Genomic DNA, 72,089 nt, shown 5'->3' on the forward strand with positions numbered 1-72,089 from the left:
CCACTGATTTTGAGCGACATTTTTTACAGAGCAAATTTTTTTCATTGTGCATAATCAAAGTATGCTTTTTGCTGAGACAAATGGTGCAAAAACAAAAATTTTATCATTAACCCTTTAGATGTGATGAGACTTTAAATTTTCAGATTTTAAACTTTAAAACGCTATATTTCGAAAACCACGAAAGTTATAAGGCCCAAGATTTGTCATTATACAAGTTAAATATGCAACATTAATTCGATGGAGTTTTATTAAATTCGGAGATGATGATGAAAAACACCATTTTTTGATGGGAAATTATTAAACTACAAGCCAACATTATAACTATCATAACTCCTAAAGGGATTACAATAAATTACAAATTTTAACACTATTTTTTTAAGGGCATTGAATACATATTATATTTACGAATGATAAAATCAGGTTTTTGATTATTTTTTTAAATTGCATTTTTTCTTTTGCTCTTATGCATTTATAGTGCATCTAAATTCTGTCAAATTAAGTTTATATATCTTAAATTTTCCTGTAGAATAGTATACTAAAGTCAGATTTGAAAACCAAAATCGGTATTTTGGCCGCAGATATGCAGATGAAGGAGTTGAAATTTTAACAAAATAATTACGCCAATATTAGCGCTGTTCCAAAAACTGTCATAAAAGGTATGATATCACAATTTCAAAAGTATTGCGTGAAGCCTAATATATACATACTATCGACTATCCGTTCCAAGGTTTTAAGTAGGAAGGACGTTAGACTTATCAGTCGATAAGACTTAGGTGTCGAATGGCTAGGTTTCCCTGGTTTAGGTATAAATATTACCCTTGCATCCTGCCATTTAATGGGTGTATATGTGAATTTCAAGCATGCAGTGAATATCTGAGACAGATGTACGGAAACCAGTCCCGCATTCATCTGTAAGAGTGCCTGGAAAATGTCATCCGTCCTGCAGCTTTATATGGAGCGAAGCTCCTGATTGCCCCTTTAACCATATCAGATGTAATTATAATTTCCGTGTTAGCCTCCCCTTCCTGGTGGGAAATGAGAGTCCATTAGGAGTTTCATTGTCTCCTCCATATCCTCCAGCCTCCTGCCCGTAGCATCGACCATAGATTCCGGTTGGACATGAGTTTTGGATAGGAATTTTTTATCTTCGTTACATTATTTACGCTGTCTACCTGTTCACAGAAAAGTTTCCAGGAGTCTCGTTTGGCTTTACGAACAATTTTCTTATATTCACCAAGTTTACTACGATACTCATCCCAGTATACTGCGGTCTTTTTACGCCGTGCCCGGTTAAATAGTTTGCGAAGAGTCTTACCAAGGTTCCGGATCTCCCCGGTTACCCAGGGTTTCTCCTGAGCAGATCTTCGCTCTCGCAGAGGGCAGCTGTCCTCGAACGATTCAACTTAATTATTATCTGAAAGAGGCTTTATACGGGGGCTAGAGGCAAATTGGACCAAGCCCGATAAAATTTTGCGAATATATTTATATTTACATAATACTTTATTGTGCTGAATTTCATCGCGATATTTCTGTTTTTAAGTTAATTTTGGACATTCAAGTAATTTTCTGAAGGGGACTTTGTATGAGAGCTAGGGTCAAATGTGGCCCGATCTCTATGAAATTTGGCAAGGTCATCATTGTATAAAATTTAGTTGTGCCGCTTTTTATCAATATACAGGTATATTTAACATAATTATAATTTTCGGGGGGTTCTGTTGTATGGGGCTAGGTGAAATAAAGGATCGATTTTTACCATTTTCAATAGGCTTGGGCCGAAAAAAGTGTGAGCCAAATTCATCCAATTACTATCTTGAAAAATGCGACCTGTACCTTGCGCACAAGGTTTACATGGACAACCAGCTTAATCGACTCAGAAAACGATTCTAAGCCGATTGGTATACTTTAAGGTATTTTTGTATTAGCGTTAAAATCATTTTCTGAAGGAGATCTTATATGGGGGCTAGGTGAAATCGTGGACCGACCGTGGAAAATGTGCAATTTTCAATACCAAACTACAACAACTAAAAATATTTGTGAAAAATCAATATAAAAATCATACTAAGGAATTTTTTAGTATTCGTAATTTATAGCAGCAATAATCACGTAAATTGGTATAAAATTCCTAGAAAAGTTGTTATTAGTATTAAATTTATACCGGATTTAAAGATTTCTGTACTTTTAAGCCCCGTTAACTCCTTAATTGTTATGACTGAAATTAAACCCACGATTTTTTAAATTTTAAAAAAAATTTTAAATCTAAATTAAAATAAAATAACAATACTTTCAAAATTATGATTCAATTTTTTATCACATTTATTATGTTTAAAACAAAAACTAGTCAACAAAGTAATCTACAAATAAACAATTGCCCGATTTACAAGTGTCTGACAGCGTAAGCAGGAGCAGCGGCAACGAAGGGAGCAGTTCTGACAACGGGGGCAGCAACGACGGGAGCAGCCTTAACTACGGGAGCAGCGGCAACGACGGGGGCAGCCTTGACAACGGGAGCAGCGACTACGAGGGGTTCACGGCGGACAACAGCGTTGAAACCATTGATGGGATCAGCAGTGTAGGTAACAGTACGTTTAAGACCATCAGCATCGATCAAAGTGTATTCACCGCGAACAACATCGCCATCGCGTTCCTCCACATGACCCTTGGAGTCACCAGAAAGATTATCTTGGACATTGTAACCGTATTGGTATTGGGGATGAGGATCGTATTCTTCAAGTTCGACAGTCTTGGCCAAAACGGGAGCAGCTGGTACTACAACAGCAGCATTGGCGACAGCGAATAAAGCGAGGGCAATCACAAACTACACAAAGAGACACAATAAGCAAACATTACTATTTTATTTATATATGTATATTTAATTATATTTTTTATCTTTTCTTATAGTTTAATTTATTAATTTCATTTTAATTTTGCCACTTTTTGTTTTCATTATTTTTGACAACAATATTTGGTCAATAGTCCTTTCTGTTTCACATTTTTTAAATTGCACTATTTTTTATTTTTGTAATATTTTTTTAATTAGTTTAAAGGTTTTCCTTTCAACCCACCTTGTAGGCCATTGTTATTTATTTAAATTGATTTTTTGTTTAAGTTTAAACACTTAAATTGTTCTTTACACTTGGTGTACAAAACACTGAATGTCTTCCCTCTGCTAATTGGCCACAATTTATAGTTGATAATTTGTCATTGAGGCGTCTTCATTGAAATTCAATTTCGGTAATGTTTTGCTATTTTCGATAAAAATTAAAAATTAATATTCTGCACATGCACCCCAGACAGACAAATATACCAATTTTGATATTTTTATTTAACTTCATTTCATTTCGTCATAACTGTTGTGTTCTATTGCTTTGTTAATAATACTCGTACTGTTAATTTTTTCAAGTTTTTGGATTTTTTGACTCGACTTGTTTAACCAAATATTAAAAATATTTTAAACAAGTGATTTTATTATAATGCAACAATTGCTACAAAATTAAAACGTGCTAAACAATTTGTGTTTAGGAAATATTTATTTAATTCGTTCGAGTACAAATAATTTGAAAATAATAAAAATATTTCAGATGTTTTTATTCAGAAAATGCAGAAATACTTTTTAACAAAAACAAATTAAATTATTTGAGTAATTCTTAAATTTATCAGATGTTTAAGTAATATCATGTCAAGGAAGTCGTTAACATAACTAACTGTAAGGTCTCATACACATGACAAATATTTGCTCAACGTCCTCTAGTTTTGAGGACCACATTTGAAAAGGAGTTAGGTTTTCGAATGCTGGCTTTGATTTTTCAAGCTGATTTCAAACACTTTAGGTTTTTCTAAGCTTTTTGAAACTTTATGAAATATTTTATTTAAAAACTAGATTCCATTTGCTTCTTTGTAAAATTCCTTTTAAAAATCCAATATTCTGTCCAATTCAATATCTTTTGAAATCCAAAAAAAAAATTTTTTTCAGTAGTAGAAAATTCTATGATCACAAGCAAAATGCTAAGTGTGCATTTTGTATGCCATTTCCATTATACTTTATAGTGCAAAATTTTAAGTATAATGGAAATGGCATACAAAACAAAATGGTTTCTTATTAAACGGAGAAACTAATAAGCGTTATTTTAGCTAGAATCACTTTCTGTGTCGATTAAGACATGTCCGTTTGGCTGGCTGTAAATGTAAACCTTGTTCGCAAGATAAAGGACAAAATTTTCGGCCCAAGGACGATATTGAAATTGTTTGAAAACCCATTATCATTAGTATCACCATGAAATTCTGAATGACTAACTTCTATATAAAAATGAAATTATTTCTTAAAATTGTATTAGAATCGACCCATACTTTACCCTAACTTCAATAAAAGCATCTTTTAGACAATTAGTTTTTCATTAATAAATTGCTAAAATACATCGGAATTTAGGAATTTTTTAAAATTTTTTAGGCTCGATTTCGAGTCAGACTTGGTGATAATTTTTTTCCAAATTTTAATTATATGTTTATACCCTTCACCTTCGTCAGAACGGTATCATTAGTTTGTTTCTCGACCCTATAAGGTATATACATATATATTCTTGATCCTTCGATATCTTCGGGATCTTCAATAATTCTGTCAGAAATGTTTTTGACAACTTTCAGCAAAATTCCTCCATTAATAACGGAGATATAAGCAAAAATCCGAAACAACCTCTGACAATTTCATCAAAAAAAAAAAAAAAAAAAAATAAAGTGCATGCTTTGACAAGAAAACCAAAAACAACATACAGCTGTTTTACATATTGAAAAAGCGTATGTGTGACTGTATGTTGGTTTTATGTCTTTGCGTATTTTGTTGATTTTTTTGTGTGTTTTGTTTCGTTTAGCGTTATTTGTTGTTGTTTTTATACCCTACACCACTTTATTAAGCCGTGTCCGTCCGCCCGTCTGTCCATGTAAACCTTGTGCGCAAGCTACAGGTCGCAATTTTCAAGATAATTGGATGAAATTTGGCACAAGGACGAAGCCTATTGAAAATAGTTAACATTGGTCCTTTATTTCACCTAGCCCCCATACAACAGAAACCCCCGAAAAGGGCTTCTGAGCTCATAATTATGTTAAATATACCTGTATATTGATAAAAAGCGGCACAACTAAGTGTTATATAAGCTTTGATGACCTTGCCAAATTTCATAGAGATCGGGCCTCATTTGACCCTAGCTCCCATACAAAGTCCCCTTCAGAAAATTACTTGAATGTCCAAAATTAACTTAAAAACACAAATATCGCGATGAAATTCAGCACAATAAAATATTATGTAAATATAAATATATTCGCAAAATTTTATCGGGCTTGGTCCATATTTATCCCTAGCCCCCATATAAAGCCTTTTTCAGAAAATTAGTTTTTCATCCATAAATTGCTTAAATGTAATAGAAGATAAATGCTTTATTATGAAAAATAAATCACATTTAATATTCATAACTGGTGTAGGGTATCATATGGTCGGTCACGCCCGACTATACTTTCTTACTTGTTAGTTTTGTTATTGCTGAAGTACCCAGCAAAAATAAAACGAAGTACTTCCAAAAGAATGACATTTATCACCACTTCAAAAGTAGCACTAAGTGAATTTTTTTACATTCAGAGGAAGTGATGTTTAAAGACATCCAAAGGATCGAAAATAACTTTATTTTTTCAATGCTGAAGGTACATTTTTTGGTTTTACATTTTTATGAGATAAAAAAATATTATTTTGTTTTTGGGCTTTTGTATTAAATATGCCCTGCAGGAAAGGGTACTAGTACCAATCTAGTATTTTACTCGTACCAAAATCATCATTACTAGTTCCCAACTGTAAACTTTCCTATACCATTATAATGCTCAAATTAACATAGAGTGTGTTTGAAAAATTACTAGTACCATTAGTTCTAGACTTATACTGGTACACTTGGACCCAATTGGGTTCTTTAGAACCAGTTTGATACTAGTTCTAATATCTATATAATTAATAGGCAAGACGATTTTTTGTGACCCCTTTTACTCTTACAGTATACATCAGATCTTGGCAAAAATTATATCATTTTAAAGGTATTTGTTCGCAGATGTGCACAATATATATATTAATGAGATCGGTTCAGAAATTTAAGAGATATAAGAGTTTAAAGTTGTTACTAATACATAGAAACAATAGTCACACGTACGTATTCTTGAAATTAAAAACAAACAAAGCAAGAAACAAAACAAAAAAAGTAAACAACACGGCTTTTTGAAAAAAGAGAGGAGAGTGCAGAAACGTTTAACTTCTCTGTTGCTGTTTGATTTTTGTATTTTGCATGATATTTGTTTTTGTTGTTGTTTTTAATAAGGCTTAGGCAATGCGAAAATAGAATTTTATTGTTTTATATTTTTGTGTAAAGTGCTAAATTGTGAATGAGATAATGATCTATTTTGTTATAATATCGTTACGATTGTTACCAAATCGAAAGGAATATTTTTATAAGAAGTAGGACTTCAGTTTTATATTCAGAGTTTTCGATTGGAAGTTTTTCGTTATTTAAACTTTTCAAAATAGTTAAATTGAAGGACATTCCCGAGGAAACAACGAACTGGGAATATAAAAACATGCGTAAATAATGCTTGGGGACACCTAAAGAAATGCCAAACAATGTACTGATATTGGTGTTTGAACTGGAAAATTATTGGTAGGACATCAGTACCGGAATTCAGTAATTTTTTTTTTAATTTTAAGTATTGATATCTAAAAGTAATGACAAATATCAGTTACATTAACGAATTTCTCTAACTTTTTAACAACCGTAGAATATTTTAAAGACAAATATCGGAAAAATATTAGAATGTCAAAAGTTATGTATTGAAATATTTTTAAAATATAAAATTATTAACGTGAAGTTTTAATTTATTTTTTACTTTTTCGATTATGTTTAACGAAAAAAATCGGTGAAATGAAGTTCAGAATACATACCACATAACGACAAAATGTTGTAGTTAAAAAAAATACTGAATTGCGGTACATAATTATTAGTTTTGATTGATTTGGAAGATTTAAATGATGGATTAACGAATTGATTCAGTGTCAGTAAGAAATAAAAATAGCCTGTAAAAAATATAAGTAAAGTTTAGTTGGTCATGCCGGTATATGATACACCGCAATAAATGGATATGTATATCGCTTATATGCAGTTTAGCACAGCGAGGACTTGATGATATTCTTCTTTTTTTGGGCTATTCTAACCAATTAGGAAATAGTAGTGTAAAGTGAAAACTGTAAGTTGAATATGTGATGGTTATTTGTTATATAAAAATAGATACAAGTTGAAACTGCTAAATATAAATCAAGTCTTTTGGGATGAAGAGTGTTTAACCGTACTTAGCAATTTATCGTTTATTATTCATTTACTTGCTATTAAACTTGCATATATTAACAAAAGACTGAAATTTATAGTTTATTAATGATTTCTTTCAAACAGTACTAAAAACAGTACTTGAGAAATTAAGGCCTTATTATGCATATACAAAATCAGTGTGTAATTGGAAGCCAATGCATATCGTTATGCGGTTCTATATGAAGGCTAATAAAAGGCCCATTAGAAGGCCTCATAGAATATCTACTATTAAATTCTATTAGAAGACATTAAAATTGAATAAATGTATGTCTGCTGAAGTCTTTGTCGAGCGTTATAAGGAAAAATTTATACAGCATATACCTGTTGGATGGACTACTAATGACATCCAAATAAAATTTATTTATAATTAGATAAGACATTATTTATTTTAAATATTTTTACTGTTTTCACAAATTATTTAGAACATTTCAACTCTGTATTTTGAACAGCTAACATTTCTTTACTGGTGTGTACACTGTACAGTAGAGTACTCCAGCATTGTGAGCGATGCGTAAATATGTAGGGGATAATAAGTCGATAGAAGAAATGTTCGTTATTTTTTATTATTTTTAAAATAGTTGAAATACTTTTGTAAAACAAGTTGTATAACTAATTTTGACAATTGAGGCTTTAAACTTCTGATGGAAGTTTTACTAAAACCCATCACATTTTCTAGAAGAAAACATTATTCAAAGCAAATTATACACTTTGATAATATCAATAAAGTTAATTTTTTACCACAGATTTGAACTACAAAAATAGGGTTTTATTTTAGCTTATTTATGCAATTTTTCCAGCATTGGTTCTGGTCGAATTTCGACCGCTTGGCGAACTCTAGTTCATAAAAAGACGCCATAAATGGTGGTTTTGCTCTTTTGCAAACCTCCTGCACAATTCCAAGTGAAAACAAGTAGGAAAGTATAGTCGGGCATGATACCCTACATCACTGAGTATGTTAAAAATGTGGCTTTACTTTTATATTAGAGTTATGTATGCTGGATTTCATCGTGATACTAGTGTTTATTAGTAAATTATTGACCTTCAAGTCATTTTCTGAAGGTGACTTTGTATGGGGGCTAGGGACAAATAAAGTCCGATAATTATGAAAATTGGTAGTATTATTAAGACGTATGTAGAAGTTTTGACGATTTTTGTAGAGATACTACAATATTTAAAATAATTATGAACTCAAGAGCCCTTTCCGGGGGGTAGGGTTGTATGGGGGCTAGGTGAAATAAAACATTATTAAACTTATTGCAGCTTTTAAATTTAAAAGACGTACTTACATAGGGATTTGCCTGCAACCGGACCTAAATTTGCATGCACAATTTATCCTCTAATTTGAAGAGATATGTTTGAAAACATGGTTTTTTATGCAAAATGTTTCAAAATTATATATTAATAATTTAAAAAAAATATTTTTTTGTTCGACATGGTTAGGACAACTATTCTATGTTTTTGTAACAATATTTTGTTGTTATAGCCAAACAATTGTTATTTTTATTGAATTTCCTCAATATTTTAGTTACTGTAAACATTTATATGTTTATGACAATTATAAATTTGAGAATGATTCTCAGAAAAATAATTATTTTTACAACAAATAAATAATGATAACCATGTAAACATATTATATTATATTTAGAACCATTTAAACTTTCAAACAACCATTAAATAGTAGGTTTTTACATGTTTACCCATAAAATGTTTAAGATATAAGCAAAATACGTTTACTATTAAAATTATTTTGGTATCGTCATTTTTATATCAGTTGTATGTTTTATTTGTACTAGATCGGATTAAATAAATTGTTGAACAAACAAAGTGTTGAAATAATTGTGAAAAATAAATAATATCTAAAAATATAATCGTAGACAACATTATAAAATTTAAAAGAAATATAAAATACATAAAAATTAATAATTAAAAAAAATGTAAATTATCTTAATATTAACATGAAAGTGTGGATATATTAATTTTTATTTATGGGAATACCAGTGCTTGGAAGTTTTGTGTTTGTTTAAAAGAAAACTAAAAATATAATTACAATTCATACGGAACACACTAGATTAACCATATTATGTTTAATATGTGATTACTTGAAACCATAATATGGTTACTTGAAACAATAATATGATTACTTGAAACAATTATATAATTACATGAAACCATAATATGGTTACTTCAAACTGCAATATGATGCCACATCACATTATGATTAATAAAACTATATTATGATGAAATATTCGGACTATATTTAATCATAATATGATATCTTATTATACTAATAATGATCATAATATGTTTTAACTTTAACCATAATTCTAACCATAATATGTTGCTCTTAGATTATGGTTACCACAACCATATTTTTTCTCTGCGTGCAGTGTGTTTATATGTATACATATAAATATATAATATGTACATAAGTATGTATTTAGATTTATTGATTTTTTCGAACTGTTAAGTTATATTATTAACTGAACCTTTTTGGGTATACATTTGTTTCCAAATTGTAACAAGTAAGAAAGTATAGTCGGGCTTGGCCGACCATATTATACCCAACATTAGTTATGAATATTAAATGTGATTTATTTTTCATAATAAAGCATTTATCTTGAATATTACCTTGGTTCCGATTTATTTAAGCAATTTATTAACGAAAAACTTATTTTATAGTTAATATTTGTCTGTGCTAAATTTCATAGCAATAACAGTGCTAATAAATGAATTTCGTATATTCAAGTCACTTTCTGAAGAGGGGCTTTGTATGGGGGCTAGGGTCAAATGAAGTCCGATCATTTCGAAATTCGGCAAGGTCGTCAAGGCTTGTATAAAACATACGCGTATTTTTTATTCATTGAGCGTTATAGTGATTTTAAGAAGGGGACCTTATATGGGAGGTAGGGTCAATTTCATCGCTATACTCGTACTTTTAAAACAGATATGCTCGTTAAAGCTGTTTTTCGGTGGTACACTTGTATGGGGGCTATCCGAAAACGTGGACCAATATTGCTCATTTTCAATACCAAACAAACCTTACCTATATTTGTGAAAAATTTCATCTTGCTCATTCCGTTCGGACTCTATCGTTTTCAACAGGCAGACAGACGGACGGACATGGCTAGATCGTCTTAGAATTTAATAAGGAGGCAGAATATATATTCTTTTGTGGGTATATGACCAATATTTCGATGTGTTACAAACGGAATGACAAAATCAATATACCCCCATCTTTTTTGATGGTGGGTATAAAAAGGAAGCGAATAATTCGCATATGCGAAAGCGAACATTCGTTACATCCCTAGAATTAAATAAAAAACTTGTAAACAGTAGCTATCTAAACTCCTTTGCAATCTTTTGCTAGGATCAATAGGTGAAATGTTACACTCATTTGAAAAAACCCTGTATGACCAAAATGTCAACTTTGGCCCTCTCTACCTCCGGCAGTTCTTGACTGATGTTTATGGCCTACTATCCAATAGTACTAACCTTGGAGCGAATTTCATCCAAATCGATTTTTTGAGTTGGGCCATTTGACACGAAATTGCCCATATTATTTATAGGTGTTCCTTAGTCTTTATAATTATTATCATTCTCGAGATCGTGATTCTGTTAAATTGGTATTAGAGTACATACAGCGTTATTTCTGTTATGAAGAACCTATATATTTGTGGTCAAAAACTTAAGTTCTAAATATTTATAAGAAAAATGTACTTAAATACGATAAAAGTGAAATTAGTGATAACAAATAAATTTCGTAAGAAAATATTTTTTGGTGCATATTTTTTTCACATTTTTGGGGCATATTTTCCCATTTTATAGTGCATGTTATAAGCGCATATTTTTCATTTTTAAGTGCATGAAAATCCTTGCCTTGCTAGTAACTGATAGATCGTGGTAGCAAATAATAAAGGAACGATTAATAAAGACCTTATGTAGGGCTAACGTGTGAAATCTAATAACTAGGTAAATCGTTGTGCCAAATGAAAAGGATTGATTCGTAAAGACTATATTTACATATATGGACATAGTGGACCACCTTCTGAAATTCAATTTTAATTTGATCGTGTGAATATAAGATTCGGCATAGCAGAACATAACACTCTTATTTGTTTCTTCTAACATAATAAATTTTTAAATATATTTTTTTAAATTTAATAAATTTATTTAACTATAAATTAAAAAACAATCATATTTATCTAATTAATGATCAGTCACGGTATGATTTATCAAAAATGACATTTAGTGATGGGAAACGTAGTGGGATGGGGCAGAGTAGGTGGTGTAAGCTGGAGCAGCGTAGTGAGCTACTGGAGCAACAGTCTTAACAACAGCTGGAGCAGCGTAGTGGGCAACGGGAGCAACAGTCTTGACTACAGCTGGAGCAGCATAGTGAGCTACGGGAGCAACAGTCTTAACTACAGTAGGTGCAACTACAGCTTTGACAAGAGGTTCGCGGTTGACAACAGCGTTGAAACCGTTGACGGGATCGGCAGTATATTGAACGGTACGTTTGAAGCCATCAGCATCGATCAAAGAGTATTCACCACGTACTACATCACCATCGCGTTCTTCAACTTGATGCTTGGAGTCACCAGAAAGGTTGTCTTGTACATTGTATCCATATTTGTATTGAGGATGAGGATCGTATTCATCATCAGCTTTTGCCAAAACAGGTTGAGCAGCATAATGGGCTACGGGAGCAACAGTTTTAACAACAGCGGCAGGAGCAGCATGGTATACTTGAGCAGCTGGGAGGAAACCAGCATTGGCGACAGCGAGCAAAGCAAAGACAGCGACAAACTATAATAGGAATAATAAAAATATAAGTACATATTTGAAGTTTGCTAATATTGTATTATTATCTCTTTAGAGTTGAAATAAGATTGGTATAGTATCCGAACCTTGAATGCCATTTTGATTAATTATAAAAGTGACCGGTTAAATGAATGTGTAATTCGTATGTTACTTGCTTAAAGAGCAAATGATGTTTGTTGCCCAAAATTGATTTTGTCGTAGTTTTTATAGTTGAAGTATCTTTTTATTTCCTCTTTGTTTTGAAATGTAATTGAAATCAAAATCGTTAATGTGTGATTTAACAAATGAAGTAAATAGCAACAAAAAGAGATAAATGTGAGCTACTGAACTGGTTTTAAGACGTACTTAAATGTTTAACATTGTTTTATTATTTTCTATTTTAGATATACATACATACATATGTATGTATGCATGTAACATTAAGTTTGGACGTTTCTATTGTAAACTCCATCGAGTGTTTAATAGGTGCTAATATAACTACACGTTTTTCCTTTTTATACCCTTTACCTTCGTTTCCGTTTGTAATTTCCACAATAGAATTTTCTGACCCTATAAAATGTATGTATATACTTATTCTGAATCTTTGTAGAAGATAGCTATGTACATCCGCCTGTCTGCATGTTAAAATCAATTTTCCAAAGACCCCAGATATTTTCAGGATCCAATTCTTCAAAAATTCTATCAGACATGCTTTCGAGAATTTTACTATTGAAAATCAAGAAAATCATTTTATAAATGAGTAAGATGCTCTTTTCGATATGTAAGTATATAGGCAATATGTTTTGCAGAAAAAAGATTTTCCAATGACATTTCAATTAATACGAATTTTGTCTTAGAAAAGAATTATATTGTCATATAAAATCCAAAAGCTCAAAAAAAAAGAATACAAATTTTCGAAAATTGGAATTTTCCTTTTGATTTCATGTTAACAAATTTCATTAAAACTTTAAAATTTAATTCATAAATATTAATTTAATCAAATCAGATTTATGAGCATTGTACATTAGGGTTTTGACTTTCTGCAATTTTTACAAATATCAAAAATACCATAGCAAGAGCTTGTAGGGCGTGAACAGATGTTAAGGAATATGATATTATTTTTTCGCGATCGTGAAAAAAGTTCTCGCACCATAGGCGATTAAGTTTTGTATAAATTTTATTTTTTCTATATGAGAAAAATAAATAATTTTTGTCAACATTTTTGCATTTGTATTACAATATCTTAAAGAGAACATTGTTCTTAAATCCTTGTTATGGAAATTTTAACAAATCACGATAATATTGCAGGTTATAGAAAATAGTATACTATTATATGAAAATTATTAAAATAATTTTTGAAAAATAACGAACGAAAGCATTTTAGAAACTGCTTTCGGTGCGGGAAGTTTTTTGACCGATTTGACTTAAAAAATAGCCTTAAATTATCAGGACAGTATTAGCTTTAAGGCAGTACTATGGTATTTTGCCGCCCAAAAAAAAGTCATAACCCTATTGTACATATGTGTTATAAAAAAATATGTTGATTATTAATATTATTTCAATATTTTTCCATATTTATTGGGTAATGTCAACAAATTTTTAACAAAAAAGTGGGATTTTGAACATGGCCCTCTTCAATTTCGAGGAAATTCGATGCCCACATTCTTTACATACATACGAAATTTAAAATTCTCCAAAATTTTAAAATTCGTACGGTTAGGATTTTATTAAGGTTCAAAGTTCATATTTCTTAAGATTTTTTCCAACAATAATTAAATTTGATATCTTCCAAACTATATATCCGATTTTTATCGTCTTAGTCCCTGATTAAAGCCTATCGGCTGTATTTATAAAAACTTATTTTAGGTTTATTAAACAATTTTAGGCAAAATTCAGGAAAATCGTATTTATAAACGTGAAATAGCTTAAAACACCTTCAATAAACCATTGACAATTAGAAGAATTTTATTGTAGGCTCGACCCTTCTTTAAGCCAACAATAAGTTGATTTTTAACAATATTTTTCACAGATAAAGATTTTTCCGGTAATTTTAGGTTGATTGCGAAAACTAATTATGGTTTCTTTTAAAATAAAATCTAAAAATTCTAATTTTAACGTTTACAAATTTGTAAATAAAATCCCAGAAAATTTTTAAACGATTATATTTTGAGGAAAAAACTCAAATCTAGGCATTATTGGATTAATGCATGAATATTTGACAATATTCCAATTGTCCAGCACTATTTTTAGGCAATTTGGAAATGCCCGTCTGTCAACCAAATGATGGACAAAATCATTTGATTTGGCTTTTTCAAAGTTTGTTGGTTAAATATAATGCCATAAAGTAATTAACCATGTAAATTATATTGATTAGTGTTATACTAATGCAAAATATATTCGCCGGCATTAAAATTAGTCAAATATCAAAGAAATTTATCAATAATTGCAAAAATTTATCAAAAATGACAAGGAAAATAAGTAAAAATAAGAAAATGTGTCATAGTGATGTATATTTTGTCGCAAAATATCCGTTATTCGGATACTTTTAATAATAATTAGAAATTATATGTTATATTTATACATCTGAACTAAATAGACAATTATTAAAGCCATATATATATATATATATTTATTTTTCTTAAAAGTTTGTTTTTATTGTCAAAAATCTATTATAAACAAAAATATGAAATTAAGAAAACCGAATCAACGAATATTTTATCCTATTTGTACGCAACACTAACACATAAAATGACAGCCATATTGTACAGTGCTGCCAACTTAAACATAAATCAGCACAATAGTTAATATACCTTTATTATTTGTTTATGAATATCACAATTTTATTAATGGTTTTTAAGGCTAAAGTGTGCTTGAACTATTGAGTGCATTAAAAGCAAAATAAGATTTTTTTATAAATACAAGCGTATATCTTGTAGTTTAAAAACACTTTTGTTAAGCTTCAAAATAAGGATAGTAATTAAAAAAAATTTTGAGTGGGACAATGAGCAGATCTCAAGAAAATCGACTTTTAGTAAAATAATTACATAATTTCCATACAAATTTAAAAATTTGGCAATGGAAAAAATTTCACAAACGAGAAAAATATTAATTTTCCCATTTGAGAACCTTCCACCAAAAATCAGTATAATGCTCACAAATCACCCATTAATAATTACATGTATGTATGTATGTATGTATGTATGTATGTATGTATGTATGTATGTATGTATGTATGTATGTATGTATGTATGTATGTATGTATGTATGTATGTATGTATGTATGTATGTATGTATGTATGTATGTATGTATGTATGTATGTATGTATGTATGTATGTATGTATGTATGTATGTATGTATGTATGTATGTATGTATGTATGTATGTATGTATGTATGTATGTATGTATGTATGTATGTATGTATGTATGTATGTATGTATGTATGTATGTATGTATGTATGTATGTATGTAGTATGTATGTATGTATGTATGTATGTATGTATGTATGTATGTATGTATGTATGTATGTATGTATGTATGTATGTATGTATGTATGTATGTATGTATGTATGTATGTATGTATGTATGTATGTATGTATGTATGTATGTATGTATGTATGTATGTATGTATGTATGTATGTATGTATGTATGTATGTATGTATGTATGTATGTATGTATGTATGTATGTATGTATGTATGTATGTATGTATGTATGTATGTATGTATGTATGTATGTATGTATGTATGTATGTATGTATGTATGTATGTATGTCTGTATGTATGTATGTATGTATGTATGTATGTATGTATGTATGTATGTATGTATGTATATGTATGTATGTATGTATGTATGTATGTATGTATGTATGTATGTATGTACAGTTTTCAAGAAAACTGGGGGGACGCGATTTTTTATGTTCAATTCATAATTTTAAAAAATTTTTTGTTCTGTTCAGATTTTTCTTAAACAAAATATACAACATATGGTACAGTTTTGGTATGGTATGGCGATTTTTTATGTTCAATTCATAATTTTAAAAAATTTTTTGTTCTGTTCAGATTTTTCTTAAACAAAATATACAACATATGGTATCATTTGAAAGGTTTTTTCAAACCGCATCTAGTGGTGTGCAAAATTTGGATTTGCATAAATTTTATTTATATTAATGAAAAAATATAATTCAAAAATAACTTTTTTAAATATAATCCAGCTTACGAACGGCCATAGCTAGACTTAAAATATTTAAAGCATGGTACATTTTGAGAGGGGTAACAAAAACACGGTTTTGCTTTCCATACTGATTGAGTCGGTCTAATGTTCAGTGATAAAAATAATTTTATTCATTCTGATCTTAAACCATTTCGAAACGGCCTATTAGTTTTTATATGGAAATTAAAAGAATTATACCAATGTATGTATGTATGTTCCACAAATTGTGCATATTTATTTTTCTCTTCATAGAATTTGCATCTATAGTTTTACGAATGTATGTAAGTAAACAATTAAATCAAATTCAATCACATCTATAAGCAATAGAATACATAATAATTTTAAAAAGTAAATAAATAAACAATAGCATTTGACAACGCATTTTTGACCCATTAACCTAATGCTGAACCTAAATATTCGTTTAAAACTAACAATACACATGTAGATACATTCATCAACGTCAGCAACTGAAAAGAAGAAAAATCTGTTTTACTCTTTTTTTAAGAGTATTTTAACGGTTTTTATATCTCACTCACTTTAGTAAGATCTCCTTTTGACCTGAGAAAACATGATCAAATAAAAGCAGCAAACGTTTGCATAAAAATTATCAAACTTTGCTTACAGCTCAAGCAAGCAAGACACGCTTACGAGTATTTGATTTACTTTGTGATCAGTCACTTCATTAAACCTGATTAAAATGGCATTCAAAGTGAGTGAAATTCATTACATATAACATAGTAAATTGTATTTAATTAAATTTAATGCTTTTGTTACAGTTTGTTGTTGCTTTTGCCTTGCTCGCCGTAGCCAATGCTGGTCTTCTCCCAGCTGCCCAAGTCTACCATGCCGCCCCAGCTGCTCATGTTTATCATTCTGCTCCCGCTGCTGTAGTTAAGACCGTTACTCCTGTTTTGGCCAAGGCTGATGATGAATTTGATCCTCATCCCCAATACAAATATGGTTACAATGTAGAAGATTCTGTGTCTGGTGATTCTAAGAGCCAAGTTGAAGAACGTGACGGTGATGTTGTTCGCGGTGAATACTCTTTGATCGATGCTGATGGCTTCAAACGTACCGTTCAATACACAGCTGATGATCACAATGGTTTCAATGCTGTCGTCCACCGTGAACCTCTTGTAAAGACTGTTGCTCCCGTAGCCCACTATGCTGCTCCTGCTGCTGTTGTTAAAACTGTAGCTCCAGTAGCTCATTATGCTGCTCCTGCTGTTGTTAAAACCGTAGCTCCTGTGGCTCACTATGCTGCCCCTGCTGCTGTTGTGAAGACCGTAGCTCCCGTGGCCCACTACGCTGCTCCCGCTGTTGTTAAAACTGTAGCTCCCGCTTACACCACCTACTCCGTACCTGCTCATCACTAAATTGAATGCCATTATTAAAGAATCATTTCTGACTGACAAAGCTTGTTAATTGTTTTCAATGTTATGTTTAAATGATGAAATAAATATAAGATATTATTTTAAGAAAATTTTTTGAAGTTTTATCTTTTTTTCAATAGAGATTTTTGATAACAGAAAAAATGTTTTTTACGTAAAACCTGTAAAAGATCTCGATGAATACTATGTGGACTTTGTAGCTAAATATGCTGAAGTGTTACTGAACGTTCGCGTAAAGAATAAAATAATATTGATTTTGTGACTTGAAGAAATAATAATGGTTTAGTAATGATTTAATTCTCTATAGAATATCTATAAAGATATCTCTATAGGGATATTCGTAAAAACATTATTTTATTACTAATTAACGGATCATCTACTCCAATAATGTATACAGACGAGTAGTTTTTAGATTACTTTAATGGATTATGTACTCCAATAATTTTTGCGGGGTTACGATAAAAATATCTACAAAATTATGTGACTCACAATGAGCTCAAAAGATGGGGGTATATTGATTTTGTCATTCCGTTTGTAACACATTGAAATATTGGTTATAGACCCATAAAAGTATATATATTCTGGGTCCTTATTAAATTCTAAGACGATCTAGCCATTTCTGTCCGCCTGTCCGTATGTCTGTTGAAATCACGATAGGGGCCACACGGGAGGAGCTACACAGTTGAAATTTCCATCTATTGTTAAGGTTTGTTTGGTATTGAGAATGGGTAATATCGGTCCACTTTTTCGGATAGCCCCCATACAAGTGGCATAACTGCTTTAGAAGTATGTCAAATTCGACATAAAAAAGTTTCATATCTACAACATTTTTTGAGGATCGGCCCATAAATGACCCTACCCCCATATAAGGTCCCCTTCTGAAAATGACTTTAACGCTCAGTACTGGATTAAAAATATGAATATAGTCGAAAATAGACGAAATTCTACACAAATAAGTTTTATGCGAGCCAAAATCTCTCTACCAAATTTAGTGAGGATCGGACCATAATTGACCCTTCCGCCTATACAAGGTCTTTCAGAAAATTACCTTAATGCTCATTACTGGCTAAAAAATACGAGTATAGCAATCAAATTTTACACAATTAAGTTCCTCGCGAGCCAAAATCTCTTTATCAACTTTTATGTTTTAGGTCCATAATTGATAAGTAATTGATAATTCGGGATAAGTAAGTTTCATACAAAGCAAAACCCCTCTATCAATTTTTTTACGATCGGCCCATAAATGACCCAGCCCCCTAATATAAGGTCCCCTTCAGAAAATGACTTTAACGCTCATTACTGGCTTAAAAATACGAGTAAAGCGATGAAATGCGATACACGTAAGTTTCTTACGAGCCAAAACCTTTTGTACCTATTTTTTTTGTGATCGGCTCATAAATGACCCTACCTCCATAAGGTCCCCCTCTGAAAATGACTATAACGCTCATTAGTGGTTTAAAAATATGAATATAGTGACGAAATTTGACACACATAAGTTTTATGCGAGCCAAAATTTTATGAGTATCGGTTCATAATTGACGCATATGAAGGTCCTCTTCAGAAAATTATTCATACGCTCACGTTGTAAAAATTGAACAAAAATACTTTGTTTTTAACAAGTTAGATTGCTAAATTCGGCTGAGCCGAATCTTAAATACCCTCCACCAGCTAATTTTATATTAAGACTTTTCTAATTGGTCAAATATTTGTAGAAATAAGTTATCTCATGTCTTGAATTGAAAAATCCCAAGATTTAAACAGCTTAAATCTATTACAATTCCAAGATTTATTGAACATTACAAACGCAATTTTCTTTATATTTTTATAGCGCTTAGCGATATTTAGTAATTTGCATGTATGCATGTGTGTGAAAATTAAAGGATTTTCAAAATACATATATAATCTACACAAATTGCTAATGCAACTAGTTAAATACGGTTAAAGTGCTTTCAGGGGCAGGACCTAGATATGACCAATTATAGTCCGATCGTAAAAAATTCTTTAAGCTAAATTTCTGTACATAAAAGCTATATTTCAGTAAAATTTTATATCTATATCGTAATTTAGTAATAAGTAATGTGTGTTTAAGTGATTTTCGGAAGGGAACGTGAGAAATCTTGAAATAGAATTTTTGTATACAAAACTAATATTTGTGGCAAATTTTGTATCAATAGCTTTATTTGGTAATGAGTAATGTGCGTTTAAGAGATTTTCGTAAAAGGACCTTGTATGAGAGCTATGACGAATTATATATAAAAACAAAATTTCAAAATTCTGTAACTATATCATTATTTGGTAATGAATATTGTGCATTTAAGTGATTTTCTGGAGGGGACCTAGTATGAGAGCTACGACCAAATATGGACTGATCGTAAAACAATTTTATAGTGTAATTTATGTATATAAGGGCAATAATTTTGCTAAATGTATGATATCAATATTTGGTAATGAATTATGTGCGTTTAAGTGATTTTCGGGAGGGAACCTTGTATGGGAGCTATGACCAAGGTTGGACTAATCGTGAAAAAATGTTGAAATAACATTTATGTGTACAAAAATAGTATTAATGCCAAATATTTTATGGGTATCACTATTTCCTAATGAGTTATGTGCCTTGAAGTGTTTTCTGAAAGGCACCTTGTATAGCAGCTTTGATCAATTTGGACCGATAGGAAAACAATTTCACAGTAATATTTCTCTGTATATGAGCAATACTTCTGCCAAACTTAATAGTTAGTAATGAGTTATGAGCGTTTAAGTGATTTTCGGGAGGGGACCTTGTATGGGAGCTATGACCAATTATGGACCGATCGGAAAAAAATTTCACAGTAATATTTCCGCTCATATGTGCAATACTTGTACCAAATTTATATGGATATCCTAATGTAGTAATGAGTTATGCGCGTTTAAGTGATTTTCGGGAGGGGACCTTGTATGGGAGCTATGACCAATTATGGACCGATCGGAAAAAACTTTCACAGTAATATTTCTATGCATATGGGCAATACTTATACCAAATTTTGTATGGATATCTTAATTTAGTAATGAGTTATGCGCGTTTAAGTGATTTTCGGGATGGGACCTTGTATGGGAGCTATGACCAATTTTGGAGCGATCGGAAAAAACTTTCACAGTAATATTTCTATGCATATGGGCAATACTTATACCAAATTTTATATGGATATCTTAATTTAGTAAAGTGTTATGAGCGTTTAAGTGATTTTCGGGAGGTGACCTTGTATGGGAGCTATGACCAATTATGGACCGATCGGAAAAAACTTTCACAGTAATATTTCTATGCATATGGGCAATACTTATACCAAATTTTGTATGGATATCTTGATTTAGTAATGAGTTATGCGCGTTTAAGTGATTTTCGGGAGGGGACCTTGTATGGGAGCTATGACCAATTATGGACCGATCGGAAAAAACTTTCACAGTAGTATTTCTGTGCATATGGGCAATACTTATACCAAATTTTATATGGATCTCTTAATTTAGTAATGAGTTATGAGCGTTTAAGTGATTTTCGGGAGGGGACCTTGTATGGGAGCTATGACCAATTATGGACCGATCGGAAAAAACTTTCACAGTAATATTTCTATGCATATGGGCAATACTTATACCAAATTTTATATGGATATCTTAATTTAGTAATGAGTTATGCGCGTTTAAGTGATTTTCGGGAGGGGACCTTGTATGGGAGCTATGACTAATTTTGAACCAATCGGAAAAATTTTTCACAGTAATATTTCTGTGAATATATGGATATCTTAATTTAGTAATGAGTTATGCGCGTTTAAGTGATTTTCGGGAGGGGACCTTGTATGGGAGCTATGTCCAATTATGGACCGATCCAGAAAATTTTTCTCTGAAAGAATTCTATTGACATAAGATTTTAATTTGTAAAATTTTGTGAAGATATCGATATTGTGATGGAAGTTATTAACGAAAAACCCATTTTCCGGGAATATGTACTTTTGTATAGGAGGTATATAAAATTGTGGACCGATTCTGGAAATTTTCTGCACGGATCAAGATCTTGTGTAGAAACGAATGTATGGTGATTTTCATGGAATTATCTTGCATAGTTTTGGAGAAAATTACATTAGAATGTGTAAAAAATGCTTATTTTTTTCGAGGTTGTTTTAAATTTATCATAACTTTTGCCGATGTGAACCGATTTTGCTCATTTTCAATACCAAACTGTACCGGATAATAATGAATATTTTGGGTGAATTTGGTTAAATTATATTGCTTCGTTTTAACGTGAGCGTGTTTTACACAGACAGACAGACAGACGGACGGACGGACGGACAGACGGACATAGCTAAATCAACTCAGAATTTCATAAGGACCCAGAATATATATACTTTGTTGGGTCTCAGATGAATATTTCTTGGTGTTACACACGGAATGACAAAGTTATATATACCCTCTATCACCACTGATGGTGGTGGAGGGTATAAAAATTAATATTTTTTAGTTCAAAAGAGCTCGGTCCATAATTAACTTAAGCCATATTCCAAATATCACCCTGATATTTATAGGGGAGCATTCCTGTAACGGCATACGGTTTGATGGAGGGTATATGAGATTCGTTACAGCCTAATATAACACTCTCACTTGTTAAGGCTAAATTTAGCATTTTTATTTATCAGTTAGCCTCAATACTCAAAATGTATGCTTTAGCTTCTGGCTTTTTGCAGTCTTTTTTCCGATTTCTTATTTAGCATTAAAAAGGCAAATATTTTAGAATTTTCATTATATGTATATTTGAGAATTTATAATGAGTACATTTACAAAAACTTTTATATTTAAAAACTTTAAAGTTTTTGTAACAAATGGGTTATTTATTTGGGATATTGGATTTTTATTATAACTAATTAGAGTAATTGTTATGAACTTTATCTGTTTTACAACTTTTAACTGATTTCCGGCAGATGTTTCTGTTGTCAGATGAGCTACAATTTTACACAAATTAATTTTACATTCTTATCAAAAAATAAGATAAAATAAAAATAAAATGAGCTACAATTTTACACAAATTAATTTTACATTCTTATCAAAAAATAAGACCAATCCAAAAAAAAAACTATATTTTTTGGGAATTGGACTGTCCATTTATTGGAACACTATATATAGTAAATTTGAAGATAACAAGAACAAGTTCGGTTCATATGCTGTTTTATAACAGAAATAAGTACTACAAGAACGAATAGTCGTGCTTGACCTAAAGTATGATAATTTAAAGCATTTATAACTATAATTTAATAAAGCTTTTATGTAAATTCTTTTTTTTTTTTTATTCCAAAACATTTAAACAATTTATTGACGAAAAACTATTTTTTTAAAGAGAACCTTTATATGGGGTCTAGGGGCAAATATGGACCAATCTCTATAAAGTTTGCTGAATTTTGTCGCGATATTATTGTTTATAAGTGAATTGATATTCTAGTAATTTTCGGAATGGGCTTTGTATGAGGGTTAGGGTCAAATGAGATCCGACCATTACGAAATATGGAAGGCTCATCAGTGCTATTAAAAATCTAATCGAGATACAGGTATAATTAACAGGGGGTTAATTGTATGGGGTCTAGGTGAAATCATATATCGATATTAACCTTTTCCATAGGCTTCGTCCTATTGAAACTTGGCGTATATGAGAAATTTCATCAAATTATCTTGAACATTGCGACCTGTTTCGCAAACTTAACATGGCCATAAAGCCAGTCAGCCGTACAGATAGAATACTTTAAAGTATTAATACTTTAAGGTGACTTTATAATATTTTTTACCCTCCCCACTGAAGTAATTTATAGTATAAATAGAAACATTTTCTTAAATTCTGTGATAATTGATCGTTTTAGATCTTGCGTCCATTCTAGGACTTTTGAAAGTCATTGTTCGGGAATTCACGACTATTATTTTTCACTTGTTTCAATACAGATTTTTAAACTATACAAATTTTGTCTTATTTTTTAAGCCTTATAGCCTTTTCCGGCCTTTTTTAATGTCCGACTAAGCCTTTTATTTCTGAAGCTCCTGGCAACACTGATCGGTGGTAAGCCCCCTTCAAGGTATATTAATTTTATAAGGTAGTGTCATCGGCGAATTCAGAATACCAAGCGAATTAGTTATATTTTTTTTACATGTAGTTTGACATTGTGCCTGCACTTGAAAGCGAATTGGCTGTAAGGGAAAAATTTCTAAAACAGCTGACAATAAATCAAAGCGAATTTATATTAAACAAAAAATGTTTATAAATTTGAATCTGTTTATAATTTATTTTGATGTTTAAACTTTTAAAAATTAAAAACACAAAAATATACCCTATTCACACAATTTCACTTTAATCACAAAATTCACATATACAAAATGAAACCAGTTTGACATTAACAAAATGAAAACAAAGTTTGACATTTACAAAATGTAAACAAAGTTTGACATTAATTATACACTACGGCGAAAAATGAACATAATAGCAAAAAACGATCAGCTGTTCTGATAACACTACCTTATAATTAATATATCTTGGCCCCCTTTAAAAAAAAGTATTTTTTACGTGTTCATTACATAAATACGCATCATTTGAGATTTGTGTCTCTACAGCTGTAACTTTTAGTTGCCAAATTTTCAACACAGCTATACGAAATTGGGCTTGAATACTATATAAGGTTTTTGTTTTTACCAACAAACATTTTTCATGCGGTTTACAACCACGCAAATGGAATTGTCTCTGTTGATTTGGCAACAGCACCTAGAGGCATAATCGGTAATATGAATCCATCAAATAAGATAATGAAAAGTTCTTCCTTACATAGAAAACATAGTAAACCCTGAGCATACCCTCAGAAAGAAGAAAGATTCAATGTCACTTGTTGTAATGCCTAGTCTAATCCATGTACACCGTCACATCATATATAGTCCTACCCCTTATGCGCACACTCGTGGGACCAAAATTTAGAGAATAATACGCAAAAAAACAACAACAACGACAACGCAAAACCAATGATAAAGGCTTATTATCAAAAGATGACCTTCTGGCCACAATCCAAGAGACCTTGGTCATTAAGTCAGGTAGTGCGAGCGACTGTCACAGCACTCTACTACCATCTAAAAACTTTACAAAAACACCTCTCCAATCTGATCTGAGGCGACCAATTGGAAAAGACCGAGAAAGAAGGAAGAAGACAAACATAAATCAAGATATGCCAAGGCAATATTCGTTCCTTACAAGATTGCCAAGAGTGCTGCAAACAGCACCCCCTTCAACGCGACGAAGAAGATCGCGTTAAGTATAAAGCTGTGGTAGACGAGTACCAGAAGTTTATGGAAACCGTACCCAGCACGTCTCAGGCAGCAGCTGCAGATGAAATATCCAAAGGGAACCGATCTTAGACAAAGGCAGGTGAGCCGTAAAAAAGGAGGAGGGTTGCAGATAGCAAAACCACACCAGGGCCTCCAGTATCCGCAATTACAGCCAGGTGACCATTCAATGAAATGGTGAAGGATCACCTACTAATGGCACTGGTGAATGTCAAACACGAGGTCATTAACCCTGTAGTAACAGAACGGAGTGCGGTGGGATCTAAACTGACCGAGATAGTTATGGAACACCTACTAGCCAATGAGGCTAGCACATCGTTTTGACTCCGATGAGATATATCGCCGATGCAGGGTGATCAAATACATAGACGCGTTCTCGAAGTACTTCTTCAGCAAATGCACCGCCAAGATTAGTGTTGCAAGGGAAGGCTTAAGCCTTAAGCGTAATTAACCCTTAAATGTAAATAAATGTTTATAAACTAAACATTCAATACACTATTCCGAGAAAAATGTAGGCGATGAAGGAAAACCAACATCTGATTCAGTTTTTCCAAACCTTCATATGCAATTAGAATATATAGGTGTGAATATAATTTTAAATAATTTATTTAATCAACAACAATATAAATAATCAGTAATGGTCACAATGGGTTAACGAAATGAGCATTTTAGTGATGGGCAACATAAGTGGCAGGAGCGGCATAGGTGGTATAAGCAGGAGCTACAGTCTTGACAACAGCTGGGGCAGCATAAGTGGTGTAAGCAGGGGCAGCAGCATAATGGGCAACTGGAGCAACAGTCTTGACAACAGCTGGAGCAGCATAAGTGGTGTAAGCAGGAGCAACAGTCTTGACTACAGCTGGGGCAGCAGCATAAGCAGCAACTGGGGCAACGGACTTAACAACAGCGGGAGCAACTACAGCTTTGACAAGAGGTTCACGGTTGACAACAGCATTGAAACCGTTGATGGGATCGGCAGTGTACTGAACGGTACGTTTGTAACCATCAGCATCGATCAAAGAGTATTCACCACGTACTACATCACCATCACGTTCTTCAATTTGGTGTTTGGAGTCACCAGAAAGGTTGTCTTGTACATTGTATCCGTATTTGTACTGAGGATGAGGATCGTATTCTTCAACAGCCTTGGCCAAAACAGGTTGAGCAGCATAGTGAGCTACGGGAGCGACAGTTTTGACAACAGCGGCAGGAGCAGCATGGTAAACTTGAGCAGCTGGAAGGAAACCAGCATTGGCGACAGCGAGCAAAGCAAAGACAGCAACAAACTGCAAATACATAAATTAGTAAAGATTAATATAATCCAATGGGTTTCATTATCTCATACTAGTATTGACTTATTTATCATTTTGTTTCTGTTTGTTTAAAGTCGTGATCATGAAAATCTTTATCATTAGTATAATCTCTATAAATAAATCCTTTTTGTAGTGATGTTTTGTGGATTTTCTCATACCTTGAATGCCATTTCGATAAAGTTGATTTAGTGACACTTGAAAATGTAACTGATTGAATTGAGTGCAAAATAACTTGTGATAAGAAGTTGTACCATCAACAGCTTTTTATACGAATTAATAAAAATGTCTTGTCTTCATGTCACGGATAGAAGCACTCGTATGCATATAGTATGTACAATATAAATGTATGTGTGCATGTAGGTACAGATAAAGTATTCACCTGTTATCGCAAAGAGTATTGTTGTAAAGTGTTGGGAATACAAACAAATCACAAAATTGTTACTTTTGTCAAATTTACACCAATTTTTATGAATGAATAAATTGTTGTGACGTATGAATGTAGAGCTACTTAAAATCTTAAAATCACTCAGTCGATTAGCTTGTATATGAATTTGAAGCGAAAGGGTTGACATTGGAAGACCATGAAGAAAATAAACTGTTGAGTCATTTAAGTGTAACACTGACCAAAATTCGTTACAATTCTTTGTGTCCACTTTTTACGAAAAATTGTTTCTCCTATCTCAATCCGGTTTTAAGCCATGTTAAAGTATTTGACATTCAATCTAATTAGACTATATTTAATTATTAGCGTATTAAAAGTACTAGACATTAATTCTCATTGAATTCTTAGAATTATTGGTGTTTAAGTTATACATCCGTAATTAAAATATGAGGTTGTGTTTTTATAAACAAAATTATTTTGTTTAAAGTCGTTTATTTATTATACAGAAAAAAATGTTTGAAAAAATATATATTATTAGTTTTTTACCCACCCTTAAGTTTACTAATCTATGTCTGTACATTAGAGTTGTCAAAAATATATCGATTTTGCTCAGATGGGTCTTATTTTGTTATACCCTCCACCACCATCAGTGGTGATAGAGGGTATATATAAATTTGTCATTCCGTGTGTAACACCAAGAAATATTCATCTGAGACCCAACAAAGTATATATATTCTGGATCCTTATGAAATTCTGAGTCGATTTAGCTGTGTCCGTCTGTATGTCTGTCTGTCTGTCTGTCTGCCTCAAACACTCTCACGTTAAAACTAAGCAAAATAAATCAGCCAAATTCTCTGAAAATATTCACTATTGTTCTAAGCAGTTTGGTATTGAAAATCAGCCAAATCGGTACACAACGTAAAAAGTTATGAGTAAAAATTTCAGACTACCTCGAAAAAAAATAAGTTTTTTTCCTAATTCTTGAGTAGTTTTCTCAGAAACTACTAAAGATATTGGAATGAATTTTGTCACACCTTATTTTCTTTACCCAGGGAACAAAAATGTTCAAACTCAAAACAATCGATTCAAAATGTCTCATAGCCCCCATACAAAGATACATATTCTCGTTAATAACTTCGGCAAAAATATCGGTATGACCACGAAATTTTGCACACATGTATGTATATAATAAGAACAGAAATTATATTACCAACGTAGATCTGTATAGGTCGATTATTGGTTACAGCTCCCATATATGGTCCACTTTCGAAAAACACTTAAATACAAATAACTAATTAAGAAATAAATATATTGGAATAATATTCAACATAAATAGGTTTTGTGTATACATATATCACTCTGCGAAATATTTTTCGGATTGGTCCATAATTGGGCATAGCTCCCATATAAGGCCCATTTCCGATAACCACCTAATCGCACATATTACATAACTGAATCAAATTATAGGTATAAAATTCATCATCAATGTGTTTAAAGTAGATATAAAACACCCTGCGAAATTTTTTCTCGCTCGGCCCATAATTGGTCACAGCTCTCATTCAAGGTCAACTTCAGAAAATTACTTAAATGCACATAACTAATTTAGAAATAAAGATATTGAAAAAACATAAATATGTATTGTGTATACATATATCACTCTTCAAAATGTATTTTGGATCCGTCCATAATTGGGCATAGATCCCATATAAGGCCCATTTCCGACGTAAATGCACATATTTCATAACTGAATGAAGATATCGGTATAATATTAGTCATGAATGTGTTTATAGTAGATATGAAATAAATAAAATTGTGGACATTTAAGTCAAATTTTGAAGGGGATTTTGTATAGGGGCTATGGTCAAATGAGACCCTATAATTATAAAATTCATGAGAGTAATCGAGGCTAGTATAGAACTTGGTTTTGCAGCTTTTTGTCGAGATACGAGCATATTGAACATAATTATGAACTTAAAAGCCCTATTCGTCGGGTTCAGTTGTAAGGGGGTTAGGTGAAATAATGAACCAATGTTAATCATTTTCAATAGGCTTCGTCTCCCGTACCATTGAAGATGATGTGCCAAATTTCATTGAATTATCTTCAAAATTGAGACCTGAAGTTTGATTACAAGCTTTACAAGCCCTAATTGACTCGGAAAATGATTCTAAGCCTATTGGTATACTTTATAGTGGTGTAGTGTATAAATAGGCTATAAAAATATGTTTTACGGATCGGTCTATAATTGTTCATATCTGTCATATAAGATCCACTTCTGAAAATCGCACATTTCATTGATAAATAAAGATATGGGAATAGGAAATTTTTTTTTCCATAAGTCACTTTTTCCAATATATTTCATTCAATTATAACTATACACGGATAAAATCGGACACAGTGTGTTTTTTATCGATAAATCATTCTGTGAAATTTTGTTATATCACCATATAAGGTATATATGATTTCTAAATGATAGCACCCTCCTCACGGAAGCACAATTTAAACTTTCACAATTTATTAAATACGTATCTAGTAATATTTTCATAAAAAGTAGCTTACAGGATTCGGCATAGCCGAATATAGCACTCTGACTTGTTAGTGTTTAAAACTTACTGGTGTTAAATTTTAGTCAAATCGGATAACGATAACACGTGCCGGAAATCGATAGAAAAGTGTGAAATTGAGTAAATAATTGGACTTTTTTTGTTTCTTCAAAAATTGTTCCATAATAAATATATGAACCTAAATCCCTATAAACATTTTATGCCGATTTAAAGTCCCCATAGGGTTAATCCGAGGGTTAGTTGGCAGTGTTCTAAGTAGACTGTGAGTGGCTTCGATTACCGCCAAAAACCCAGCTTAAAGAGCGCACAATAGTCCCGATAGGGTCCTAGGCGAAGTTCGCCGTACTAAACGAATTAAAGTCAGATGGTATTAAAATAATAAGCGCTTCTTCTACCGATTTTAATCTAATGGACATAAATTGTTGTAAAATACGAAGTAAAAGTTTCAAACCAGCATCTCTTCACAAATTTAGGTTTTCTGTCAAATGTGTGTAAATTCGTAACATTACATTTTTAATAAAACAGATACAAAAAATCTAATATTTATCGTTGTTCTTAAAAATTAAACTAACTTTTTGAGATTCGGCGCTACAAATTATTTCCAGCGAATTTTATATCAATACCATAGTAGTTTTAAAACAATTTTAAAACAGTGAATTTTTGTAAGAATGGGGGAATGTCAATAGTGAACAATAGGGAGAGTTTTGAACTTATAAAAGTTGGGTTTGTCAAATTTTATAGCCCAATACCAGGCTTGGGAGGTAATGATTACACAAAGTAATTCATTACATGGTCGATTTCAATTACTTTTAATGTACAATTGATCAATAACCCATTACAATTACTTCTAATTGTAATGGAAGCTTTTTCAATTACTATTACTTGTAATGTATAAATGACTTTTTCCCGAGTGTTAAAAAAGTTTCCGCGCAAATGCTTTAAAGTGTTTGATATTTACCCTAAACAAAATTTTAGATTTTTTAATCAAAATCGGAAATTCTTGGCATAAATCCACAACATTTACACGGAGAAAATGAAAGGATAGGGACGGCGGTTTTTGTTTATCCCTTTTCCAAATTTCTACCCAAACATGAGATTATACGATTAAAAATTCAAGTAAATTTGTTTGTGAATGGTTTTAGGAAATCGATTTGCCACGGAAGATTTTTGCACCAAAATGACTCGAGAAAAAGGTTTTCGTTATTAGAATACTACTATATATCACGTAGTGATAGTGCCTAATTTTGGTTATATGAATTTCGTTATTTTTTACAAGGATTAATATGATTTTTGGTTCATAAAATTTTTTAAATTTTATGTAAAATGCATTTTTATGTATGAATGTATGTATGTATAGTTGTCTGTGCAACAACTGTATTAATAAGATTTTTTTTTTCCAGATTTTAATTTCTTTATTTATAGTCAACAACTTATGAATTAAATAATTTGCGTAATTCTTTTTAAAATGGCTATCAGTGGTGTGCAATGTAAGTGGCTGGAGCAGCATAGTGTGCTACGGGAGCAACGGTCTTGACTACAGTTGGGGCAGCATAATGAGCTACGGGAGCAAGAGTTTTAACAACAGTAGCAGGGGCAGCATAATGAGTAACTGGAGCAACTTTTTTGACAACAGCAGGGGCAACTACAGCTTTAACAGCTAAAGGTTCACGGTTGACGACGGCATTGAAACCGTTAACTGGATCAGCGGTGTATTGAACAGTGCGTTTGAAGCCATCGGAATCAATCAAGGAGTATTCACCACGAACAACATCACCATCACGTTCTTCAACTTGGCTCTTGGAGTCACCAGAAACGGCATCTTGGACATCGTAGGCAAATTTGTATTGTGGATGAGGATCGTATTCGTCATCAGCTTTAGCTAAAACAGGTTGTGCAGAATAATGAGCTACTGGAGCAACAGTTTTGACAACTGTAGCAGGGCCAGCGTGATAGACTTGAGCAGTTGGAATGATGCCAGCATTGGCAACAGCGAGCAAAGCAAATACAGCGATGAACTAAAATTAAGTATTAACAAAAAGTTTATTAATGTCCTTTATGAAACTTCTTAAAATTCCTTACCTTGAAAGCCATTTTGATTAGTTATATTTGGGTGACTACAAATGTTGTTTGATTGAATCAAACTTTAATTGAACTACAATTTGTTGGAAAAAATCACAAGTTTTTATACCTGTAGATTCGAAGTGTTACAATTCTTTTTTAATTTCTTACTATAATTGTTGCTTTAACAAGAAGCAAAAATTGACAATAATTATATATTTTTTTTTAATTTTGACAATATTATTTGTTAGTGTTTTAAAAATATCAACACAACCAGCTTCGGGTGGCATTAATAAAATCCTATTATCAACGCTTAATTAATTAAATAATATTTTTTATTTCTACGTTTATATACATACATATACTTAAACATTTTTTAATTTTCTTAGCCATGAAATTTGGGAATTTTGAGAGAAACAAATGTGTAAATGGATGTATGTTTGGAAATGTTTGGCGCCAAATGTTGTATGAATGAATTCAAATTAAATTTCTTATGAATTAAATTTTATATATCGGTTAACGTTTTAGATTAAAAGATATATGTACATAGTAGAAACATTTCATACATTACTTATAGTTAAGTTATGTATGAAAGTATAATTTCGTAAAATGAAAAGTATATGCTCATATGTATATAGAATTTTTTTAATGGTGCGTCGTATGGACTAATGTATACGATATTTACACATTTCAGACCAATTAAAGCAATTTGGCATCGATTTGTTAGCACATATTTTTGCATATTTTACATATAAGGGTATAATTTTGCATTATATAACTTTTTAGCATATTTAAGCCATATTTATTATTTTCATGTTTTGTGGTTTATTTTTCATATTTCAATATTTTAAAAATTCTCTTTTCAAAACATTATTTTTAAAAATGTTATTCAATTTATTTTTAATTTTACTACCTGTTTTACAATTTTGAAAAAAAAAGAAAATAGTTATAGTTTTTTATACGATGAAGTATTAATTTCTAAATCTGACATAAAAGCGATAACTTTTGATATCATGAGACCATTCCATTTTAGTCGTTTAAAAAATAGTAACGATAATTATTGGATTCTATGACAACACCGATTAAAATAACAGCAATGAATAGATACAGTTCGAAGAAAGGTGTCAAACTTTGTCGTTTCAAATTTGTTTTTTTGTGGACCAAATGAACGTAAAAGGGAATCCTATTAAACTAATTCTTCAAAATATGATATGATCAATTATTAAAAAGAAAACTTGTAGGATCATATATGATATGAAATATTAGCAGCATTTTTTAAACAATTAGATTTATTAAATCCAAATTTTAGTTATTGCACTATATGCCAGGTGGATAAGGCAAAAGATTTTAATAGAGGTTAAATAAATTTCAAATCATAGTGTCAGAAGCGGCCAACAGATGGAGTTATTTCAAAATTTAATATTAAAATTATAATTTTTCCAAACAATTTGTTGCAATAATTGTTATTTGCACCATTTAAGTTACAGAAATTTTTTTTATTTTTCTATTTTTACACATTTTAAAAAATATTTGCCATCTATTGGCGAATAGCAAAATGAAACAAATTTATTTATTTGAAAATTATTTTGGTTTTGTTCTATGAATACTAAGCATTATCATATTGAAATTAGCTAAATCCAACTATTTTTTTTTATTTAATAAATCCAAATTGTATTTACTTCTTTTAGCTGCAGAATCGCCATTTAGCACTAAGATTAATTTTTCGTTAACCTTAAATTAACTTATACAGTGTATTTTCAGATATTGAAAACTAAATTTGAGTCTCCAAAGGTAATTTTTTTCTTGAAATAAAATAAATCCAAAATAAATTCAATGCTTAAAAAAAGCCCACATTGATTATTTCATTACAAGTTCAGTCTTTTAGAGCTTTTCAATGTTATAGAATAATTAAAACTTTTATTTTTTTAAATTTTAACCCCCTTATTCACAAACAACATTTTTATTTTATAAAAGGTTTATAAAACAAAATTTCCATACAAAATCTAATTTATAAACTTTTTATAAAATACAAATTTTGTTTGTGAATAAGAGTGTAAGACTATATTTTTTTAGTGTGCAAATTTTTGGTTTGCCTGCTTATGTACATATACAAAGATATGGGTCATTTCGTGTAGTGACCCAACTTTAGAAATCGATGTCTTCCGATTTTGATGAAATTTGCACCAAGGTTAGTACTATTGGATAGTAGACCAGACACATATTTTCACCGCTATAGGTCCAGAACTGGCGGACTTAGATGGGGTCAAATTTTAACATTTTAATCATAGAGAGTTTTATTCAAATAAGTGTAACTTTTCACATATTGGTCCTAGCAAAAATTGTCCAAAGGAGTTCAGATAGCTATTTCTTCAAAGTTAACAAAATTTTTTTTCACAAAACTCCCTTTTTTTCTCAAACGAAAGCTTAGACAAATTACTTTCAGGGCTTTATAGTTCCCTAATGGAATGCGAGTGGGATATCTATCAAAAAATTATTTTTTAACTTAAGAATAAGATTTAAGTGAGATATTGGAGGTCAAAGATTACAAAAATATATTTTTAGCGAATATATATCTTATTATGCGTTTTGATGTTATTATAATTTCTATAGAGAATTGAATTTCCTACATTTCGAATATTTTCGCATAATGTTATTGAAAACCACAGTGTTTTTACTATTTTGAAAATTCAAAAATTGTTACAAAATATTTAAAGATGAAGTTTGATTTTAATAAAATTTGGTGGAAATATTACTCTAAATATGTGGATTGTGACCACCAATTTTTTTCTAATTCTTATCATATATGACCTGTGATACTATCTGAAATTATGGATAGACAGACATTGCAGTATGGGTCATAGAGCGAATTTGAGATAAAACGTGTAACAATGTATAAGCATATATTAACTACTTATGAGTGACGTAAAAATTATGACTAATTTGTTATTAGTACAATCTATATTAAGATTTGAAAATATTCGTGCAATGGAAAAATAATGCACTCTAGCTCGAAAATAACTAATGATACGCAAAAATATTCTTCAACCAAAATGTAGAAAATTCAATTCTCTATAGAAATTATAATAACTTTAAAATGCGTCCGACGCATATTAAGCAAGATATTGGGCAAAAACTAATTTTGGTAACCTTTGACCTCCAAGATCACGCTTAGCGCGCAAGATATTTTCGGTGACTTTTAATCCTTACTAATTATGCTAAGGGGAAGCTATGTGTCAATTTTCATTTAGATATCTTAAATTCCCCAGATTTCTTATTTTTTTGACTAATTTGCCTAGGGAGTAAACAATGTTCTTTTTTGTTTTCTGATAAATATGTTTCTAATATAATATAATTTGCATTATCATTCGATATCTCGTGAACTATTAAATATTTGTAATTAAATTTCATACAGTCGAAGCTGTTTTACAGTTGATATAAAGTTGTTAGGATACGTTAGGGCCAGTGGACTCTAAAAGTTGGTCACCTGGGATAATTTTTTTTGATCAGATCAATATTTATTTATGATCAGCATAAAACAAAATTTTCAATAAATCTAAATAGTCCTAGTTCCTGAGAAGCATCTATGTTGGAATATGTAAATAAACCCTAATTTTTAGTTTTTGGCCAAAAAGAATGAAAGAAAGCGCAAAAGCTTTAAAATAAAAATAGGTTTATTTAAGAGGACGTATCACTCCTTGGTAATATCCAATTGGCCAATTCTGGTATGAAAAGGTCTTAATAATAAATGGTAAAATACAAAGTATTTTTAAGTTTCAATTTTTAGTTAATAACACAGTAAATAATTCAATGTACGAATTAATTAGTTCAACTTCTCGTAAAAACATGACATTCACGATTTAATTTAGTGATCCCGAATACCCTATATTTGGTTTGATTCTATTGGCAAGAAAATGGTTCTTTTGACGCTGTGTGCATTGTTAACAGACAATATTTAGGAAATCTTTATAAAACAAATCAAGATCAATTTTGAGAGGCGTAACCAAAACACATCGATTTCGATATCCATGGAGACTAAATTGTTTCATACAAATTTACCAAAATATAAATAAAATTTCGATACGGTTGAAATTGGAGTTTTGAAACTGTTGTTTTAAAACGACATTTCATTAACAATGTTTTACATCCTGCTATCCAAATTTCATGAAGAGGTAATACTTACTTATTATATACATGGTCCATTCTAATGATTATGTAATCAATTAATAATTTGATTTAAAATAAAATTTTATTTACTGTTAAATGCTAAAATATTTATTCACTAATTAACACTAATAGTACAAATGTTCTATTTAAGATATAAAACAATTAAAAAAAATACTAAATAACAAAATGAATAGAAAAATGAAAACAATAAAAATGATCAAAATGCAACGGGCAAAAAATGGCCGTTCAGAGTATTTTCTTAATGTTGATATTGGGATTCGTGTGATTCGTGTTGGGGGACTTCATAAGTGATGTATGTTTGGTGGGCAGTTTGCTCAGGATGGGCATGATGATTGACAGGAGCAGCATAAGATGCAGGTTCATGATGGTATTGAGTAGTGTGCACGGGAGTAACATGTACGGGAGCTACATGAGCAGTGGTGACTACTTTGTGGCCATTAATAGGTTCACGGTGTACAACAGCATTAAAACCATTGACATCATCGGCAGTGTATTTGACAGTACGACGGAAACCATCAGCATCAGTTAAAGAGTATTCGCCATGTACAACATCTCCATCACGTGATTCGGTTTGGCTCTTAGAATCACCTGAGACAGCATCTTGAACTTCATAGGCAAAGTTATATTTAGGATGAGGATCGTCAGGATATTCTTCATGGGCAGCGTGGTGAGTCTTTTGTAAAACAACATGGTGTTCTTGGGGAGCAGCATGGTGATAAACGGTGGGTTGGTGTTCTAAAGTGACATGTTGTGGCACTTGGATAACACCAGCATTAACAGCTGCCACTAGAGCCAAGATAGCGATGAACTGTTAAAAAAATAAAGTAAATTAATTAATTGTCTTCATTAAGTCTTGTTAATTTATGCATATTAGTTTGTTTTTCAGAACCAAAATTGTAATAGGTAAAAGTTTGACCCTGCATGGATATTTAAAATTTAAGGCTAAGAGTCCTTGATATAAGTGATTTTTTCATTTTTTTTCATTATTTTGACTGTAAATTGCATTAATGTTTTCAATAATAAAAAACCACAAAAACTAAACTGTATTGATTTTTATTAAAAAATTGCAATCACTTTTTTTTGCTTCTTTGTTTGGCACAGTAATCCATGAATTGCATTTTTAAATTAGGCCAATATCATCAATACAAAAGGTATTTACTTCGTTATTTGTTGCCATGTGCAAAAACTATACTGATTTTAAATTAACAACAATGCAAATTTTCAATTAGTGTTACTTATTTTTTAAGTTGAAGGCAAATTGTATTAAACCAATTTACCGTAAATTGTAGGGAAACAAAAAGATGTAACTTAAACACGAATACAAACACACACTCACCTTGAAGGCCATTTTTGCACAAAAAACGATTTATTTTAACCAAAATACGAAGAAGTAAGTTAAATAATTATTCACCAAAGTCTTTGTCCTAACACTTTGAGGTACGTGATTTGAATAATAATTGAATCCGCAACTGCATTTGTTTTTATACTCGAAAATCTTTGCTAAGACTCACATGTATAATGTGTGTATGTAATTAATTTTTGAAGGTACTTTGGGATGGATGATTGAATGGAATGGCTGGATAAATGATTACACTTATGGATATGTGTTTGTAGCTCATTTTATTTCTCATAGTAATTTTTTTTATTTTTATTTCTTGGCATTTCACTTTTTAGCTTATTGCTTAGAGTATTTTGTTGCCTTAAAAAAACACTATACAAAAAGTTAAAAATAACAAAAAACTATTTATAATTCACCGCAGGCTAAATAATGAATATCCGAAAATCAAAAACAACAACAAAAATTCACGTTAAACAGGCAGACACCCACAGGTCAGACACCCATGTCAATGTCTGTACACTAACATATAATTCAATAGTTTCGAATTGTATTATCATCGCATGTGTATGAGTGTATTACCGCATAACAGCACAATAAATATAAACATTCAATCATACATTTACCATTTAACAATAATCAATATACGTATTAAATAACGCGAATCGATATATTGATATACATAGATTCATGTACAAACACGAAAACTTAATAAAAATAATAAAAACTAAATAAGTGTGAGTAAAATGAAGTACGTACAACATAATAAAACAAAAGACTTAAGCGAGCAACTTGATTTTGTAAATTATTGCACATACTTGACGTTAACAGTGCGTGCCTTTACTTCTTTTTGTATTTGAATACAAATTGTGTGTTAGTGTGTTACAATATGTTTGTTTTTCTTTAGATATGTACATTCATTCATTCATTGATATATACTTAAACATTTGATAAGTACACTAATTACTTATTACCATAATACTTATAATTTGAATGTGAATGCACACAACCCGCATAAACTACACATATGAGTATCAATCAATAATATATATTAAAACTATTAAATAACCATATAATTTATTATATTCATTAGGATGTCACCGAAAATTTATTTATTTAAAGATTTATTTTAATGAAGTAAATAGAAGAAACAATTCTTTTAATTTCGCGATCTCAGTGCACACAAATAATAATTTGACATTCGTATGGCTTTCTTCATTTTTGAAATGATTAAATAAACAAGCAAGTCTCATAAAATAGGGATGAATTTTTATTTAAACACATAAGAAAAAAAAAAAGAGCTGTTTTCATCCTATTTAGTGGGGTAATGATTACATTTTCAATTACATTAAAAATTTTAGTTAAAATTTTATATTGATTTTGTTAAGCAAATGTTTTTTTATTTTATAAAATTTGTAATCCAATTACAATTTAAAAATCAATATTTTTTAAATTTCATTTTAAAATATTACTTGATTAAACATATTAAACAAATAACAAAGTATTATAAATATCAGTTTAAAATAATAATAATAAACGAACTTCACTACAAAATAATTGTTATGGAAACTTTTTCAATTACAATTACTTATAACTGAAATTTTCTCAATTACAATTACCTATATTGTGCATATGCCTTTATAATTACATGTAATTTTAATTAAAAATTGTACCTAAATTACTAGTACAAGTAATTGTAACTGGTAAATTTCAATTACTAGTAATTTTATTTGGACAAACTTCAATTATAAGTAATTGTAATTGATTATAATTATAATTGACCAATAATTATTGGTCAATTACACACTTCAAGTTATTGAAGTTGACATAACTGCAACTACAATTACAACTAATTTTAATTGGTTATTGTTTAATTACACATTACAAGTATTTGTAATTGACATGTAATGAGCCACTTTATGGTAATGTAAATAGAGCATATTATACAAATTTTATTTTTTATTGTATATTTAACGATTTTTAAGAGCATGTTTTTGGTTTCCCTGGTAATGATAAAAATTTTTGTTTTCTGATAATATTTTCATGGGTTCTTTCAGAATTTTGGACATACTTTATGATACATTTTTGTTTGTCTTCTTTGGAATAGGTCAGTCCTAATGTACAATTTTTATATATAATTATATAAAATAAAAATACATGTGTGTATTACTGTTATGTACATATTGTACATTGCACATACATATGTATGTATACACATATCGGTACCTTATTTTAGAAAATTTTAGAAATTTGTTTTTAAAATGGTTTATTTGACATTTACTAGTAGAATGATATAGAATAAACTATTAATAATAATAATTTGGTTTGTCAAATAATAAATGCTTATTAAACAGTTTAAACTGCATTTAAACTTTTCTTTCATCTTAATTTTCAGCTTTTGATAAAATATTTTACCTTTTACACACATATATTTAAACTTAGATACATATTTTCTTAATTAAGGCGACGATATGTATGATATGTTTACTACAAGCAATAATGTTTTTTGTTTATTAAGTATTTTACTACATGAATGAAATTTTCTATTGTACATGTAAGCAGATAGTTTTGTGAATGAGTCTGTATTGCGGATTATCTGTCATGTATTATATTTAATACCAAACACGCTTATAATACAGTATTTCAAACTACAATTTCTTAAATTTTGTAATTGTCTAATGATATACAAAATTACCATAGGTAGGTATAAATAATAACAATGTCCTCAATAGTTTTCCATATTTTATATTAATAAAATACATTTTCATAAAAAAACATATGATAAATAGTTATGAAGGAGCCAAATAACTTACAGAAGTCAAACCATATTAAAATAAAACATTCTTTAAATACTCTGTCTAATTCATTACACGTATGAATAATAATTGTAAAAAATTAACTGTTCACTTAACTAAGTCACTGTTACTGATAAAATTTGAAAAAAATGTTTTTGTTATTAAACTTAGTTTTCATGCGTAAGTTGTTCAAATATTTAACTGGTTTTTTTAAGTTGCGCATTTATAGTACATACGCTTGCTGAATCATCGTTTTGAATTCGAAATTCAGTGTCATTAATAATTTGACTATTTAAGTAATTGAATTTATTTATTGCATATTCATTATTATTTTAGGCAAATATGTTCATAAAATTCAACAAACTACTCATGTTTGTTTAATTAAATTAAGTTAAATTAATTTCACTTTATCTATTTTATAACGGTTTGTTTATATTTATATTAATTTAAGCCAAACTAAGCAAGCTATGATTATTCGTTCAGAAAGTAATCAAATTGATAAATTATTTTAAACTTGTATTCAGTATTCCCAGGCTAACCTTTTTGAGACTAAATTTAGCCTTTTTATTCTTTAGCTTATTATTAACATTTTTAGATTTTTAATAATTATTATAAATGTGTTGTTTAACTTTTTTATAACTTTTAATTGATTTTTGGAAAGATTGGGCTTCTATTTCAAATAAGTTAAATTCGCTGTTTCGCACTTTCTAATATCTAATGAAGCTGAGAACCTCTGCTTCAAAATAATATTATTTAATTCAATTCATCAGGATTAAAAAAATAAATGGAAGCTTAAAGAACATTTGCCGCATGTTTTTTGTTTCAAAAATTAGACTTTTTATACCCACCATCAAACAAGAATGTTTTTGTCATTCCGTTTGTAACACATCGAAATATTGGTCACATATTGGTCATATATTCTGAGTCCTTATTAAATTCTAAGACGATCTAGCCATGTCCGTCCGTCTGTATGTTGAAAGCACGATAGAGCCCGAACGAGAAGAGCTAAGGAGCTGAAATTTAGCACATATCTTTTTTATTGATGCAGTTTCTTTGGTATTGAAAATAGGCCATATCGGTTCATGTTTTCGCATAGCCCCCATACAAGTGTCCCCCCGAAAAACAGTGTAAACAGTCATAGATTGTTTAAAAACATAAGTATGCCAATGAAATTCTAATTAAACAAGTTTTATATGAGGCAAAATCTCTCTACCAAATTTTACGAGAATGGTCCATAATTGACCCTACCCCATAAGGTCTCATATAAGGTCCCTCTCGATCATAACTTGCTTCAAAATGATAGCAATGCAACGAAATTCGACATATTCAAGTTTTAAGGGAACCTAAATATCTCTGCTAAATTTTTTTGAAATCGGCCCATAATTGACCCCAACCCCCATATAAGATCCCCTTCAGAAAATGACTTTAACTCTTATAACTTGCTTCAAAATGATAGTTAAGCAACGAAATTAAACGTAAACAAGATTTTGGGGAATTAAAATATTTCCCCCATATTTTATGGAGATCGGCCCATATTTGACCCTACGCCCCATATAAGGTTCCACTCAGAAAATTACTTTAAAGCTCATAACTTTGTTCAAAATCACAGTAAATCAACAAAAGTCAACATAAATAAATTTAAGAGGAACTAAAATCTATCTGCCTAATTATATGAATATCGGTTCATTATTGACCTACCCCCGATATAAGGTCCCCTCATAAAATAACAATAACACTCATAACTTGCTGCAAAATTCGAAATCGATATTCGACGTAAACAAGTTTTCGGAGAACTAAAACCTCTCTTCCAAATTTTATGGAGATCGGCCCATAATTAACCTCACCCCCCATATAAGGTTCCTCTCAGAAAATTACTTTAAAGTTCATAATTTGCTTTAAAATTTCAGTATATCAACGAAATTGACATTAACATGTTTTATGGAAACCACGAAATTCCGCAACAATATTCGACATAAACGACTTCTATAAAATTATAGTAAAGCAATGAAATTCGACATAAACAAGTTTCATAGGAACATTGTTCTAACTGTTTTTTTTTTTCATAGTATGATATTAACGGCCATAACTGGCTTAATAATATCAGTATATCGATAAAATTCGTCAATAAGTTCAGAAAAAATCTAATAAATGTTTAAATTGTGGTTGCATTTTCCGAAATTCACTTCAAATTTAAGACATATGATTTGATGGTGGGTATATAAGATTAGGCACAGCCGAAATCTTGTTTAAATTTAAATTTTTTTAAATAAATAATAAAGATAGAATGTACCGATTCCCAGCTTTCATGTATAAGTGTGCTATAATTGTTCACTTGTTTTAATACAGATTTTAAAGTATGAAAAGTTACTCATTGTAAAGCCTTATTTTTTAACCCATTAACATTTTCTGCCTTTTTTTGTTCAAATCTGATTTAGCTTCTTTTTTTCTGAAGATTATGGAAACATGTTTTTAAATATATTGTATGCCATGTTCTCACGAAGATTTCAATTACTTAGTTCGGCTTCTGAATTACAACTGCCAATTAATCCATTTCCACGACACATTCATAATTCGTAGGTAATACAAACTGAATTACGTACAGCTTATGTAATTCGCAGCTGAAATTTTGAATGGCGAATCGTGTAATTCAGTTCCTAATTGTGGGTTGAATGGAGAATGAGAGCGTGAATGACGAATAATTGCATCGTGTGAACGCAGTACTAAACAATATTCAAAGAAAATTTTTAAAATAATGAATAAATCATATGTTGGTTTTTTAGTTGGTTTGTGTTTATTAGTCAAGGACGGAAACAATTTATGAATTAAAATCGAGTGTTTTTAAATTAAAAAAAAAAAAAATAAGATTCGGAACAGCCGAATATAGACCTCTTATAAATATTCATATACATATATTTGATGAAACTATGACGATTTGAACACTTATAATAAATTTACCGTAACTTTTACAATATTAAAATATTATTACTTATAATACAAATATTTACAAGGGAGATAATGATTTTTGGTCCAATTTATAGAAAATCTGTTCCTTCAAACAATTGCTCTCTGCACAATTATGGTGTGGGGTACAAAAAAAAAAAAAAAACAAAACGGAAGACAGCGAATAACTGAATGCTTTTTATTTTATTCAAGTATTATATATAGAAAGATTATTTAATACAAAATATATCACATAAACTCTTAAATCTAAAGATGAAAAAATACTAAATACTGCAAAAAGGTCCCATGATAATGATTTACAACAATTTAATGATGATAGTTATAATAAGAAGGAGCAGCTTTGTGATAACTGACTACCTCGGGAACATGGGCATAATGGGTTTTAACAGCAACGGGAGCAACATGAGCTACTTTAACCAAAGGTTCACGACGTACAACGGCATTGAATCCATTATGATCATCAGCTGTATAGGTGACAGTACGTTTGTATCCATCGGCATCAATTAAACTGTATTGACCATGTACAACATCGCCATCACGTTCCTCATGTTGAGACTTTGAGTCGCCAGTTATCTTATCATCTACACCATAAGAGAATTTGTACTCAGGATGTGGGTCGTATTCTTCAACTGTTTTGGTGTAAACCTTATGGGGTATAGCCACAACATGATGTTGTACTGGAGCGGCATGATAGACAGGTTCTGCGTGATAAAGTTTTTGTTGTTGCAGAGGAACATAACCAGCTGCAACTGTGGCCACGAGAGCTAAAGCAAGTACAAGCTGTAAGAGAGTAATAGAATCAATTAGTATTTGTTTTAAGAAATTAAATGTTTTAGGAACTTACTTTGAATGCCATTTTACTTATATGGAGTTTGGTTCTTTACTTTTGTGTTAACAAATGTGAAGTGATAATATTTAAGTCAACTAACAGCTTTATATATGAAATAATAATAGTTATATTTTGGGTTAATTGTTTAATATTTAGTTAAAACACATGTTTATATGTTGTAGGTATGTGTATTTAGAATGTTTTTGCTATTTGAGAATGTATATGTGGATATATTTTTGAATTGATCCAATTTAATGATTTTTTTAGGTTAAATTAAGAAAATAATCATTAAATATCAAAATTTTAATTAATTTGTTTATTGTAGTTTGTAGTATTTTTAAATTCATTGGAATTAGGGTGTTTCATGTGAAATGTTAGACAGTAAAGTATAAATATAATTTATTTATAAATTGCAGTTATTTAAACAAAATAAATTAATTAATTACGTTTTTTAGAAAACATTAAATTAGATCAAACCCAAAAAATTAACACACATACATTCTAAATATTTACCTAACATATATATGAACATGTGTTTCAACAAAATATTAACAAAAATATAATTATTCGCACTTCATATATAAAGCTGTTAATTATGTTAACAAATTAACACTCCACATTTGTTAAGTCACACGTAAAGAACGAAGATCAACTTAAGAACAATGGCATTCAAAGTAAGTTCTTCATTTATTTCATTCAATTCCTGACAATAAATCGAACTCCTATCGTATTCTGACCATATTTCAGCTTGTATTTGCTTTAGCTCTAGTGGCCACAGTTACAGCAGGTTATGTTCCTCTCCAGCATCAAAAAGTTTACTATGCTGAACCTGCCTATCATGCTGCGCCAGTACAACATCATGTTGTGCCTATAGCCCACAAGGTTTACTCCAAAACAGCTGAAGAATACGATCCACACCCTCAGTATAAATTCTCTTATGGTGTAGATGATAAGGTAACAGGCGACTCAAAGTCTCAACATGAGGAACGTGAGGGTGATGCTGTGCATGGTCAATACACTTTAATTGATGCCGATGGCTACAAACGTACTGTCACCTACACAGCTGATGATCATAATGGATTCAATGCCGTTGTACATCGTGAACCTTTGGTTAAAGTAGCTCATGTTGCTCCCGTTGCTGTTAAAACCCATTATGCCCATGTTCCCGAGGTAGTCAGTTATCACAAAGCTGCTTCTTCTTATTATAACTATCATCATTAAATTAGAAATGGAATGTTGTAAATCATTACCATGGGAACTTGTTGCAGTATTTTGTATTTTTTATATTCGATAGATTTAAGTGTTCATGTGATAATATATTTTGTGGTAAACTGTTTTGAGATTTATTACTGTATTTGAAATAAGTTTGAATAAAATGAAAAGCATTCAATATCAAACATTTTGTTTCTTTAAAATACATACAGACGTTTTTAAAAACATTATGGAAAATCTATTTAGAACCAAGATTAATATTATCATATGTTCATAGGAAAAAATTGTTCTTTTATCACGACTCTTCTAAAAGACACTATTAGAAGTAAACTACTTTTGTAATTTGTATGAAATGATTTATGGTTTCGCACTACGAAATTCTTTCATAATATGTAAGAAACATTTTAGTATAAAGAAAGATTTTGTATTTAATTTTAAACAGACAGATTTTATAATTTCAGTAAATGTTACATGTACACTGAAAATAATCCATGCTTAACTTGACGAAAAAAAAAATTGTTACTAGTTTTTTCGTAAATTTATTTTGCATTATACTAAAATATTTCGTATAATTTTATATATAGTACGAAACAATTTCGTGCTGAGAAGCAACGAAACATTCGTACAATGTACGACATTCTTCGTATATATGTATTAGGCGTGGATATTTTACCCAATAAAATGTAAAGTGCCGATTTCCCGATTTTTGATTCAAAAATGCCGATCTTTTACCCAATCCAAAAATATTGTAAATTGTTTATTTCGACTGATTTTTTGCGATTCTAACGAATTTATTGTTACAACTAAACTTTACAAAAGCAAAAATTACATGGAGCTTTTAAAACAATTGGGAAAAGAAAATTCAGATGACAGTAAATACAATATGCTCTATCAGCAATGTCAATTGGATCGAGATATATGTATATGTTTGCAAATCCTGAATGGGTTTCCAAAAGTCTGATCCAAGGGTGTTAAAATTTAAAAATTTAAAAAGAAATGTTTATGGTTCGACCAAAAATCTGACCAACAAATAATTATACATTTAAATTTTCTGCAAAAGTGATACAAATTCTAGTCGAGTTTAATCCAGTAAAACAATGTAGAAAGGGTTCTTTTATTAGATCTCTTCTAAATAAAGATTCCCTGAATTATGTATGTAAAAACTATATTGTGATTTTTGATATGTTTCTTTAGTTCAAAATATCAAAAATTACCGATTTATTGCCGATTTTTAAAATGTAAGTGCCGATAAATGCCGATATTTCTACAAATTTATCTGGCAGCCCTGGTCATGTCATAACGGAATTATTTTCTTAAAATAAAACAAATTTTCATAATATATACAAAAATATTACGAAAAAAGTGATTACGAAATTACGTAAAGTTAGGCACGGATTATTTTCAGTGTATAATTTATAATAATATTTATAATTAATAATCCATGGTTATAGTTTTATAATAATATTCTTTTGGGCATAACTTCGAATAATTTTCGAGTTAGTTTTTAAGCACGCAGTAAATCAAATAGGATCAAATCAATGGCAGCGATATCAAATTTCGGGGCCTGAAAGTTGGTCACCTCTGGTCTCGAATTTTTTGAAATCACCAATCCAATTATGATTATTATGAGCTGAAATTTAAAATATGTATATGTACAATTTCGTGTCAAGTGACCCAACTTTTAAAATCGATGTCTTCCGATTTGGATTTGGAATGTAATCATGTTCTTGTAAACACTATTATAACCCTACTGATATATGGACATTTTCTATTTTCCGCATGGATATATCAGCATTTATTGGCGCCAATTTTTGCTTTAATGACATTCTCCATTTATCGTCACCTAAAGTTTTTCCAGATTATGTGACACTGTAGATCCACTGCAAAGTATGGCGTACATCAGGCCTAGTTATTTCCGGATTTGGGATTTAATTAATTTAGAAATATTTAGGAGCTAGGTAAAATAAATACTTTTCATATTTAAACATTATTTAATAAATACTCAAATCATTCATAAATGTTTGACGATTTGGAACATACATATTTTACTGTTATAACGAAACTAATTTTTCTATTCAAGTTTCTTTAGTTTGACAAGTGTTGAAGTTTTTTATTAATTGTTTTTTAACCTCGCAAACAACAAATTAAAGGTTTTTACTGTCACTTTCATTACTGGTATTTTCTGTAATGTTTTTGTAATATAACCAAAAACAAAAGGCAAATAAAATTTCGTCATATTTATAATTCTTGTCATAAAATAGATCCGCTTGTATTCATTGCCAGTAAAAGAAATGTTTTCTAGTAAAAAATAAAAATTTGTATTGAAAAAAGACACAAAAATAAAATAAATGTCGATAAGTAAATTTATTTTTGTAAAACATATTGACCACAAACGAAAAAACGAACAGCAAATGTGATTGTATATCACTTAGTGTTCTGCTATACAATGTACACTACATTATTTGTGTGAAGTATTTGGATGTATTCAGTGCATTTAAATTGTTTTTTTTTTTTTACTTTTTTTTTTAGCAAAATTTTATTGTTCCCGTTTACCTGGCTGATTATACCGATATAGTTTTATAGTAAAATAACAAGAAATGAACAGAAAACGTACATACGTTCACACAAACATGAACAACATAAAAGTAATTATTTTGTGGATTTCTTTTAATGGATTGAAAACGAAAATAACAACAGAAAATCGAAAAACAAAACGCAGAACACTAAAGTCAAGGTTGCCATAAATTCCAAAGTAATCAACATTTTGTTAAAAAAAACCAATTGTTTGATGGGGTTGGCCAAGTACAAGTGAAAAATGTTACAAATTTTATTTACAACAATGGAATTAAATGAATGACTAACTAAAATATATACTAGACTAAAAGTATTTCCTCTTTAACTGACAAATTTGAATATGTATGTATGTAGTTAAATTAATCCAAACACAACGTCATTCATACACATATTAGTTGTTTCAAATTAATTTATTGCAAATATTCCCACAATTAAAAATATACTTAAAACTAATTTTTATACTTTAACAAAATAAAGTACGGGAATTTTTACGTTTCTTAACATTGACGTTTTGTTAGTTTCATGAGCTCACGAAAAACTTTTTGAAATACAGTTTTTATGGACTAGCATTTAATACTAATTGACATTTAGTCAGTGCAATTGCATAATTACGTAAAATACTAAATGCAAATAAATATCACATATTTTTAATTACCAATAAAAGAAGGGGGTCAGTGTTCAGGCTATTAACGTAACTACACGAAAAAGAAATGCAAACAGGTTTACTTACGTATACGACAAAAAATGTACATCCCAACAGTTCGGTTGAACAATTCCGAACTACCTATTTAACCTACCACTTAGGGTTACCCCTGTCCTGGTTACCGACTGTCCTGGTGACTAGCTATTTTAACATGTGCTTGCCCTACTAGGAAGTCAATCGTCGCTTAATCGTTTACGTTTGTGACGATTATCTTCACCCTCATTTACAAAGAGTACATCCGTGAAGAAAGACAAATTAGAGGCAACCAGGTGGTTAGTGAAAATCACTGTCTTTTTCGGATGCATTGACTCTTTGTCGAACTGCGGAAGACGTGTAGCAGTTCTACAAAAAAAAAAAATATGTTACGAATTTTGCCTTTCGCCTTCTAAAATTTTTTTGGGGTTGTAAACTTAAACCGAGCTTAAAATAAATGAGAAATATGACAAAAGATTAACTTTTTGGCGAAATATTTAAATTAATAAAACAGTTTTATTGCAACAAATATAACATTTTTGGAAGACCTCACGAGGATTTTTGGACACGAATGTCGAAGTGCTTTACGTGAACACCTGCCTTGTTTGCCTATTTCACGGTGGTCTTTTTCTACCACTGGATGAGCTTTTGTAACGCCTCACCACCACCCCATTGTGCTTCTTACACGCAGGTGGCATTTTACGTATTAGGGATTTCCGATCCAGTATACGTGCACTTTACTCAAGTACTCGAGCTATCTAATCTCTTGCCATAGTAGTGCCGTTGGGCAATGACAGGTGTCATGAGTCAAGCTCAATCTAAAGCCGACAAAGGAAAAGGCAATCACTGGTTAGAGTCGATAAAAGGGGCGGACTCTGTTGAGAAGTTTTTTTGATTTATTTAGAATTTTGCCAGAAAACTAGGGGATATTTTCTAAAAAATTTAGGACCCTCCGTAAGACTGCCACACTTAAAAAATTAAAAATAGATCGGGAAAATTTAAGATTAAAAAAAATTTAAACCGAAATATTTCTTAAAGCATATTTTTTTGTATATCTTTTCAAGGAGTAGTTATATTTTAAATTTCAGCTCATTCAGATTATGGATTTTTGGCGAATTAAAAAAAAAAAAAATGAATACCCGAGGTGATCAACTTTTAGGGGCTACCCACCAGCCCCCATTTCGCCCTCGATTACCTACTACTCATCATCTCATATCAAAATATGTGAAATTTCATTGCGATAAATCCAATAGTTCCAGAGACACCGAACTATTTTCAAAAATAAAAGTATCTATACCACTGTGCGATGTCGAACTTCATGGCTGTATTTTAATTCAGTCATGATCATTAAAGTTATCTTCTCAAGGAAACCTTTTATGAGGGGCAGGGCCAATTATGGATCGATCCTCATAACATTTTGAAAAAAGATTTCGTTTCATATTAAACATGTTTAAGTCGAATTTCATCGCTGCACTCTTACTTAATAAGCCGCTAATCTTCTAAAGAGGACCTTATATGGAGGTAGGATTAATTATGGGCCGATTTTCATAAAATTTGGCAGAGAAATTTTGGTACGTGTAAAACATGTTTATAATTCGATGTGTTACCAACGGAATGGCAAAAACAAATTATCCCCCATCTTTTTGATGGTTTGTATAAAAATGAATTTTGCCTATAGGACAAAGAATTTTCGGATGACCTGTATAACCATTAGACAAGTTTGGAGCACTATAATGTACATTGTTGAAATCTAACAAGGTTATGTCTGTGATGTCAAACTCGCTCATGTTGATTTAGGTTACCATTAATTTTGAAGATTTTAATCATTTTTTTCAACTTATAAAAGAATCATTGACCTTTGGTAGAATATTTCTTAAAAAAACATAAATCCGTCCCAAATTAAAATTCATAATAATCAAAAATCTTCATGTTTATAAAATTATTTATAACTTGTTTACACTCTGGTAATCCTATTATCCGATATTTCCAAAACGGAACTACACTACAGAAAATTAAACCATAAATTGTACTGTAATAAAATACAATAGCTTTTTTTGTCAGAATACTTAGTTTGGGTATTTTAAATCTTTCCATTTTTATATCAAAACAATGATTATCGATATGAGTACACCACCCTCAAGATAAACGTCACAGAATTCTTTTAAAAATATACTATATTTTAAAACTGGAATTAAAGTTGGAAGTGTCTAAATATTAATGTGTACCCTACACTTGGTTGTCTTCTAATAACTATTAATTAGAAATAACTTACGTATGTAATATAAATTATGCAGTATACATTCATTTATCTACACAGAGAAAACAGATTCGTTGTTACGACCGAATTTGTTGCCAATCGAATTTGGTCGGTTATGAGAACTGTTATGAAATTCGATAGGCATAACCGATATTATCGGTTGACACAACTTCAATTATGAGTGAAGACAATTTGTTTTTTGGTTCAAATAAAATTCAAATTAATTTTTTTGTTTAAAATTTATTTTATTGAACGCCAAAAAGTATACTAGAAAAAGGGTACATGAAAAATACAAACGTAATTTTAGGAAATATATTTCCTAAATTCAGAATAAAAATACATACATATGTATGTATCTCCTAATGTAGACATATGTAAGTATATGGCGTATGATGTACTGGAGGACAAATCATCGAAGATTTGAAATTGGTAATCATTTTGATGCGTACAGGTTCAAAGAAACTTGATATATAAAAACTGAAGTAGTATAAATGTATCTTCATATGTAAGTAATGCATTTGCAAATCCTCGTAATGGCATTGAATTGCGGTCCTTTTTCTAAAGAAACAATTGTCAAAAGTTAAGTTAAGATGTTGTTTCGGAATGGAACATAGTATTTTTCTTACCTTCGCGGCTTTTAAAATGTTTATTTGCAGAAGCGTGTGAACGTTAGACCTTTTCAAAATATTTGGCAATTAGGGATGCAAAAATAAGTGCGGGCGGCCTCTTATTTTCCGCATTATATTATAATTCGTGCAATATCTTGTTTTATTTTGATTGTTTTAATATTTTGCTTTGAAACTATTTAAATATTATTAAAAATGTCAAATAAAATCAACAAAAATTTCGGTTGTGAGCTCCGAATATAATTTTATAATATCTCTACCAAAATGTTCCATTGTATTTACCAAATTTAGGATTGTAAACATCAAATCATAGTTTTAAAATTCGGTTGTCTCTGCCAATATTTTCAAATAAAATTTTTCAACAACACATTGATTATGTTAACTAAATAAACTTTGGTTCGAATAGTAATTCAATCACATTTATAATTTAATTGTTATAAATACAGAAAAACTATTGTATTCAGCAAATTTTTTTAATTGCAACAAAATAACACTTAGGATTACAAATAAATAATTGCTGTAACTGATTTCCAACCAAACTGTTTTCTGTGTGTAGTTTTTATTTTTAACAATTTGTTTATTTTCAATAATAAGGATACAAATACCTTAATTGTCTTTCTACTAACAGGTCAGGATTTTTATTTATATTCTAAAGTTTTCAAAACAGATGTACGCATGATTTTTAATACTATCCTTGCAAATCCTAAATGAGTAAATAAATTGAAATTTTGATTTAAAAAATCTCACAAGTTGTACATAATTGGAATAAATTTAAAAAGATTTACGTTATAATTTAAACTGTTACAAAAGAGATAATAAATCAAATACACCATCTGTTAATTCATGCTTCCAGAGAACAATAGTCGTCAAATCTCTTTAATGCAAAGATATATGTATCGCAAAGATTTTGATAATGCTGCCAACGTCATGTACATATGTATGTATATGTGTGGGTTTTTTCTTACCCAAAATGTTACATAACAAATTCAAATCATGTCCGCAATAGATCGATCTCATTAGAAACAAGAGTTGCTTCGCATATAAAACCAGACAGAATAAAAATAAAGTGAATGATACAAATAAGATTGCTTAATCGCATTATTAAAAAATGATTCTTAAAAAAAACATCTAAAAAGTAAGAAATAATAAAAAATGAATGTATAAATGAATTGTAACTTTTCAAATATTTTTTTTTATTTAAGAATTTGTAAATAAGCAAATATGTATGGAGAATTAATTGTTTTGAAATGAATTTGAAATACTCTAAATATTTTTAGAAGCATATGGAAATTAGGGTTTATGGCTGTTTGATATTTTTTCAAATATCAAATTTTTTTTTGTACCAATTTTTTTTAAATAGAAACATTTAAAAACTTAAAAAATTTATTGGCCAAATTTCATGAGGATCCACCTATATTTTTTCAAACCAACGATCGCTCAAAGATATTTCGGCAAATAGGAAGACATACATCATCAATAAATTGCATAAATCGCAGCTGAATTTCATATATGGGCAATTTCGTGTCAAGTGATCAAAAAATATATTTGGATGAAATTTGCACCAAAGTTAGTACCATATATATAAATCATTATGCGAAATTTTATCCGGTTCGGTCCATAATTGGTCACGTCTCCCATATAAGGATCATTTCCGAAAATTACTTGAATATACAATTTCCTTAACAATCAAAGTTATGGGAAAAATTCTAATTCTAAATTAGTATACGGAATTATTCCTAGCTTCCATTTAGGAATTATTAAATGACTACATCTGGATAAAATTCGACATGAGCATGTTCTGTGTATGGATAAATCATTCTGCTAAAATGTTTTCCAATTAGCAAATTGTCTGTTTCGAATAACAGTTAAACGAATATAATTCCGAATATCGACATCGGAGTAAAACTCATTATTCTATATTTTTTTCTATCGGCATTATATTAAGTGATTTTCGGATACGGGTGCTATAACCTATTATGGGCTGATCATAATAGGTTATAGCACCCATATCCAAAAATCACTTAATATATTTTTTTTCGACCTAATCAAAATAATTTCCATTTATTCATAAAGAAATTATTAATTTCTCCATGTTCCCTAACTTCCTCTTTACGCAGAAAAAACTTTCAGCATAAATATTATGAACTGCTTTCATTGACTAAATTTAATAATATTTAAGAATAAGTTCCTAATTTTTATGAATTTTTTCATTTTTATATTTTTAAACATAATCTAGAAGCCTTGACTTAAATTATTAAAAATTTTCTTTATATTTTTCTATTTGTTAAAAAATCTTTGAAATTTTCTTTGGAAAATTTTTCTATTTCTTTATGATTTTTAGATTGAAAACATGCGTGTAACTTAATTTAACAAAATTTTCTGAAGAATGAATGTTTATTATTGAATGTTTTTTATTTCATATTTAGTTTTCCAATATTTTTATTTATATATCATAAAAATTCGATAATATGTGATTATTTTCTTAAAGAAGATATTAATAGGTAACGGATATTTTTTGCAATTTTTTTTATGAAAATCAAAGAAAATGAGTAAAAAACAAAAAAATCTTTCATGTACAAATTCATGCATTTTATGAACTTTTAATATTCGGAATGAAAATGGTTTAGGAAAGAAGTCATGCTCGATTCACACAATTTATTACAAAATTCATTCCAGATATGAATTATTTCTTTCTGTGTATGATTCCTCACTACGGAAACAAAACTTATGCCGAGTTATCTAAAAATTATGTCAATTAATATCGTATATATCCCCTTTTGAAAATATATATAAAAAATTGCATGCAACTTTTAAATACTATTTCTCATTTCTAATTTTATTTTCCTGTACTTATAATCGATGCGTTATAAAACGTTGTCTATATTAGTGTTGTACATTATCTCAGCTTTACGGAAAAGTAATTGTTTTCATCAAAAATCCAAACTTTGCAAAAACCATTTTCGATACGGAAACCAATCAAATTTTCCATTTTATGATGGGTCGGCTTTGCTAAGATATCTAGAATTGTTCGTAGAATTTCCTATAAGTAATTTGGTAGCCCCTATATCAAGTTTTGGCCTAGGGCCTCCGATACTTTGCAATCCAAACTACTATTTCAGGACTGGTTATGATATCACTGAATCATTCGAATTTCAGCCTATAATAATGACAAATGGGTGGTTTATCATCCTTTCTCTGTCATCCATATCCAGGTTCGAACCTAATCTAGCCAGTTCGTCCGCACATTACGGTGCCCCGGCATAATGTCTCTGAGGACATTTCTACAATCTACAACCAGGCGCGTATGTACTGTGTAACAAACCAATGCTCTGAGAGCAGCTTGATTATCAACATAAATTGTCACAACTGACCCCCGATCGATATCGTAACAGCCACGTCGCTTTCCAGATAGCTATGATCTCTGCTTGGAAGACACTACATTCGTTAGGGAGTCTGAAGGACCGTTTTATATAGACACCAGCACCCGTGCCGGTCTTCATCTAGGAGCTATCAGTGAAAACTGCACACCCACCAAAAAGTCTATTGGATACAAGCCAATCATCCCTAGTTGAAAATTATATCAGAGGTGTTTCGCCGAAGTCTAGAGTCGTAATATCATAATCCGTAATTCCGTAAGGGGAATTATCCTGATCAAATAGACCTACTTAGTACAGAATTTTTGTATGGTCATCAATGTTCTATTGGTGAAAGGTATAAAATGATGTCCAAGGCCGCCTGTGGAGTACTTCTAATGGCACCAGTAATGCCAATAGAGGCACACCTTTGAGCTTTATTGATCATTTTCTATACTTGTGCTTTTCAAGGCCTCCCACTAGACAATGCAACCATAAGTTAGAATAGGCCTGACAACCGATGTGTAAATCCAATTTACCATATCTGGTTGCAGATCACAATTCCTCCCTATAGAATTCTTACATTTGTAGTAGGCATTGAGTCCCTTTTTCATTCTTTCCTGAGTATTTTTCTCCCATAACAGCTTCCTGCTATAACAGCTGCTCCTCTAGATAAAATTGATTCGACGAGAGTTCCATGATGTCACTGACCGTGGATAGAAATTTTCTTGGCCAGTAGCACCACGAATAGAAGAAAAGACCCCTGTGGTGTCCCCCTGGTAACCCTTCTCCTAATGCAAAGATCCCCTATGTTCGAGTTAATTATTTTACTGCTAAGGATACACACTAACCACTTCACCAGGAAGTCCTGAAATCCGAGCTCTATAAGCGAATCCCTAATCGCCTCAATCTTTATATTATTAAAAACTCCCTCAATATCCAAAAACGCAGCAAAATTATAGTCCCTATTCTTCAAGCCGTGCTCAACACAACTTACCACCTCATGCAGTGCACTTTTAATAGATTTACAGTTGATGTAGGCATGCTGAGCGCCACTGATGATGTTAGTATCCATATTATACCGATCAGTCTCCCAAGCAGCGTTGCCACTGACCAAATTTTAATCCTACCATTTTTTTGTCCAAAAACTACCAAAATCGTTTAAAACCAACCTACCAAATTTGAAAAATCATATAAAACTTTTTTTTGAGAAAAGTATGATTTATTCATCCTGAAATGCAAAAGGGTGTTTTAACACTATTCAAAGTTTTATGATACATTTATTTTTTGAGAGCCTTTTTTAATTTGTTTATGGAAACGTTATCCAGACCCAATACAAATCGGAAAACTCCTGGAAAATCATTTGAATGTTCAGAAATACGTTGGTTATGTAACAATTGTAAACAAATTTAACCTGACTCAGTTTTAAGTACTCAATAATCATAATATGAAGAGCGACAATATAGGGGTCCGAAATACCCCAAAATAATTTAAATATATACATATGAAATACTAATATATATACCTACATATACTTAGATACAAGTAGTCATAAACCATTTTTGTGTTTCAGAATTTCAGACAACATTTTTCTCTAGCCCCACATAAAGTGGCTTTTAAAAGATTACGATGAAAAAATTACGTGCCATAATGTTCATGGACGTTATGACACATCAAAAAGTGTCATAGTATCCATTGACGTTATGGCAATCCTTAAAAGTATCATAATGTCCATGGACATTGTTCAAAATTTGGGAAAGGGCCACTCATACCCCAAAAAGAATTGCTCCTAAATTTGACGTATGTTGCGTTTTGGATTCCTTTAAAAAAATGTCCTGGATAGAAGGCCTTCGGCCGGGCGCAGTAATGACCCATGAGTCATTACTCCTTTCGATATACCCAATGGCCCTGTGGTCCTTGGATAGTATCTGTCGGAATCTTCATAGCTCCTTGACATTGTCAATGGATTCACAGTACTGGGACCATGAAATCCTTTTTGCTCTTTTGAGATCAGCTTTATACTTGTTGAAACACATTTTATAGTTATTATAGTCATTTGCTTGACCTGTGAGCTTAGACCTACTGAACAGTTTCCTAACAGTCGAGCTTTGAATTTTAAGTTCCTTAGCCCACCACTTAGGTTGTTCTCTTTTGCCTGGAAATGTGACTGGACAAGACAGCTTGTAGCTTTACATAAGTAGATCTGTGACTTATTCATAACCCCATCTAAATCAGTTGGCAACAAATTGCATAAAGACTGTTGTGCAAACCCTGACTTAACCCTTTCATTAATAATTTAGCCATTTTTTGTTCTCTCACACTGATCGTCAGGTACACAAAATCTTCAGGGGGAAATTTTTATAACTCAAACAAATTTTAACCTATTTTTGTCTTGTTTATCTTTTTGGAAAGGCTATTTTGTAAGGGTTTTGTAATTTATATTTAATGCCTAATTTTTTGAAAAACAATTTCTTTTTTGACATATAAACGCATATCTAAACTTTGGCAGCCATGCTCTTATCCGAGTAAAAAGATTTGTATTTAATTATTATTTATTTTGATTACATTTTTGTAGAAGAAAAAAAATTGCTATAATTTCAGAAATTATCTCCTAAAATTAAGTAGCGCATTTAGAGATTATTAAGGGCATATAAACACAAAACACATTTATCAATATTTTGTATAAAAGTTGGTCAAAATCTAAAACTGATATCATTCACTTCTTGTGTTTACTTCTAAAAAGAACCAACCTCCAACCAAAATTTATTGTAACAATATGGCTTTCAAAGTAAGTAGTTCGTTTTTTTGTTTTTGCTTCGGCTGCTGATAAAGTTGACATGTGCTAACTTAACTCAAACCATTACAAGCAAATTTAAATAATCTGGCAGAAACCTTAACATTGAAATTGTTATTATTTCAAATTTGTTATTTACAGTTTGTTTTCACACTTGCTTTTGTTGCTGTGGCTAGCGCTGGTTATGTTCCAGCCGCTCAAGTTTATCATGCTGCTCCCGTTGCTGTACATGCTGCTCCTGTAGCTGTTGCACAAAAAGTTGTTGTGAAATCTGAAGAATACGATCCTCATCCACAATATAAATATTCTTACGGTGTTGAAGACAAATTGACCGGTGATTCCAAGAGCCAAGTTGAAGAACGTGATGGTGATGTAGTACGTGGTGAATATTCCTTGATTGATGCTGATGGTTACAAACGTACCGTACAATACACAGCTGATGATCATAATGGTTTTAATGCTGTCGTACACCGTGAACCACATGCTGCTCCTACTGTTGTTAAAACTGTTGCTAAAGTAGCTCATTATGCAGCTCCCACTTTTGTCAAAACTGTTGCACCAGTAGCCCATTATTCTGCTCCCACTCACTACGCCGCACCAACCGTTGTTAAAACTGTTGCACCTGTAGCTCATTACGCAACTCCTGTACAGTATACCTCATATGCTGCTCCTTCTTACAACTATCACCACTAAACTCATTCAAAATAATTGATTCTTTCACACTGTTTTTATTTATTTAGTTTGTATACTCATCAAAATAAACCATTTTTTAAATATTAACAAAATATAGTTTTGGACTTTTTTCTATCTGAAACCTGGAACAATCAGTAAAATAATTTTTTTTATTTCCGACATTTCAACCAGCAATGTAGTACAGGTAGTAGAAAAATTTTCAGTTAATAATTTCTAAATGCTAATACATACAGTGGACGTCCACTAGTACGAATTATATAGTGTCAGGCCCTTTCGTAATACCGAAAAATTCGTATTATTGAACAACACATTTTGTATGTTTAAATTCAAATAATACACATAAAATATTGGATTTTATTTATTTTTGTTTTATTTTTCATGAAAAATTACATAACGGAACAAAATATAATAAATGTGTATTATTTTAAATAAATTTCTTGTACATAAACAGGCATAAAAGGGACATATTTACGTATATGAATTGTTAATTTTGAAAGTATCGTGAGTCCAATGGTTGAAATGAGATATATGTAGAAGGTTTTAAATTTTTTATGTTTTTAAAAAGATGTGTGCCAAAGACAATTTGTAATTTACATATGTGTTCTAAAATGTATTAAAATGTTCAGATTACATAAAACTTTTATTAGAAACTTGAATGGAATATACCACAATTCTCTAATTTATAATTTTCTCTTAAAAATTAGAATAGTTATCCTTAAACCCATTGTTTGGAATGTGGAGTCACACTACTTTCAAAATTAACAGTTCATACATACATATGTATATAAATATCATTTTACTTATTAAAAAATCCATAATTTAACATCGAGGTTTATTACATTGTAAAATGATTCTTACGGCTTTTTCAATAACAGCGCTTTTGAGGCTTCAATATTGTTCTCAGCAGAGTTATTGTCGGGAACTAATAAAATACTTTCCTCATTGGCGTTATCATCCAATTTAATTTCTTCTCTTGGGTCATCAAAATTCCAATAAAATAAATTAATAACACTAAATAATTGTTGATTTGTAAATATACATGCAGTAAATTTTGTGTATAGGATTTTTAAAAATACAAAACACTTGTAATAAATACAAAAAAAAACTTCAAAATTACTGAGCTTAAGGTGAATGATACCGAAATAATAAAATAAAAACATAATAATAATAATAAAAACATTCATACGTAAATAAAACCAAAATTCCCATAAAAAATGCGTTATTCGTACTATCGAACAGAAAAATTGTGACTTTATTCGTACTATAGAGTAGACAATGCAACAATTTTGCCATTCGTATTATTGGATATTCGTAATAAAGAGTATACGTACTATTGGACGTCCACTGTATTACTAAAATTGTTCCATTATCTGTTCCCGTACTCATTTGGATTGTAGGTTTTTACAATAAGTTGTTTTCATACTAAAATTTCAATGTATTTAATGGTTTTTCTAATTCTGACTCAAACCTACAAAACTAACGGGTGGGGGAATATATATAGTTTCATACAAAAGACTTCCTGAAGCAAGACATTATAAATCATTATTGTGTACGCATGGACACTCTTATTACGACATATAAAGATATTCATATCCAGATAAAATTCAACACATATGTATATGTATACCTTGGACAATTAGCCCAGCAGTTCGGGGGACAGACCTGAACTAGCTTATCCAAAGGAGTCAATACATGGCAATGAAAATTTTCCCTTAAGTTTTTGTTTTTTAAATGTCTCCTCTCTAGATTACATGAGAACGATAAAGTGACAACAGTCGTCGGTCTCGCTTTCAAAAAAAGTTACGACTGTCCACTATAATTTATAAACACAGTACATTCGTGAGGAAAGGTGATTTAGAGTCAACCACGTGATTACGCGTTAGTCAACATGCTGCATTGACTCTTTTGTTGAACTACTCTGATTATCGGCAGCTGATTGATAATTGTGTTTTGAATATCTTAACTAATTATTAAAATGCATTTATTTTGTTTCAGTCGCCCTCACCATGACTTCTTAGTTTTTACTCACAGATATTGGTAAAACTAAATTATCTCGTTTAAAACTGATAATGTTTTTTTATACCCACCATCAAAAAAGAATGGGGGGTATATTGATTTTGTCATTCCGTTTGTAACACATCGAAATATTGGTCATAGACCCACAAAAGTATATACATTCTGGGTCCTCATTAAATTCTAAGACGATCTAGCCATGTCTGTCCGTTCGTCCGTCCGTCTTTCTGTCTGTCTGTTGAAAGCACGATAGAGTCCCAATGGAAAGAGCTAGAGGGTTGAAATTTCACATAAATATTTCTTATAGGTAAGGTTTGTTTGGTATTGAAAATGGCAATATCGGTCCACGTTTTCGGATAGCGCCCATACAAGTGGCCCCTCGAAAAGCAGCTTTAACAGCCATAACTTGTTTCAAAATACGAATATAGCGATGAAATTCGACATAAGTCAGTTTCATACAAGTCAAAATCTATCTAAAAAATTTTATGAGGATCAGTTCATGATTAACCCTACCCCCCATATAAGGTCCCCTTCAGAAAATGACTGCAACGCTCATTAATGGCTTAAAAATACGAGTGTAGCGATGAAATTCGACACAAATAAATTCAATACGAATTCTGTCTACCAAATTTTATGAGGATCGACCCATAATTGACCCTACCCCCCTATATAAGGTCCCCTTCAGAAAATTACTTTAACGCTTATAACTGGCCTAAAAAATATGAGTATATAGATGAAATTCGACATAAGTAAGTTTCATTCGAGTCAAACGAGGTTTGATGGTGGGTATATAAGACTCGGGATGGCCGAATATAACACTCTTACTTGTTCTTATTAATAAATACCCAACTTTTGTTGCTGCTTCAGTTTTAAATAATATCAAGTTATACCACATTTCTTAACTCACTGATACTGAAATAATCAAGCCTAAGATTTGAATTTATTAAAAATTATCAGAAGTATTAAGTTTTCTTGAATGTATACAATTTGAAACAACATAACACTAAAATAAGTTTTATATGAAATCTTGATGATCAGTTAAAATGTTTTTCGCTGAATTCAAATTTGAGCATTTTCCTATTTAGCACTGACCTTACGTCGGTTTAAAATTTACGAAAAACTGGGACTTTTAGGGCAATCCAGAAAGTCGATCAACAAATATACTAACGAAGTAAAAAAAAAAATAATTTACTAAGGGCCAATATTTCAACCTCCGGTTATCGTATAACCGGTAGGTATACTGCCGGTTAAAATAATTTTTGTATGAAAACTGTCAATTTACCGTTAGCATAAAAAATAAGCAGACATTGAGAAAATTATGGTAAAACTATTAAAATCCACAAAATATTAGATTAAATTTCAAAGATATTTTTGTTTATTATATACAAACTAAATAAATAAAAGCAATTTATTATGTTTTAAAAGAGTTTAATGGTGATAATTGTAAGAAGGAGCGGCATAAGAGGTGTATTGTACAGGAGCTGCATAATGAGCAACTGGGGCAACAGTTTTAACATATGTGGGTGCGGTGTAGTGAGCAACTGGAGCAACTGTTTTTACAACAGTTGGAGCAGAATAATGAGTTACTGGAGCAACTGTTTTGACAACAGTAGGAGCGGAATAATGAGCAACTGGAGCAACAGTTTTGACCACAGTTGGTGCAGCAAGTGGTTCACGATGTACGACAGCATTGAAGCCATTATGATCATCAGCTGTGTATTGTACAGTACGTTTGTAACCATCAGCATCAATCAAGGAATATTCACCACGCACTACATCACCATCACGTTCTTCAACTTGGCTTTTGGAATCACCGGTCAATTTGTCTTCAACACCATATGAGTATTTGTACTGTGGATGAGGATCGTATTCTTCAGATTTTACAACAACTTTTTGTGCAACAGCTACTGGAGCAGCATGTACAGCAACGGGAGAAGCATGATAAACTTGAGCGGCTGGAATATAACCAGCGCTAGCCACAGCAATAAAAGCAAGTGCGAAGACAAACTGTAAAGAGCAAATTGAAGTACAATACAATTTTAATGCTTAGGTTTTAGCCCAATTATGTATATATATATTTTTTTCTTCTTTTGTTGAGTTTACATTTAGTGTCAATTTAATCAGCAGCTGAAGCAAAAACAAAAAAAAAACTACTTACTTTGAAAGCCATATTGTTACAATAAATGTTGTTTGGAGGTTGATTCTTTTTAGAAGTGGACACAAGAAGTGAATGATGTTTGTTTTGAATTTTGACCAACTTTTATACAAAATATTGATTAATGTGTTTTTATGTAGACTTACTCTTAATAATTTAACAATCTCTAAATATGCTACTGGTATAGTTTAAAGAAACATTAATTAGTTAATAAGCATAACGTCGTAATGCTTATTAACTGATTAAAATTTCGCACGGAGTAGAAATAATATTATGATCGGTATTTTATCTCATATCTTCGCACAATTCCACTTTCCAGGAATAGTTTTTTACGTTATAAATATCAACTTAATTGGTTGGTTTTCTAACTATCCTGGAGAACTTTCATATAGGTAAATAAAATGGGTAATAGGTGAATAATTCTGTTATATAATTCGTTTCGTGGTCTAATGTATTAAATATTTGTATATCCTACATCACTATAGTATTATGGGTATGCGTTATACTATAGGGTTAAGAATATTTTTCGAGTCGAATAAGCCAATTGAACTTGTATAAAATTGTTATTTTACCACCATACAACCGTACTATAGTATATATACTAAAATAGACACAACTATGTTTTATATAAGCAATTGGACCTCATTTGTCCCTAAACTCCATACAACGTCCCTATCAGACTGTTTAATGAACGACCATAATTCCCTATAAACAGTCATATCACAATGAAATTCGCAAAAATAAATCGAAAGTAAACAAGTAAGAGTGTTATATTCGGCCATGCCGAATCTTATATACCCACCATCAAACCTCGTTTGACTCGAATGAAACTTACTTATGTCGAATTTCATCTATATACTCGTATTTTTTAGGCCAGTTATAAGCGTTAAAGTAATTTTCTGAAGAGGACCTTATATAGGGGGGTAGGGTCAATTATGGGTCGATCCTCATAAAATTTGGTAGACAGAATTTGGTTCGTATTAAATTTATTTGTGTCGAATTTCATCGCTACACTCGTATTTTTAAGCCATTAATGAGCGTTGCAGTCATTTTCTGAAGGGGACCTTATATGGGGGTAGGGTCAATCATGGACCGATCCTCATAAAATTGTTTAGATAGATTTTGACTTGTATGAAACTGACTTATGTCGAATTTCATCGCTATATTCGTATTTTGAAACAAGTTATGGCTGTTAAAGCTGCTTTTCGAGGGGCCACTTGTATGGGGGCTATCCGAAAACGTGGACCAATATTGCCCATTTTCAATACCAAACAAACCTTACCGATAAGAAATATTTATGTGAAATTTCAACCCTCTAGCTCTTTCCATTGGGACTCTATCGTGCTTTCAACAGACAGAAAGACGGACGGACGAACGGACAGACATGGCTAGATCGTCTTAGAATTTAATGAGGACCCAGAATATATATACTTTTGTGGGTCTATGATCAATATTTCGATGTGTTACAAACGGAATGACAAAATCAATATACCCCCATCTTTTTTGATGGTGGGTATAAAAAGAAATATTGGACCATATCAGTTTTTCATCAATATGTTGCTTAAATAATCTTTTTAAATTTTAAAATAAGGGACACACACAAAACAATTTGCATTAGGCGTTGCTCGTTATACCTGTACTTTACTGTATGTGCAAAAAATGTGTGTATCGAATTATTACACTTTAATTGAAAAACAATCACAATTACTCAATAATAGAAAATAAAAATAACTTGTGCAAATTTACCTTCAAAACAAATCCTGTTTATAATTTAAATATTGGGCCACAATTCTGTTTATGAATGAAATAAACAATTAGTCAATGAAATAACCAATTAGTAAACACAAATATTCGTAGAAGAAAATATGAAATTACGGATATGTGTAATAACTATGTATTAAACAATTTTGTATATAAACTGATTAACTAATTGAATTTGTATCATTCACATCTTGTGTCCACTTCTGAAAAGAACCAACAAGAGCAATCAACCAGATTATTTTAATAAACATGGCTTTTAAAGTAAGTTGTGGGTTTTGTTATCGCTAACGTCACAACGCTAAATGTGCTCAGTCATTCGCTCACTCACATTTTAATTAATTGAACTAAAACATTGACATTGAATTAAAATGTTTTTCTTCTACTATTTGCAGTTTGTTTTCGCACTTGCCTTCGTAGCTGTTGCCAGCGCCGGATATGTTCCAGCTGCTCAAGTTTATCATGCTGCTCCAGTTTCTGTACATTCTGCTCCTGTAGCTGTTGCGCAAAAGGTTGTTGTTAAATCTGAAGAATACGATCCCCATCCACAATACAAATACTCTTATGGTGTTGAAGACAAATTGACTGGTGATTCCAAGAGCCAAGTTGAAGAACGTGATGGTGATGTAGTGCGTGGTGAATATTCCTTGATTGATGCTGATGGTTACAAACGTACCGTACAATACACCGCTGATGATCATAATGGTTTCAATGCTGTCGTAAGTCGTGAACCTTTAGTTAAGGCTGTCCCCACTGTTGTTAAATCCATTGCTCCAGTAGCTCATTATGCTGCTCCCACTATTGTAAAGACCGTTGCTCCAGTTGCTCACTACTCAGCACCAACTGTTGTTAAAACTGTTGCTCCAGTAGCTCATTATGCTGCTCCAGAGCATTACACATCTTATGTAGCTCCCACTTATGTTAAATCTGCTGAGGTAGCTCATTATGATGCTCCTTCACATTACACCTCATATTCCGCACCTTCCTACAACTATCATCATTAAATAATAATGAACATCATCATCGATACATCTGCATTGTTTTTATTATTTATTTATTTTGTATTTTTCGTTAAAACCGTCTCATTTATAAAGTAAATAAAGTTTTTTTTATTAAATACATACGGCTGTATTTATAAAAACTTATTTTAGGTTTATTAAACAATTTTAGGCAAAATTCAGGAAAATCGTATTTATAAACGTGAAATAGCTTAAAACACCTTCAATAAACCAATGACAATTAGAAGAATTTTATTGTAGGCTCGACCCTTCTTTAAGCCAACAATAACTTGATTTTTAACAATTTTTTTCTCAGATAAAGATTTTTCCGGTAATTTTAGGTTGATTGCGAAAAGTAATTATGGTTTCTTTTAAAATAAAATCTAAAAATTCTAATTTTAACGTTTACAAATTTGTAAATAAAATCCCAGAAAATTTTTAAACGATTATATTTTGAGGAAAAAACTCAAATCTAGGCATTATTGGATTGATGCATGAATATTTGACAATATTCCAATTGTCCAGCACTATTTTTAGGCAATTTGGAAATGCCCGTCTGTCAACCAAATGATGGACAAAATCATTTGATTTGGCTTTTTCAAAGTTTGTTGGTTAAATATAATGCCATAAAGTAATTAACCATGTAAATTATATTGATTAGTGTTATACTAATGCAAAATATATTCGCCGGCATTAAAATTAGTCAAATATCAGAGAAATGTATCAATATTTGCAAAAATTTATGAAAAATTACAAGGAAAATAAGTAAAAATAATAAAATGTGTCATAGTGATGTATATTTTGTCGCAAAATATCCGTTATTCGGATACTTTTAATAATAATTAGAAATTATATGTTATATTTATACATCTGAACTAAATAGACATTTATTAAAGCCATATATATATTTATTTTTCTTAAAAGTTTGTTTTTATTGTCAAAAATCTATTATAAACAAAAATATGAAATTAAGAAAACAGAATCAACGAATATTTTATCCTAATTGTACGCAACACTAACACATAAAATGACAGCCATATTGTACAGTGCTGCCAACTTAAACATAAATCAGCACAATAGTTAATATACGTTTATTATTTGTTTATGAATATCACAATTTTATTAATGGTTTTTAAGGCTAAAGTGTGCTTTAACTATCGAGTGCATTAAAAGCAAAATAAGATTTTTTATAAATACAAGCGATAATTTTTAATTTTTTTTTCTATTTGTGTAAACAATGAAATGTAACTGAAACTAAAATACCCGATTCTTTTCCAAAACATATTAATCTGGTCCACTGTGCACTACTAATATAAACAAAAACTTATTTATACCCTACACCACTTTAGTGGGGAGGGCATATTGGGTTTGTGCTGATGTTTGTAACGCACAGTAATATTGGTCCTATACCCTTAACCTTAAAGTATACCAATCGGCTTAGAATCATTTTCTGAGTCGATTTAGCTATGTCCGTCCGTATGCCCGTCCGTCCATGTAAACCTTGTAAACAAAGCTACAGGTCGCAATTTTGAAGATAATTCAATGAAATTTGGCACATGATCTTCTATTGTATCGCAAACAAAGCCTATTAAAATGGTTAACATCGGTTCATTTTCTCACCTAGCCACCATACAACTGAAACCCCGAATAGAGCTTGTAAACCTTGTAATTCAACTACAGGTCGCAATTTTGAAGATAATTCAATGAAATTTAGCAGATGATCTTCTATGGTACCGGAGACAAATCCTATTGAAAATAGTCAACATCGGTTCATTATTTCACCTAACCCCCATAAAACTGAACCCGACGAATAGGAATTTTAAGTTCATAATTATGTTTTATATACTCGTATCTCGACAAAAAGCTGCAAAACTATGTTCTATACTTGCCTTGATGACTCTCATGAATTTTATAATTATAGGGTCTCATTTGACCATAGCCCCTATTCAAATCCCCCTTCAAAATTTGACTTAAATGTCCACAATTTTATTCAACAATAAATGGCTTAAGTATAATTAAAGGCAAGGTACAATTCAACTTAAATGCTTTACTATGATTGGAGCAATGTGGTCATATATCGATATTAATATATACATCAAGGGGATTTTCCGAAGATAACTTTTCTAGGAATTGAATCTATTATTATTAAGATATAAAGTTCTAATAAGAAATAGGTTAATGTGATTTTCTGTTGGAGGGTTTATATAGGGGGTTGGTCCTTATCAAATTTGGTAAAGAGGTTTTGATTGATGAAAAAAACTTTCTTATGACAATTTGCATCACTATACATGTATTTTTAAGCAAATTATAAACGTTAGACTTATTATTTAAACATATAGGGGTCATTACAACATGGAATTAGATCTAAAGAAGACTAAGTTTTCAAACACATATACATATGTATATTTGGCGATACGACTAATATTTCATTGTGTTACGAACGGAATAGGAAAATAAATATCGATATCAATGGACAGGGAGACATTTGGGCACTATTAGAACGACAATAATCAAATCTTACATACATATAATGAGCTGTATTTTTACTAATGCACTAAAGCTCGAAAACAACAAATGTTATGGGAAAATATTCTTTAACTAAAATGAAGGAAATTCAATTCTCTATAGAAATTATAATATCATCAAATCAAGTACGACACATAATAAGCTAATCTAGCATTAAATAATGAATAAAATAAATTAGAAAGAGTTTATATTTTATTTTTGTCGTGTAAAAGTTTTATAAAAATTAAATTGAAAAGTTTTCTTATGCTTAACTAGAAAAATAACAAATAAGAGTGTTATATTCGGTTATGCCGAATCTTTTATACCCACCATCAAATCGTATGCCGTAAAAGAAATACACACCTCTAAGCATTAGGGTGATATTTGGAGTAGGGCTGAATTCAGTTATGGACCGATCTCTTTCGAATTAATTATATAAAATTTTTTTTAACTAAATATAGTTTTTTCATAACTATTTGCTACTAATAGCAACTCTTTCAATTCATAAAACGCACAATAAGTAAACTTTTGTAAATCGATTTAAGAAATTAGAAAATTTACCACCACGTCAGTAGTTAAAGGTTAACAAAATATTAATTTTTTTAAACAAATCATTTTGTCCAATTTGTACAACCATAAAACTGGTTTTCTGTAAGAGGGGTTATATGGGGGTTAGGGTCAATTATGGACCGATCGTCATAATATTTGGTGGATAGATTACGGTACTTATTTTTTTCGAAATGCATCGCTGTACTGAAGTAATTTTCTGAAGGGGACCTTTTATGGGAAAAGGGTCAATTATAAACCGATTCTCATAAAATTTTGTAGAGCAATTTTTTTAAACAAAACTTGTTTTTATTGAATTTCATCACTTTACTCGTATTTTTAAGCCAGCAGTAATTTTCGGAAGCGGACCTTATATGGGGGGTAGGTTTAATTATGGAGCGATAGTTCATACAAAACTTTTTGTATCGAATTTTATCGCTACACTCGTACTTTTACACCAGTAATGAGAGTTTAAATAATTTTCTGAAGGAGACCTTATATTATGAACCAATCCTCGTAAAATTTGTTGGATAGAATTTGGCTCCTATGAGACTTATTTATGTAGGTATACCGAATTTTGATATACCGATATACCCCCATAAATATAGCATAAAAAAATTATACTAAAAAAAAATAAATATGAAAATTTATCAAAAAAATATGTGATTCTCACCCATTGTAAAACTGTTAATTATAAAAAATTCGAGATATTTTAAATTAGTAGCATTGCTCGTTATACCTTGGCTCTACTGTATGTGCAAAATGTGTGTATCGAATTATTAAACTTTAATTGGAAAACAATCAAAATTAAAAGTAAAAAAACTTGTACACTTTTAACTTTGAAACAAATCCTGTCTATACAATAATTGAATTAAAATATATGGCCCAATCTTTAAATTTATTTATTTAATATAATTTTGTATATGAATTAAATTAATTCCATGGTTTGAAAACAATAAAAAAAAAATATGTACTACAAATGTACGTTAATAAAATATTTCTACCAGCATAAATGTAATTAAGAATATGTATTAATATATTTTGTATATAAACTGATTAACTAATTGAATTTGTATCATTCACTTCTTGTGTCTACTTCTGAAAGAGTCAACAAGAGCAATCAACCAGATTATTTTCATAAACATGGCTTTCAAAGTAAGTTTTATGTAACGAAGCTGAGTGTGCAAAATAAGTATTAAATCGAAATTAACTTTTTAACCAAAATTGAATAAAAAAAAACATTGACATTGAAATAATAAAATTTTTTCTTGTTATTTGTAGTTCGTTTTCGTACTTGCCTTTGTTGCTGTGGCTAGCGCTGGTTATGTTCCAGCCACTCAAGTTTACCATGCTGCTCCTGTTGCTGTACATGCTGCACCACTAGCTGTTGCACATAAGGTTGTTGTAAAATCTGAAGAATACGATCCCCATCCACAATACAAATACTCATATGGTGTTGAAGACAAATTGACTGGTGATTCCAAAAGCCAGGTTGAAGAACGTGATGGTGATGTAGTGCGTGGTGAATATTCATTGATTGATGCTGATGGTTACAAACGTACCGTACAATATACCGCTGATGATCACAATGGCTTCAATGCTGTCGTACACCGTGAACCCTTAGTAAAGGCTGTTCCCACTGTTGTTAAATCCATTGCTCCTGTAGCTCATTATGCTGCTCCCACTATTGTCAAGACCGTTGCTCCTGTTGCTCACTACTCAGCACCAACTGTTGTTAAAACTGTTGCTCCAGTAGCTCATTATGCTGCTCCAGAGCATTACACATCTTATGTAGCTCCCACTTATGTTAAATCTGCTGAGGTAGCTCATTATGATGCTCCTGCCCATTATACCTCATATTCCGTTCCTTCTTATAACTACCACAATTAAACGTTAGTGATCATCATTGTTTTTATTTATTTTGTATTTTTCATAAAAAAACTCAATAAAATGTTATTAAAATAACTAAAAAATACTATTTATTGCAATATTTTTGTACATTTATTCGTTTTAACAAGTTTGTTCTGATTTATTGAAAATGTAAAATGGTATTTGCAAAAATTTAATTAACATACATATAATTAAAGTTTGTGAACAGTTTTTAAGGTCGTCAAATATTGCGACCAGTGTATGTTTTTCTGGAATCTCTTGGATTTCTTCATCACATCAAGTTTTCGATATATCGCACGATGCATGCTTTGTCACATAGGTAAAATAAATTTTTGTTTTTGTATAGCGGATATTGCTGAATGTTATATATCTGGAAAGCTCATAAAATGTCCTAACTAAATATGAACAAGTAAGACTGTTATATTCGGCTGTGCCGAATCTCATATACCCACCATCAGACCGTATGCCATAAAAATAATGCTCCTCTATCATCATGATCACTGATCAAATTAACTAACCGTTTTTCATAAAATTTTTTGAACCGATTTTGGGACATATATACACAGAATATCATCGCTGTACTCGCATTTTTATGTCAGCAATTAGCGTTAAAGTAGGCTTATCTGGGCGGGTAGGGTAAGTTACCGAAACTTTCCGCATGAAATTCGGTTAGAAGATTTGAGTTCCTATAAAAGTTCTTATATCAAATTTCATAACTGTAAACCTATTTTTAAGCCAGTAATGAGCGTTAAAGTAATTTTCTGAAGGGGATCTTATATGGGGGATGGGGTCAATTATGGACCTATCCACATAAATTCGGTGGAGAGATTTTCACTCGTAATAGATTTACCTATGTCAAATTTCATCGATATACTCGTACTTTTAATCCAGTAATGAGGGCTAAAGTCATTTTCAGAAGGGGACCTTTTATGGGGGGTAGGATCAATTATGGACCGATCCACATAAAATTCGGTGGAGAGATTTTGGCTCGTAATAGATTTACTTATGTCTAATTTCAACGCTATAATCGTGCTTTTAAGCCACTTATGAGTGTTAGAGTAATTTTCTGAAGGGGACCTTATAGGTAATAGATTTACTTATGTCAAATTTCATCGCTATTATAGTACTTTTAAGCCAGTTATGAGTATTAGAGTAATTTTCTGAAGGGGACCTTATATGGGGGTAGGGTCAATTATAGGTGGCGTGTCATAATGTCCAATGTCATAATGTCCATAGACGTTATGACGCACTAAATTGAGTCATAATGTCCATGGACGTTATGACAATTTCAAAAGTGTTACAATGTCCATGAGCAATGGGACATAAAGTCCATGGATTTCAAAGAGTCCATTTATCAAAAAAGGCTTAATTTAGCGAAGCCGGTGTTCGAAACACCCCAGAGTTTGAAACCCCTGCGCCCGGCCGAAGGCCGGCTATCCAGGACACTTTTTAATAGGAGTCCAAAATGTAACAATTACCAAATTTAGGAGCAATTCTTTTCGGGATAAGAGCGTCCCTATCTTAAATTTTAAACAAATTTTCCAATACATTTCTGATTTCAAAGTGTCACAATGTCCATGGACATTATGACATTTTAAAAAAGTGACATAATGTCCATGGACGTTATGTCATTTTTTGGTGTGCCATAATGTCCATGGACATTATGACATTGGACATTATGACATGCCACCTCAATTATAGACCGATCCACAGTGGGGCAGAATGGAAATTTTTTGGAAATAAATCTGGCATTTCTAAACGGCTGATCCGATCGGGATAAAATTTGGCGTGAGCGTAGCCAAGGAGTATTCGAGTTTAAGTTTTGAAGATGAACCCTGCAGATGCCCCAGGGACGGCGCTGTGGCGGCTCAAAGTAGGGTACCTACGACATGTTAAATTTTTAAACTCGTGCCATTTTTTTGTTTTTCACCCAAATACAAAGATTTTTATATTTTGTGAAAGCGCTCGACGAGATCTTGAAAAAACATGCTTGGACATACTACTTATCTCTTATAATATCCGAGTTATAGGCATTTAAAAATTTAGTGATACAAAATTTACCATACCTTGGTCCGCCCTTTTTTGAATACCGGGCGTAATTTTGGACCAAATGGACTCAATTTTTTCTTGTTAGTTAGACAACAAAATTTCCAATAATATACAAAAAATTTCAGATCAATATCGTTTACAGATCCAAAAATATACGTTTTTTAATTTAAAAATTCAAAAAATTTTAGATTTTTGGCGTTTTTTTGCCAAAAATGTGTCTTAACTCTTTTATTAATAAAATAAATTTTTTATTAAGAACATATAACAATTTTATAGTTTTCTAAAAGGTATCTTTACGCAGAACGCTTTGGCGTAAAAAACTTGTCCTATTTTTTGAAAATGTTGCCACTGCGTCCTTCCGAATATGACCTATTTTTTATCAAAACTTCAACTTTGGGCGACATGTTCTAAAATCCCAAAGCTGGGTTCAGAAAACTGAAAGCAGTTTTGGAAACCTC

At 30.8% G+C, this 72,089-nt stretch overlaps 11 protein-coding genes across 11 annotated transcripts; 5 read left to right on the forward strand and 6 right to left on the reverse strand.

Annotated features, from left to right (window-relative positions):
- Positions 1-2,289: 2,289 nt before the first annotated feature.
- Positions 2,290-3,251, reverse strand: LOC119616220 (larval cuticle protein A2B-like). Its single transcript, XM_037972548.1, has 2 exons — positions 3,063-3,251; positions 2,290-2,815 (listed from the first exon to the last, which is right to left on the reverse strand). Exons 1-2 carry the CDS (start codon positions 3,072-3,074, stop codon positions 2,375-2,377), a joined length of 453 nt encoding a protein of 150 aa, XP_037828476.1. The 5' UTR covers positions 3,075-3,251; the 3' UTR covers positions 2,290-2,374.
- An 8,275-nt stretch (positions 3,252-11,526) lies between these two features.
- LOC119616215 (larval cuticle protein A2B-like) lies at positions 11,527-12,390 on the reverse strand. Its single transcript, XM_037972544.1, has 2 exons — positions 12,290-12,390; positions 11,527-12,188 (listed from the first exon to the last, which is right to left on the reverse strand). The coding sequence occupies exons 1-2, from the start codon at positions 12,299-12,301 to the stop codon at positions 11,628-11,630; spliced, it is 573 nt and encodes a 190-aa protein (XP_037828472.1). The 5' UTR covers positions 12,302-12,390; the 3' UTR covers positions 11,527-11,627.
- Positions 12,391-17,000: 4,610 nt separating this feature from the next.
- LOC119616212 (larval cuticle protein A2B-like) lies at positions 17,001-17,874 on the forward strand. The gene is made up of 2 exons (XM_037972541.1): positions 17,001-17,100; positions 17,168-17,874. Exons 1-2 carry the CDS (start codon positions 17,089-17,091, stop codon positions 17,765-17,767), a joined length of 612 nt encoding a protein of 203 aa, XP_037828469.1. The 5' UTR covers positions 17,001-17,088; the 3' UTR covers positions 17,768-17,874.
- Positions 17,875-25,699: 7,825 nt separating this feature from the next.
- LOC119616233 (cuticle protein-like) lies at positions 25,700-31,600 on the reverse strand. The gene is made up of 4 exons (XM_037972561.1): positions 31,448-31,600; positions 30,844-31,383; positions 26,583-26,600; positions 25,700-26,397 (listed from the first exon to the last, which is right to left on the reverse strand). The coding sequence occupies exons 1-4, from the start codon at positions 31,457-31,459 to the stop codon at positions 25,780-25,782; spliced, it is 1,188 nt and encodes a 395-aa protein (XP_037828489.1). The 5' UTR covers positions 31,460-31,600; the 3' UTR covers positions 25,700-25,779.
- A 4,053-nt stretch (positions 31,601-35,653) lies between these two features.
- On the reverse strand, positions 35,654-37,189 carry LOC119616214 (larval cuticle protein A2B). Its single transcript, XM_037972543.1, has 2 exons — positions 36,948-37,189; positions 35,654-36,419 (listed from the first exon to the last, which is right to left on the reverse strand). The coding sequence occupies exons 1-2, from the start codon at positions 36,957-36,959 to the stop codon at positions 35,850-35,852; spliced, it is 582 nt and encodes a 193-aa protein (XP_037828471.1). The 5' UTR covers positions 36,960-37,189; the 3' UTR covers positions 35,654-35,849.
- Positions 37,190-42,888: 5,699 nt separating this feature from the next.
- Positions 42,889-43,623, reverse strand: LOC119616219 (larval cuticle protein A2B-like). The gene is made up of 2 exons (XM_037972547.1): positions 43,548-43,623; positions 42,889-43,483 (listed from the first exon to the last, which is right to left on the reverse strand). Exons 1-2 carry the CDS (start codon positions 43,557-43,559, stop codon positions 43,010-43,012), a joined length of 486 nt encoding a protein of 161 aa, XP_037828475.1. The 5' UTR covers positions 43,560-43,623; the 3' UTR covers positions 42,889-43,009.
- A 500-nt stretch (positions 43,624-44,123) lies between these two features.
- On the forward strand, positions 44,124-44,929 carry LOC119616217 (larval cuticle protein A2B-like). Its single transcript, XM_037972546.1, has 2 exons — positions 44,124-44,206; positions 44,280-44,929. Exons 1-2 carry the CDS (start codon positions 44,195-44,197, stop codon positions 44,751-44,753), a joined length of 486 nt encoding a protein of 161 aa, XP_037828474.1. The 5' UTR covers positions 44,124-44,194; the 3' UTR covers positions 44,754-44,929.
- An 11,947-nt stretch (positions 44,930-56,876) lies between these two features.
- LOC119616216 (larval cuticle protein A2B-like) lies at positions 56,877-57,814 on the forward strand. The gene is made up of 2 exons (XM_037972545.1): positions 56,877-57,018; positions 57,166-57,814. Exons 1-2 carry the CDS (start codon positions 57,007-57,009, stop codon positions 57,715-57,717), a joined length of 564 nt encoding a protein of 187 aa, XP_037828473.1. The 5' UTR covers positions 56,877-57,006; the 3' UTR covers positions 57,718-57,814.
- Positions 57,815-61,158: 3,344 nt separating this feature from the next.
- LOC119616213 (larval cuticle protein A2B-like) lies at positions 61,159-61,972 on the reverse strand. Its single transcript, XM_037972542.1, has 2 exons — positions 61,889-61,972; positions 61,159-61,737 (listed from the first exon to the last, which is right to left on the reverse strand). Exons 1-2 carry the CDS (start codon positions 61,898-61,900, stop codon positions 61,159-61,161), a joined length of 591 nt encoding a protein of 196 aa, XP_037828470.1. The 5' UTR covers positions 61,901-61,972.
- A 1,853-nt stretch (positions 61,973-63,825) lies between these two features.
- LOC119616210 (larval cuticle protein A2B-like) lies at positions 63,826-64,762 on the forward strand. The gene is made up of 2 exons (XM_037972538.1): positions 63,826-63,907; positions 64,039-64,762. Exons 1-2 carry the CDS (start codon positions 63,896-63,898, stop codon positions 64,645-64,647), a joined length of 621 nt encoding a protein of 206 aa, XP_037828466.1. The 5' UTR covers positions 63,826-63,895; the 3' UTR covers positions 64,648-64,762.
- Positions 64,763-68,721: 3,959 nt separating this feature from the next.
- Positions 68,722-69,629, forward strand: LOC119616211 (larval cuticle protein A2B-like). Its single transcript, XM_037972540.1, has 2 exons — positions 68,722-68,847; positions 68,974-69,629. The coding sequence occupies exons 1-2, from the start codon at positions 68,836-68,838 to the stop codon at positions 69,580-69,582; spliced, it is 621 nt and encodes a 206-aa protein (XP_037828468.1). The 5' UTR covers positions 68,722-68,835; the 3' UTR covers positions 69,583-69,629.
- The last annotated feature ends 2,460 nt before the right edge of the window (positions 69,630-72,089 follow it).

Source organism: Lucilia sericata, unplaced genomic scaffold, assembly GCF_015586225.1.
Source record: "Lucilia sericata isolate MDLA Ls3-8-SP2 unplaced genomic scaffold, ASM1558622v1 Contig000062F_arrow, whole genome shotgun sequence".
Classification (NCBI taxonomy): Eukaryota; Metazoa; Arthropoda; class Insecta; order Diptera; family Calliphoridae; genus Lucilia; species Lucilia sericata.